The sequence below is a fragment of the Brassica napus genome, chromosome A7 (genome assembly GCF_020379485.1).
Source record: "Brassica napus cultivar Da-Ae chromosome A7, Da-Ae, whole genome shotgun sequence".
In the NCBI taxonomy this organism is placed as follows: Eukaryota; Viridiplantae; Streptophyta; class Magnoliopsida; order Brassicales; family Brassicaceae; genus Brassica; species Brassica napus.
Genome location: NC_063440.1, coordinates 1,414,626 through 1,484,913, shown reverse-complemented (window position 1 = coordinate 1,484,913; position 70,288 = coordinate 1,414,626). Strand labels below are relative to the sequence as shown.

At 33.4% G+C, this 70,288-nt stretch overlaps 8 protein-coding genes and 1 long non-coding RNA gene across 11 annotated transcripts in view; 7 read left to right on the top strand and 2 right to left on the bottom strand.

The window, feature by feature from the left end:
- Positions 1-747, bottom strand: part of LOC125576080 — a 2,628-nt gene extending 1,881 nt beyond the window's left edge. The window contains exon 1 of the long non-coding RNA XR_007314596.1: positions 1-747. This exon is cut by the window's left edge and continues 1,270 nt beyond it. This is a non-coding gene — a long non-coding RNA (uncharacterized LOC125576080).
- Positions 748-21,733: 20,986 nt separating this feature from the next.
- LOC111215907 (preprotein translocase subunit SCY1, chloroplastic) lies at positions 21,734-24,531 on the bottom strand. Its single transcript, XM_022720128.2, has 6 exons — positions 24,259-24,531; positions 23,685-23,842; positions 22,931-23,616; positions 22,423-22,636; positions 22,185-22,348; positions 21,734-22,086 (listed from the first exon to the last, which is right to left on the bottom strand). Exons 1-6 carry the CDS (start codon positions 24,459-24,461, stop codon positions 21,856-21,858), a joined length of 1,656 nt encoding a protein of 551 aa, XP_022575849.2. The 5' UTR covers positions 24,462-24,531; the 3' UTR covers positions 21,734-21,855.
- Positions 24,532-32,946: 8,415 nt separating this feature from the next.
- On the top strand, positions 32,947-36,213 carry LOC106357701 (diacylglycerol kinase 3). Its single transcript, XM_013797388.3, has 10 exons — positions 32,947-33,519; positions 34,312-34,434; positions 34,520-34,657; positions 34,727-34,812; positions 34,900-35,146; positions 35,233-35,303; positions 35,372-35,449; positions 35,526-35,613; positions 35,696-35,812; positions 35,901-36,213. Exons 1-10 carry the CDS (start codon positions 33,178-33,180, stop codon positions 36,057-36,059), a joined length of 1,449 nt encoding a protein of 482 aa, XP_013652842.1. The 5' UTR covers positions 32,947-33,177; the 3' UTR covers positions 36,060-36,213.
- A 1,418-nt stretch (positions 36,214-37,631) lies between these two features.
- Positions 37,632-39,278, top strand: LOC106357702 (small nuclear ribonucleoprotein E). The gene is made up of 6 exons (XM_013797390.3): positions 37,632-37,784; positions 37,916-37,942; positions 38,025-38,087; positions 38,674-38,752; positions 38,856-38,901; positions 39,014-39,278. The coding sequence occupies exons 1-6, from the start codon at positions 37,743-37,745 to the stop codon at positions 39,021-39,023; spliced, it is 267 nt and encodes an 88-aa protein (XP_013652844.1). The 5' UTR covers positions 37,632-37,742; the 3' UTR covers positions 39,024-39,278.
- Positions 39,279-43,457: 4,179 nt separating this feature from the next.
- On the top strand, positions 43,458-45,648 carry LOC106357703 (signal recognition particle receptor subunit beta-like). 2 transcript variants are annotated; one of them, XM_013797392.3, is made up of 7 exons: positions 43,458-43,614; positions 43,993-44,151; positions 44,479-44,561; positions 44,677-44,763; positions 44,854-44,996; positions 45,091-45,222; positions 45,306-45,648. In XM_013797392.3, exons 2-7 carry the CDS (start codon positions 44,010-44,012, stop codon positions 45,493-45,495), a joined length of 777 nt encoding a protein of 258 aa, XP_013652846.2. In that variant the 5' UTR covers positions 43,458-43,614; positions 43,993-44,009; the 3' UTR covers positions 45,496-45,648. The 2 variants fall into 2 exon arrangements, with proteins under 2 accessions (XP_013652846.2, XP_013652845.2); XM_013797391.3 differs by having other exon boundaries at positions 43,492-43,618.
- A 222-nt stretch (positions 45,649-45,870) lies between these two features.
- Positions 45,871-49,113, top strand: LOC125576432 (putative F-box/LRR-repeat protein 19). The gene is made up of 2 exons (XM_048736498.1): positions 45,871-46,784; positions 47,353-49,113. Exons 1-2 carry the CDS (start codon positions 46,396-46,398, stop codon positions 47,732-47,734), a joined length of 771 nt encoding a protein of 256 aa, XP_048592455.1. The 5' UTR covers positions 45,871-46,395; the 3' UTR covers positions 47,735-49,113.
- Positions 49,114-50,286: 1,173 nt separating this feature from the next.
- On the top strand, positions 50,287-51,708 carry LOC106356150 (probable xyloglucan endotransglucosylase/hydrolase protein 21). Its single transcript, XM_013795965.3, has 3 exons — positions 50,287-50,631; positions 50,721-50,914; positions 51,140-51,708. The coding sequence occupies exons 1-3, from the start codon at positions 50,356-50,358 to the stop codon at positions 51,612-51,614; spliced, it is 945 nt and encodes a 314-aa protein (XP_013651419.2). The 5' UTR covers positions 50,287-50,355; the 3' UTR covers positions 51,615-51,708.
- A 2,468-nt stretch (positions 51,709-54,176) lies between these two features.
- LOC106357705 lies at positions 54,177-58,604 on the top strand. The gene is made up of 12 exons (XM_048737201.1): positions 54,177-54,330; positions 54,460-54,546; positions 54,668-54,717; positions 56,183-56,261; positions 56,369-56,654; positions 56,734-56,852; positions 56,924-57,056; positions 57,127-57,203; positions 57,278-57,472; positions 57,683-57,872; positions 57,946-58,127; positions 58,224-58,604. The coding sequence occupies exons 1-12, from the start codon at positions 54,328-54,330 to the stop codon at positions 58,458-58,460; spliced, it is 1,638 nt and encodes a 545-aa protein (XP_048593158.1). The 5' UTR covers positions 54,177-54,327; the 3' UTR covers positions 58,461-58,604.
- A 4,779-nt stretch (positions 58,605-63,383) lies between these two features.
- On the top strand, positions 63,384-67,605 carry LOC106357706 (serine/threonine-protein kinase MHK-like). Of its 2 annotated transcripts, XM_048737200.1 has the most exons (19): positions 63,410-63,654; positions 64,368-64,417; positions 64,540-64,660; positions 64,751-64,829; positions 64,901-64,969; positions 65,051-65,140; positions 65,211-65,352; positions 65,444-65,546; positions 65,624-65,676; positions 65,754-65,820; positions 65,959-66,067; positions 66,134-66,199; positions 66,270-66,338; positions 66,421-66,478; positions 66,540-66,644; positions 66,739-66,773; positions 66,859-66,904; positions 67,004-67,085; positions 67,174-67,605. In XM_048737200.1, exons 3-19 carry the CDS (start codon positions 64,653-64,655, stop codon positions 67,313-67,315), a joined length of 1,323 nt encoding a protein of 440 aa, XP_048593157.1. In that variant the 5' UTR covers positions 63,410-63,654; positions 64,368-64,417; positions 64,540-64,652; the 3' UTR covers positions 67,316-67,605. The 2 variants fall into 2 exon arrangements, with proteins under 2 accessions (XP_013652848.1, XP_048593157.1); XM_013797394.3 differs by having other exon boundaries at positions 63,384-63,654; positions 64,368-64,660; positions 66,537-66,644.
- Positions 67,606-70,288: the final 2,683 nt, after the last annotated feature.

The following is a 70,288-nucleotide window of genomic DNA, read 5'->3' as shown; positions in this document are numbered from 1 at the left end:
TTTTTAATTAGTATTTAAAACAACACCGTTTAGCAAGTTAACAGACATTTACGGTTTAATAGTTGATTTTCCGAGTTTCTAAATGACCCAGTAAAAAAAATAAGAGTTAAAATGATCAACATTTAAAATTTGGAGAATTTTTTGGTACAAACACAAGCTGAAAGTTTTTTTGGGTTTAATTTTAAAGTTCAGAGTTTTATTGGCAGTTTTCTCGGTATTAATGATATATGAATTTAAAACACACTGAGTTTTCAGAATTGAAGTTACAGTCTTACAGAATCGAACTAAACATTTTTTGGGATGTTAGTTGGTTCTCAATTTTACTAGATGAACTAAATCAGGAACTGAACTCAATTTAATTTGTTTTGGATATTAAATGGTTAACTTATTACTAATAGGTTTACATAAAAATGATGGTTTAGACAATTGTAAGTCTGTTACAAAAAAAAAAAGAAGAAGAAAAAAAGACAGTTGTAGGTCATAAAGAAGAAATAACATCTCATCTAGGCCGTCGAGAGAAACAAGTCCGTCTACCTCAGTTGGTAGAGTGCAAGGCTCTTAAACTTGTGGTTGTGTGTTCAAGGCCCACTGTGGGTTTTTCATCTTTTTCTATATTAGAGGATACAAAAGAGAAAAATATCCGTTGAAATTTATTTACATAGGGAGGACAGTCTCACCATTTTATTCCAAAAACACTACAAGAAAACATCGGTATACTGAGGGAAAAAATCGTCGGTATGTCGTCGGAATAACGCTATTCCGAAGACATACCGACGAAAAAAGTCCTCGGAAATATCTCCTCGGAAATTCATATTTCCTCGGAATTCCGTCGGAAATTTCCGACGGAATTCCGAGGAAACAAAATTCCGAGGAAACTCCGAGGACACAAAGTTCGTCGGAAGGTTCCTCGGAATATACCGAGGGAATTCCGATGGTCAAATCCTCGGAAGTTTCGACGAAATAATCCTCGGAATGTTAATCAGAAAATTCCGAGGAACGCCATTCCCTCGGAAAATTCCGAGGAACTTATGTCCCTCGGAATTTTCCGAGGAACTTTCCTCCCTCGGAAAATTCCGAGGAACTTATGTCCCTCGGAATTTTCCGAGGAACTCCATTCCCTCGGAATTTCGAAAAAAATTATTTTTTAAAAAAATTTATTTTTTTAAATTCGAAAATTTAAAATTAAAATTAAAATTGAATAAAACATAAAACATTAAAACATAATATTCAAAGTTAAATAAAAAATTCCGAGTTTTTGGTAAAAAAAAAAAAAAACTACGGGTCTTGAATGTTCGGGAACACCTCGTTCGGGTACATCCTCTTCATCATCTCCATCATCTGCTCGTTCAGCCTCTTCTGGGTCTCATAGCCCGCCTGTTGAGCTTCCATCTGGGTCTCCAACGCAGATATCCGATCATCCTTGTCCTTCAGCTGAGCCGTAAGAACTTCTGGATCAACATATGGCGGTGGTGCATAAGGAGCAGCCGACCGGGAGCGACGACCCAAACCGACCAAACGTCCCTTCTTCTTTGGAACCGACTGAAATATAAATAACCAAATTTAGATAATATAAATTGATGATAAAATAAAAATCAAGAAATAAATAAATTGAACTTAAAAAAAAAAAAACTTACCGATTCAACGATTTCGTTGATTCGAACCCGGGACAAGTTGGTCGAAGCCGTCGAATCGTCATCATCGGTTTGAAGCTGAGACACTTCGTCATACACCTGAGTTTGGACCAGGTCGACCACGTCCCTCACAAGACCATCATTAGGGCGAGATCATTAGGGCGAGATCATCAACCGGCTCGCCCTCATTTTCTTCCGCCTTGAAAAAAAATAAATTAAACAAACATTAGAAATTTAAAAAAAATGCACAAAAAATAAAATTCCGAAACTTAAATAATTGAAGAAAAAGCGGTTGAACTTACCATGCGATCCGCGAGAGTGGCAATAGATTGGGCACCTAAGTTATGCTTGTAGATGCCCTTCCCTTTACGGTCGCTCCTGCGGTTGTTGGAGTTGGTGGAAGAAGTTTCTTTCGTCTCTTCCTTATCCCAATGCTCACACAACTCCTTCCAGACCGTGTCGTTCATCGACTTTGGGACCTTTTAATTAAAAAAAAAAAGTTTAATAATTTAAAAAATAGTTTAATAAATTAAAAATTGTTATTAAATTAAAAACTACCTTGTTTACTTCCCACTTCTTCTTCCACTCGTACATCTGATTCCCATAGTTGTCCATAACTTTATGGACAAAATGGTTATAGATAGAGAGCGTATCATCGGAATTCCAGTTGAATTCTTGTTGAAATAGTTTAAAAATAGTTTTTAAGCACAAAAATATAAATAGTTTAATAATTACAAAAAAAGTTTTAATAAATAAAAAATAGTTTAATAAATATAGAAAATAGTTTAATAATTACAAAAAAAAAAATTTAATAAATAAAAAATAGTTTAATAATTAAAAAAATAGTTTTAATAATATTTAAAAAGTTTAATAAATATAGAAAATAGTTTAATAATCACAAAAAATAATTTTAATAAATAAAAAATATAAGTAAAAAATTTGAATACTTACCGCAAACTGACGAAACCACAGATGCTGCTTCTCGGGAGGGAAGTGAGTGAAAGTCGGATGTCCCTTGTCGAGGGCAGAGTACATCATACGGTTGATCCATGCGCTGATCCCGTTCCCGGATCGGTTGAACCTAATAAAAAGAACAAATTATTAATAATCAATCAAATTTTAAGGAAAAAAATAAAAGTTTAATTATCATGTTTGACCATGTCCATGTGGATACTCAGTGAGATAGGGAAGATGGTCACGACCGGGCTGTCGAACCAACTGCGCAACACTCATCACTCCCGGAGGACCCGGAGGAGCAGGAGCGGGTGCAGCATCGGGAGCGGGAGCAGCAGGAGCGGGTAATGGAGAGGGAGATGTATGGTAGGAGCTGTGGGGCGAAACGGAATCCTGAACATGGCTGGACGAACCCCGAGACTGGCTCCCCATACCACCCCGGCTACGACGCTGGCGAGGCCGGGTCTGATCATCATTAGACCTGTAAATTAAAAAAAAACATATTTAAAAATTAGTTCTAATAATTTTAATTAAAAAAAACAGTTTAAATAAAAAATAGTTAAAAAAAATAGTTTTTAATCACAAAATATAAATAGTTTAATAATTAACAAAAAAAGTTTTAATAAATAAAAAATAGTTTAAAAATTAAAAAAATAGTTTAAATAAATCCCAAAAACAGTTAATAATTACAAAAAATAGTTTTAAAAATATTTAAAATGTTTAATAATTACAAAAAATAGTTTTCATAATATTTAAAATGTTTAATAAATATAGAAATTTATATTTTATATATAAAATACATAAAACGTTTTATAACCACAAAAAATGATTTTAAATATTATATATATGATTTTTAATCTTAAAAAAGTTTTATAGATTTTAAAAATGTTTAATAAATATATAAATGAATTTAAAATGCAAAAAATAGATTTTATATACAAAAAAACGTTTTCAATATATATATATAATTACATATTCGATTTTTATAACCACAAAATTAATAAAAACTAAAAAAAAAAAATTCAAATCAAGTGAAATACATGATCAAACTCGTTTTTACACAATTCTACCATTCACCCTAACAAAATCTATAAATCTCATTCCAAAATCATCAAATCTACTTAAAAACCATACAAATCTAACCTAAGAGAGGGGGATAGGGTTCATACATGATGCAAGGACTGAAATTGAGGAGGATTAGGGCGGATTCGCCGGAAATCGTCGAGAGAAACGGGAGGAGACGGCGGAAATCGCGAGAGAGAAGAGAGAGTGCGGCGGAGAGAAATGGGGAAGAAAGGTCGGGCTCGACCTAATAAAATGAGGTGTCCGACGGAAATTATCCGTCGGAATTTCCTCGAAAATATTTAATATATCCGTCGGAATTTCCTCGGAAATCATTAATTCAATTTTCGCGAAATATTTGGCGGCTTGGTTTACCCGGTTAAATGAAAATATTCCGAGGAACCAGGTTTCCTCGGAAAACCCTCGGTAATTACCGAGGAAATTCTGAGGAACCAGGGTTTCGGGTTTCAAAACATCGATTATTTTCGCCGTATTTCATTTCTTATACAATTATAATGCATACCATTGAGGATTCTTTGTATAGATGATCATAAACCATGAAATAACAAAATTTCAAAAATAATTGTACGTATTCCCTTTACCGTTTGTTAAAGTGTATAAGTGTTTCTTTTATGTTGTGTGGTTTTCGTTCATGCAATCGTAAAAGTGTTTGTTATTGGGTAAAACACCAAAGTTTGAGTTCATAATCTGGTTAAGACACTTAATGAAGGTTATATACGTGTTATTCAATCCGCAAAACGTTGTTTTCGGTTTAAAACCCCTAGTTCCTCGGAATTTCCTCGGAATTTTCCGAGGGAATTCCGAGGAAAAGGAATGTATAATCAAATCCCTAAATAGACAAGATCTATTCCGAGGAAATTCCGAGGAAAACCTATCTGCCCTCAGAATTTCCTCGGTATTTATATTTAAAAAAAAAAAAAGGTCGACGCTAGTCTGTTTCCGAGTCGTCATCACCAGATGAATCTGAATCTGGATCTTGGTGAAACTCTCCAATCACTGGTTCATCCTCTACGTGAACGGCGGCTTCCTCTCCGAAGACGGTTAAATCGACTACAAGGCCAACTCCACCTAAATCTTCTGCTGCACTTAAGTTGCCGGATGTGGTTGGTTGTAGTGGGTCTTCCAGCTCAGAACTTCCCTGAACTCGGCCTCTCGGGTTGAGTCTTGTAACAGTAACCCATGGATCATCTCTGTTCCTTACCCGGGGGTACTTGATATAACAAACCTGATCGGCCTAAGAAGCAAGAATGAAAGGATCATAATATTGCAGCTTCCGTATCGAATTTACTGATGTAACACCAAATGCATCTGTTCTCACACCTCGATCTGGAGTGTTGTCGTGCCAATCACAATAGAAAACAGTACAGCGCAATCCAACCATGCCCAAATACTTGATTTCCAAAATCTCATGTATGTGTCCGTAGTATACATCATCTCCTGATGCAGAACAAACACCAGCATCATAAGTCGTACTCGAACGTCTTCTCTTCTGAGTTGTGAATGCATATCCTCGAGTACAAAATCTCGGATATGACTTCACAACAAAGTTTGGTCCAACGACCATCTCGCGTATCCAATCGTCAAATGTTTCACCTCTGGCCAAACCAGCACTCACATAAGTAAACATCCATCTACCAAATTCTCTCTGCTTCATTTCTTCTAGTTCGTCCTCTGTGGCGTATCTATATTCGAACCGCTTTTCTGCCATAAAAATCCTCTCATATTGAAGAACATCTTCGCAGTTGGTGAGTAAATATGTTTGCAAATGACTGCGCTCCTGATCAGTAAGTCGACGGTCCTTTGGTTTTCCGCTAAGTCGTCCAACGTCTGTGAAAATGTCTGGAACCTTCCAATGATATGTTGCCCGTTCGCCTCTATCATCATGCCGAGCAGGTCTTCTGTTTTTGGTCTGAACTTCTGCTGGAAAGTAGTACTCGGCAAAGTTTGAAGTTTCTTCATTGATCATCTGTGCGACTATAGAACCTTCCACCCTACTTAAATTTTTCACCATCTTCTTCAAATGGAACATATACCGCTCATACAGATACATCCATCTATACTGCACAGGACCACCAAGTTCCAATTCTCTTACCAGGTGAATAACAAGATGCTCCATAACATCAAAAAATGAGGGAGGAAATATCTTCTCAAGGTTGCACTGAATCACAGCTATGTTAGTCTTCAAATTTTCAATACCTTCAAGAGTCACTGATCTTGTGCATAAATCGCGGAAGAAACCACTTATCCCTGCAATTGCTTCATGAACATTTCGTGGTAATAGCTCCTTGAAGGCAAACGGAAGGAGGCGCTGCATCATTACATGGCAATCGTGGCTTTTCAAGCCAGTAAACTTTCATTCCTTTCTGTCGATACAGTTACGCAAATTAGATGCGTAATCGTCTGGAAATTCCACATCGTTTCAAATCCAATCAAAGAATGCATCCTTTCCCGCTGCATCAAGTCGGTATATGGGAAAAAGGAGCCCTACCATTCTCATCAACATGAAGTTCTGAACGAGCACATATATCGACTAAATCCAGTCTTGACTTCAAATTATCCTTTGTTTTACCATGAACATTAAGGATCGTGTTCATGAGATTGTCAAAAAAGTTCTTCTCAATATGCATGACATCTAACTTATGCCTTAGTAGATGATCCTCCCAATATGGCAGATCCCAAAAAATACTTTTTTTGTGCCAGTTATGTAGGTCTCCAACACCATCTACCGGAAAACGCTCATGTCCACCGACGTCTGGCGTCCTTTCTGCACCAAAATCTCTAAGTTGTGTCTTCAAATCTTTCCCACGAATTTCCGGAGGTGGACTGTCAAACACCCTCTTGTTCTTCGTAAACAAATTCCTACTTCTACGATATGGATGATCTGGTGGTAGAAATCTCCTGTGACAGTCAAACCAACACGTTTTCCTTCCGTGTTTTAGTTTGAAAGCATCAGTGTTATCTTGACAATATGGACATGATAGCCTTCCATGCGTTGTTCATCCAGATAACATACCATATGCTGGAAAATCACTTATTGTCCACATTAGTACTGCCCGCATTTGAAAGTTTTCTTTATACGAAACATCGTATGTTTCAGCACCTTGAGCCCATAGTTGTTGCAACTCATATATTAGTGGCTGAAGAAACACATCAAGTGATCTCTTAGGATGCTCTGGTCCGGGAACGAGAATCGAGAGAAACAAAAACTCTCGTCGCAAGCACAAGTTTGGGGGTAGGTTGTATGGTGTAAGAATGACTGGCCATAGAGAATACTGTCTTCCACTCTTGCCAAACGGGCTGAAACCATCAGTACATAATCCAAGGTAGACATTTCTTCTCTCATACGCAAAGTCGGGATACTTTGATTGGAAATGCTTCCACGCTTTTGCATCTGAAGGATGTCTGATCTCACCATCTGTTGAGTGCTCCGCATGCCATCTCATTGGTTGCGCTGTGCGTTCAGACAGATACAACCTCTGCAACCTTTCCGTCAAAGGCAAATACCACATCCTTTTATATGGCACTGGAACTCTTCCACTCGTATCTTTATAACGAGGCTTCCCACAAAATTTGCATGAAACCCGCTGTTCATCCGCCCTCCAATAAATCATGCAGTTGTCTCTGCATACATCTATTACCTGATACGATAAACCAAGACCAGCTACGAGTTTCTGAACCTCGTAGTATGAGCCAGGAGCTACATTATCTTCGGGTAGAATACCTTTTACATAATCAGCAATCGCATCCACACAGTCTTCAGCCAAATTATAATCCGTCTTAATGCCCATCAATCTTGTAGCAGATGATAAAGCTGAATGACCATCTCTGCAACCTTCGTACAATGGTTGCTTTCCAGCATCCAACATATCATAAAATCTCCTAGCTTCGGCATTGGGTAAATCTTCCCCTCTAAAATGATCATTTACCATCTGCTCAGTACCTACACCGTAATCTACATCCGTTCTAATTGGATCTTCTAATCTAACCGCTGGCTGAGGTTCGCTAGTACTACCATGTTCATAATCAGTTTCCCCATGATGATACCAAATTTTGTATCTTCGTGTAAACCCACTCAAATATAGATGAGTCCAAACATCCCACTGTTTAATAACTTTTTTATTTTTACAATTAGAGCAAGGACATCTTAACATACATGTTTTTGCTTCCGGTTGTCGGTGAACTAACCCCATGAATTCGGTTATACCTTGTTGGTATTCTTCCGTAAGCAATCTCGTGTTCGGATCCAAATGAGGTCGATCGATCCAAGAACGAAAATAATTTGAAGAAGACATGTTTTTTATGAATCAAATTCGTGTGTAATGAGAGTGAGAGGGAGGATGAAGATATGGAGTGAATGAAGAGGAAGAGGGGTGCTTGTATTTATAGTTGAAATCCTGCCGACAGACCGAGGAAATTCCGACGGAATTCCGATGCAAACGGCTAGTTCGTCGGAATTTCCTCAGAATTTTTAAAATCCCCCAACGGCTCTCTAACGTCTATAATATTTCCTCGGAATTCATCGGTTTTTTTCAAGGAATACAATTTTCCTCGGTATTCCGTAAGAATATTCCGACGGAATGGAATTTCCTCGGAATTCCGTCGGTATATTCCGAGGAAATTCCGAGGAAACCAAATTTTGTGTTTCCTCGGAATTTCCTCGGAAATTCCTCGGTATATTCCGAGGAATTCATTTTCAGTCAGAACGTCCGTCAGAATACCGCTGTTTTCTTGTAGTGAACCAAAAGTAGATACCCAAAATAAGTTTGTCTAAACCAACAAAGAAACCTCTTCCAAGAAAAAACAAGAGATCAAATGTACGTATCATCCAGTGAAATCTCCTCTTCTTCATTCATCTGCTTCATTTTCTGCACACACCATAAACATATTGTTAATTCTTACACCAGAGACAAAAGAAGAGAGCTTTTAAGTGTACAAAAATCCAAAGAGAACAAAGATTACGTACAGTAAGGAAAGTGTGGGGGTTAAGGAAGCTGGAAGATCCTAAGATAACTTCTCTGTCAAGCTTTTCTGTAAGTTTGTGGCAAGCCCTTAAGTGCAACATCCCAAAAATGTATCACAGACTAAACTGATTGATGATTCCTAAATCTGGTATACAAGTATTCACAGTACTTCAGATATTGTTGCCCCTCCTACTATAAAGACGAAAATTCGCTGTCCCTTTTTCTTGAATGCACTAGATGTTCGTCCAAGAACCGAGTCACTGAAACATACAGAGAGCTTAAATCTCGGTATGATATAAGTCAATGTTGATTACACCATATCATCCATAACATCCTTATTATCCTTGTATAAAATTTGTTACTTTTTGTCGTCTGTCATGCAGTTTTTAGAGTTGGCTTGATATAAACTGGTAACAGATTCAAGTTCTCAGAATACAAAGTGAAAAAAAGGAATGGAGTTACCTGAAATATCCATCATCAGAAATATGGCGTCTTGCCCAACTTGGTGTTCGTCTTGAATGAGGCAACACTGGACTCGCTGATAGAGATTGAGGGCTAGAGTAGAAGAGTGGCGTAACACCCACATTTTCCATACAAAATAATAAATAACAATCTCTGAAATTTTCATTTATTACTTTTCATAAGTTACTTCAACGCCATAAATCTAATAGTAAAATAAACACCCAGAAACACCGAACCAATACAAATCAGTCATGCTCGTTAGTGTCATCTGAAAGTGGGAAAGAATGAGGAATGAGAAACAGGAGAGTCACTCAATGAAATATGTGATGATAAACCGCAAACCACTGACTCAGTACATATCACTACGACTATGTAGGCCTAACTCTAACATGAAACAAATACGGTATCCAGTACACCTCACAGAGTAACAATAAATGTTTAATGCACTAGACAACTACAATCAATGTGCTAGTATTACATAGCCATTCTCTTCACCATGCATTCCTCTTAAGGATATATACACGTACAAAGCGCCGTTAGAGTTATCATGCATACCTGCGCGATGTTTACATAACAGCGCGATGTTTACATAATTCCATTCTCTTCACAAGTCTATACTAATAAAAGAGACCTTTTGAGGCTCCATAGAGTGTCTACATAAGCAAAAAACACTTTTTCCGAAAGATGACACGTGGCATAAAATATAGTTTTACTCTATACTAATAAAAGAGACCTTTTGAGGCTCCATAGAGCGTCCACATAAGCAAAAAAAACTTCTCCCGAAAGATGACACGTGGCATAAAATATAGTTTTACATTTTAATATTACTAATTTTCGAAAATTATAAATAATATGAAAACATTCAACATAAAAAAATGAAAAAACTACATTAAACATATGTAAGATTACCATTTTTCACTTGAAAAAAGACGGCTTATCTCCATAATGTAACATTACCGTTTTATAAAAAAAAAGACAAAAAATATTATATATAATTTCGAAAATAATAAATATATGTAAACATACAACATAAAAATGGAAATACTACATTAAACATATGTAAGATTACCATTTTACATTTTTATTTTAAAAAATAATATGTAAACATACAACATAAAAAATGGAAAAACAACATTAAACATATGTAAGATTACCATTTTTCACTAAAAAAACGTCTTATCTCCATAATGTAACATTACTATTTTGTAAAAAAAAAACATTATATATAATTTCGAAAATAATAAATAATATGTAAACATACAACATAAAAATGGAAATACTACATTAAACATATGTAAGATTACCATTTTACATTTAAAAATAACAATAATATGTAAACGCACAACATAAAAAAAGGAAAAACTACATTAAACATATGTAAGATTATCATTTTTCACTAAAAAAAAGGGCTTATCTCCATAATGTAATATTACCATTTTATAAAAAAATAAAAAAAAACATAAATATAACTATTTGACTATTTGTCCAAGTTCTTCTATTAAACATTGCCGTTTTACATTAAAAATGAAAAATACATTAAGATTTAAACATATATCTTAAAATATAAAATATAGATATTAACAAAATATAAAGTTTAAGAAAGAGAAATACACAATATATAGAAAAATAAATAATAAGTAAATATTATAAATATATAAATCTATACTAATAAAAGAGACCTTTTGAGGCTCCATAGAGCGTCCACATAAGCAAAAAAAACTTCTTCCGAAAGATGACACGTGACATAAAATATAGCTTTATATTTTAATATTACTAATTTTCGAAAATTATAAATAATATGCAAACATACAACATAAAAAATGAAAAAACTACATTAAACATATGTAAGATTACCATTTTTCACTTGAAAAAAAGACGGCTTATCTCTAAAATGTAACATTACCGTTTTATAAAAAAAAGTAAAAAAACATTATATATAATTTCAAAAATAATAAATATATGTAAACATACAACATAAAAATGGAAATACTACATTAAACATATGTAAGATTACTATTTTACATTTTTATTTTAAAAAAAATATGTAAACATACAACATAAAAAATGGAAAAACAACATTAAACATATGTAAGATTACCATTTTTCACTAAAAAAAGACGGCTTATCTCCATAATGTAACATTACTATTTTGTAAAAAAAACATTATATAAAATTTCGAAAATAATAAATAATATGTAAATATAAAACATAAAAAAATAGAAATACTACATTAAACATATGTAAGATTACCATTTTACATTTAAAAATAACAATTATATGTAAACATACAACATAAAAAAATGGAAAAACTACATTAAAGATATTTAAGATTACCATTTTTCACTAAAAAAAACGGCTTATCTCCATAATGTAACATTACCATTTTATAAAAAAAAAAAACATAAATATAACTATTTGACTATTTGTCCAAGTTCTTCTATTAAACATTGCCGTTTTACATTAAAAATAGAAAAATACATTAAGATTTAAACATATATCTTAAAATATAAAATATAGATATTAACAAAATATAAAGTATAAGAAAGAAAAATACACAATATATAGAAAAATAAATAATAAGTAAATATTATAAATATATAAATATACGAATTATATATACAATAATTAGTAAATGCATAATTTTTAAAAAATGGAAAGAGTACATTAAATAAAATGTACATCTATCTTAAAATGGTAGTAAATTATATAAAAATGGAAATACCACATTAAACAAAAAAAAAATATAGTTTTACATCAAGAAAGTCTCTATAAAACTCATTATTCCATCAACATCAACCTCACACTATCAAGGAAAACTTCAAAGCACTCGAGCAAAAAAATGGTTCAACCATCAACTCTTGCCATCCCAAAAACCTTTAATGACCTTGAAGGAGATTTTTTATAACAACGAATTTTTTGTTAGGTGGATTCATTGTTGGGAAACCCGCAACTTCCAAAAGCCAAACTTATTCATGGGAATTGAATTGCTTTTCATAGACTCAAAGATATTCTTACAAATTAAAATTAATCTAATCTATAATTTTATTGTTAATATTCATACTAACTCTTTCATGATCAAACAATTACAGTTAATAACCATTCAAGCGTTTATCCCGAAACATTTCCTTCCTCGCCGAATCAGGTATTGGTTCATGTTTGTTTAGTATTGTTTTTCATTGTTGGGAAACCCGCAACTTCCAAAAGCCAAACTTATTCATGGAAATTGAATTGCTTTTCATAGACTCAAAAATATTCTTACAAATTTAAATTAATCTAATCCATAATTTTATTGTTAATATTCATACTAATTCTTTCATGATCAAACCATTACAGTTAATAATCATTCAAGCGTTTATCCCGAAACACTTCCTTCCTCGCCGAATCAGGTATTGGTTCATGTTGGTTTAGTACTGTTTTTGGTTTATTAACCGGTTTAGGATGGTCCTATTGTAAATATAATTTAAGTTGGTTTAGCATATATTATGCTTATAATACCTTAAATTAAATAATAGTAATATTATGCTTAAAATATAATTTTAGAGGGTTTTCAAATATAGTTTACAGAACATTATAGGTGATGAATTTAATTTATTAAATTCATTTATTACTTAAAACTAAGTTTTTTAAAAAACATACTGAGTTATAAATATCAATTATGGATTGGTGAGTATAACATGAAGACAAAACTATAAATATTTGATTTTCAAGATAAAAAATTCAGCTTTTATTCAGTTACTCAATATATAATATCTTGAATTATTTTTTAAAAAATATACATAATTTATATATATAGATTAATCTTCCAAACTTAAACTATTATATTATATATGAATGATGTTTTTAAATAAAAATAATTTCTGATTTAAAAAAAATAAAAACAACAAATAGTTATTTTCAAATAATGGAAGTAATTTACATTATACTATCATTTAACAAGTATTAGATATGTTTTGATATATCATTATTTTCTATATCCAGAAAACAATAAATTGTTAAACATCAATATTATCTAGGTTAAGTATACGAACAACACAAATTCAAACATCAAAAAATATTTACATAAACATTATAATACAATAATTTAATCAAAAAATACAATTCAAAAAAACAATATTCAAAAGAATAGTTATATACTTAATATTTGAAAATCAAAGGTATTTTTGCTAAAATTGTACTTACCTGACCAAGGAGATCGACCATCTTTTTACGGATCGATCGATTGTTGAGCATGTGGTCGATCCGAAAATACTCTGCAGTTTAATTAAATATCTAAAACATTTATTCCAACACTCAACATATAGTTTTGCTAAATATGATAACTAGATAGCCAACAAAATTACAAAAAGATATTTAAATAGTAAAAAATATGTTAATTTAACGTGTTAAATTTTAAAAATAAATTTTAATTATGACCTAAATATAAATAATTTAACAACTTAAATTAGAAAAAAAAATAAAAATCCCGGGCGTAGCCCGGGTTAATCCCTAGTTTCTTAAATGGGTTCTCATTGTGAACTCATATCTAATAAACTCTTAATATAAGGGCAGGGTCAAACTACTATATACAAACTTTGAAAGAAAACGTGTTTGCCAAGATCATCTACATGAAATATTAGGAGCCACGGTTTTCTCAAATGCATTTGCAAAGACCAATTTCAAAGCAATAAAACCTGATAACGAAATTAAAATTTCAAGCAATCATTTCAAACAAATCATATACAATTTGAATTGAAATGATCAAATTATGTGTATCGTTATATTTGTAAGGATTACAAACGCAATTTAGGATTGATATGATGATGACAACCAATACGAATACATACGATTCCTTACAAAGTATTTGAGAAACACAAGAAAGTGTCATTTTCGGGTTTAAAGCATAAAGGGTGTACTATGATAGCTCTAAATAATAGTAGCACTTCTGCTGAGACATTCTTGTGGTGTACCATTCATACAATGATGTGAGTATGAAACATTGCATTATTATTGACATATGAATCATGAACTGTACAAAATTTTTGAGGATAGTGTCATGTTTTCAATCTATCATGTTTTATTGCTTTTTATTGTAAACATGGACACTTATCAGAGCAATAAATGTTCCATATCTCATGCTTAACACGATGGAACATATATTCCTGACATTAAGAATCTCCTCTTATGCTTCGCCAGCACCCAATAAAGACCACTTAGTGCATTACTAATGACCACTGGAGAAGATCCATATGGACATTGTAGACGTGCTGGAGATGGTCATACACTTTAAGAGAAGCAGACTTTAGGAGAAACAAATATATAGGTGTCTTCTCCACCTAGGGTGTCTGTTCAGACTTGAAGAGAAGCAGTGAGTATGTTATACAGACCAAAAGACAATGTGAGTTGATGATTTTCGCTTTGTCTGAGACAACTGTGTTAATCATATATGGTTAATTCTGTCTGACAGTTTCAAGTTCGTGACATGGAATATTGGGTAAATTTTGAAGCAAAAGTATCCCAAAATTGTTTTTTTTTTTTTAAGTATGTGAATCTTCATTAAATCAATAATGATACAAGGAGATGCACGGTTTTGGAAGATCAAATCCTAAGTATCTAGGAAGCTAATGAAAGCAATTGTGTTGTAAAGAGCCACAAAAAAAGTTAAAAAAGACTCTCTAGAACAATGAAGGTCTAATCTTAATCCATAAGAACAAGATTAAAGCTTAGCTAGTTTGCAGAAAGCATAACAACCATTAAGCTACAGGAGATCTCAACTTAGTCTCATTGTCGGAACCTGCAACGAGAGAAGAGATCAGTAGAGCAGACAACCGGAGAACAGTCTGAGGCACCGCAGACCATCCCAAAGGCGACTCCAACTGGCGGACAGGCGAAGCAGGGGTGACCAAGCCCTGGTCCGGCCATCGCAACCGTCGAGGTCCACTCCAGACGTTGTACACACTCCAGAAAGATAACAAACCAGGTCCCTGTGAGTCCATCCCAACACGAAGAAACCAGTAAAATAAGCACCGGTGAGTACTAGCTGTTAGGAAGCGGAGGTTAATACGGCAGAACTCCGGTCCCCACAAACTAGCAGAGCACTAAAGGATTCCAGCTGCTAGGCATCGAGGAGGCAGGTAATGTGCATACATCATTCTTCTATAGCTTTGTATACGGAGGAGTTGGAGACTCCCATCAACAGGCGGAAGGAAAAAAGGCACATCCCTTAACCAGAGACAGAACAGAGCAAGGCACCAAGCCCATGACCATCTCACGTCAAAGAAAACAAACCGTAGCTTACCAACACGCCATGGAGGCTGTCATGAAAACTGGATGGAGAAGAAGTCCCCAGCGAAGGCCTCAGCTTCGCCTTTTCATCTTAGACCGAAGGCTAGATGGGGAAGTTCTGGCTAGAGCAGTCGACAGCTGAGACGTGGGAGGACAGAGGAGGTAGAACACACCGGAGAAGATGAGGCAGCGACGCTCAACTACTCCGACAGACCTCCAAAACAGATCTGACCCAGATCTGGTTCAAGTCAAACCCTAGATCTACAAAAACGTCGATGCCTCCTGCTTAGATCCGACCACCAACGACCTCGCCACCACTCCAGAGTTGCTGAGTACACACTCAGAAACCGCTTTGGTTCACCGGATCTGGCCGCAACCCGATGAAGAACCAGAGATGATATGCAAAGAGGAGAAAAGAACGACAGATCTTAGCAGGGCAGGAGGCTGGACACGGGAGCATTTTGGGGGTGGCGACCGACGGGTAGAGACCCTCCGTCGGCCACCGGAAGAAGAAACAATTGAAGTGGCGAAGAGAAGAAGAGTTCGAGGGAGAGAGAAAAAATCTCTCACCTCTCTTTAACTTTTTCTTCAGTTTCTCCCAAAATTGTTTGTTTTCGAGCAAAATTATAGCACAATAAATTCTCACCTCGATTTAGGATATGTTCATTATGTTCTGTTTTCAGGCTGATGTTTTATTTTTTTCTTTTTAATCGGAAGAATAAGCAGTGAGTATGTTTTGCATACCAAAAGACTGCGAGAATATGTGATTTTCTTGGTCTGTTCATGTGTTTATTTTTGATAAAATCAGTGACGTAGAATATTAGCAAAGCGTGTTTGTAGAGGTTTATTGTAAAGGAAATATGTTGATACAAAAACTATTTTTATGTATTGACCCGTGAGATGTCATAAATGGAAACGTGTTAGTGTTAATTATACAAATTTGGGCTGAGAAGCTTTCTCCAAACAACACGTTAGCACTTTAAAGTTTAACTAGGTGTCTTGTCCGCATATGCGGGCTTAATCGTTTTACAAATATTTATTAGTTTATTTTTTTAATTCAAAATCAGCATAATAACTTATTATTTATGTTATGTAGGTAGCCAGAGCGTGTCCAGCTATCTCTCACTTGCTATTTGCAGATGATAGTTTTGTTCTTTTGCAAGGCAAACAAAGAAGAGTGCCACACTATTCTTAGGATACTAAAGGATTATGAGGCTGTATCAGGACAACAAATTAATTTTCAAAAATCCTCAATTCAATTTGGACATAAGATTGAGGAATCAAGACGTCAGGAATTGCGAGATATATTGGGAATTCAGAATTTAGGAGGAATGGGTTCTTATTTAGGTCTGCCGGAAAGTTTAGGAGGATCCAAGGTTCAAGTGTTTGGTTTTGTACAAGATCGTCTGAATAATAGGGTGAATGGTTGGACCTTTAGATTTTTCACTAAAGGGGAAAAGAGGTGATTATTAAGTCTGTGATAACTGCGCTACCAAACCATGTGATGTCCGTGTATAGGTTACCGAAAGCTACAGTGAAGAAACTAACGAGTGCAGTAGCCCAGTTTTGGTGGAGTCCAGGAGGAAGCACACGAGGTATGCATTGGAAATCATGGGATAAATTGTGTGAACATAAGGATAATGGTGGGTTAGGGTTCAAGGATCTGAATGATTTTAATACGGCAATGCTTGGAAAGCAATTGTGGAGGCTGATCGAGAAGCCAAATTCTCTTTTCTCTCGAGTTTTCAAAGGACGGTATTACAGGAATGCTTCACCCCTGGATCCGATTCGCTCATATTCCCCGTCGTATGGCTGGAGGAGTATCACCTCTGCTAGATCTCTGGTTTGTAAAGGACTAATTAAAAGGGTGGGTACAGGATCATCTATCTCAGTATGGAATGATCCTTGGATCCCATCCACTCGCCCGAGACCAGCTAACAAAAATTCTCATCACAGTTATTCGGACCTTACAGTGGATTCCCTTATTCATCAGGATTCCCGCACTTGGAATTTACAGACACTTAGGACTTTGGTGGAGCCTAACGATGCAAAGTTGATTGAAAGTATTCCTCTGAGTAGAAATCAGATGGAAGATAGGAATGGTTGGCATTTCACTAATAATGGGAAATATTCGGTACAATCAGGGTATCAAGTAGAAAGGATCTATCCTGACAAGGAAAAACCACCAGATTTTTATGGTCCCAATGTGGATATACTCAAGGCATTTTGTTGGAAAGTGAAGTGTCCTCCAAAACTACGGCATTTTCTATGGCAGTTGGTGACAGGTTGTATAGCAGTGACAAAGAATCTAAAATCTAGAGGAATACAAGGAGATACAGTTTGTGCACGGTGTGGAGACGCAGAGGAATCAATAAATCATGTCTTCTTTGAGTGTCCTCCGGCACGGCAAGTGTGGGCACTATCTAAGATTCCATCAAATCCAAATTTTTTTCCAACTGGTTCTCTTTTTACTAATATGGATCATTTATTTTGGAGAGTTAACCCAAAAATGGAGGATCATCAGTTTGCATGGATACTATGGTATATTTGGAAGGGCCGGAATAATAAAGTTTTCAGTAATATTGATATTGAACCGAGAGAGACGCTAAACTTAGCAGAATTGGAGTCAAGACTTTGGGCTGAGGCACAAAATATCAATAATCCAAGGGTCGTACCTGAAGTACAGCTTAGATTGCCCTTAGTGACCACAGGAAGATGGTGTTTCACGGATGGGTCTTGGAAAGATAAAGATGTTTTTTCAGGACAAGGTTGGCTCAGTACCCTTCCAGGGTTTGAGGGTTTGTTAGGGGCAAGGAATGTAAGGGCAAGTTTATCACCTCTTCATGCGGAGATAGAGGCATTGACTTGGGCAATGGAATGTATGAAAAACTTAAGACAATATCAGGTCACATTTGCAACGGATTGTTCTCAACTGGTGAAGATGGTTTCAGAACCAGAGGAATGGCCAGCATTTGGAAGTTACCTGGAGGATATCAAGCTTTTGAGAAGAAGCTTCATCAACTCAGAAATTGTTCATGTTTCGAGGACGGACAATAAAATGGCGGATCGCTTGGCACGCAGTGCTCGGATACAACCGTCGTTCGTCATACACATGGATGCAGAGTTGCCACTATGGTTTACGGAGTCTATATGAGTCTGTAAATGTTCTTGCTGTCAAAAAAAAAAAAAAAAAAAAAAAAAAAAAACTTATTATTTATGTTTTCAAAAAATTAAATAAAACATATATATATATGACAAAAATTAATTAAATATATATGTTTAATTAAAATTTATTAATTGTTTTATATTTTATTTTTAAAATTTATAACTGGAAAATATGTTTTAAGATAACAACAGAATATATAAGAATTATCTTATTGTTTTAAAAAGTTAATATTATTAATCAAAATTCTTTTTTGATTATATAATTAATATATATACATAAAATTCATTAAGGGTAATATAGATATTAACCACTTTAACTTTGTTTTATATTTTATTTTTAAAATTTATAAATGAAAAATATGTTTTAAGATAACAACATAATATATAAGAATTATCTTATTGTTTTAAAAGGTTAATATTATTAATCAAAATTCATTTTTGATTATATAATTAATATATACACATAAAATTCATTAAGGGTAATATAGATATTAACCACTCTAACTTTTAACGTGAGAGCTTCGTTGCTAAAAATTACTTCGCAAATAATAGTATAGATTCGTTGTAAGACTGACACGTCACAGTAACAATGTGAACGCATTTATTGAAAATGTTTCTCTTTTAATATATAAGAGATTCATCACTAAGACTACCCTAACGACATATATTAATTTGAAACCCTAGTATTATCTTTTCCTTTTCCATCGAGATAATATTTAAAATTTTGTGAATAAGAAGATATTTTTATAGAAATTTATATATACTATTAAAACAGAATCTCTAATAAAATTCTACCCTCAGTTTTAGACTTATTTACAAAGTCATGTCACTCATATATTTATGGCTAATTAACAATATTAATTATCAAAAGATATTTACGGATATTATCAATCCGAAAATAACCATAGATACAATATGATTTAGGTATTTTGTATCCAAAACACCCAAATATATCCATAAATAACTAAAATAAATAATATATTTGATTTATAATTTTAATATTAAGTATTAAAATTATTATAAGTATAATTATAACAAATATATACAGTAGAACCTCTATAAATTAATACTCGATAAATTAATAATCTCTATAAATTAATAAATTTTGTCGGCCCCAACTTGGGCCAGTTCAAAATTTGACACAAATTGATAAAATAATAAGATAATACTTTTTTATAAAGTTCTATGTAAACATATGGTCCTATTAAAATTATAAATTAATAATTTATATGTATACATATTTTATATAAATCAGAACCTATTATTTTTATATTCACAATGGAATTATCTTTATATATTCTTACCACTTAATATATTTTTGATGAGATTAAGTAATATTATGTTTAAAACCACATTTAAGTTCTATGCAATATATATTATATACACCGAAAAAATATAATAAAATTAATATAAATGTAAAATTTCAAAGAATAACAATTAATGTATATACACTAAAATCAATATATTTTTCTTATATTAGAATAAATATATCTTAAAATATAAGAAAATCTAAATAAGGAAACTTTTTTAAATTAATATCTCAATAAATTAATAAAATTATAAAGTCTCAACATTATTAATTTATAGAGATTCTACTGTATATATATTTTATGTTCGGTTATGTACGGATATCCATTCAATTCCCAGTATGGGTTCGTATCGATTTTTGGGGTTTCGAAAAATAGACCCTTTCAGATATTTAGGCCGGATCTTAGCAGAATCGATATCTGATTTTTAGGTCGGTTCTGGATTAGTTTTCGGATGTGGATATTATTCCCAAATTCTATATCAGACTATCAAAAATTAAAACACATGATTTATAATTGAAAATTCTTTTTTCAGTAGAATATTTTTTTAAACAAAAATCTGCGCTTTCAAATCGCGGATCAAAATCTAGTAAAGTATTATTATGTTGCTCAAACAGAAAAAGGTATATATACTATTATTTATGAAGTGATTTGGCTTATTTGTCATCTTCTCCATGATTTTAGTTAATTTACTTACTTGTCATCTTTTCCATGATTTTAGGATAAATCATTAGTTTAATTAATATTATTTTTCTTTTTTTTATATCTATATATTTATCATGATATTTAAAATCATGATAAACACTATATATTTACCATGATATTTAAAATCATGATAAACATGAACCTATTTTACATATATATACTAATATTTTTTAAAACAAATATTTTAATATATAATAAACATGATATTTAGGACATTTAATTAATAAACAGATATTAATAATATATACCGATAGTATCATCATTACTTTTCTCTCATTTATAATTTTAGTGACTAATATTATAGCTAATAGCTAATTTCTCTGATTTTTACTGAAAATATTGATCAAATACAGATTATTCTAAAATTTATTTATATATAAGTATACTAATATATCTGAATTAATCAGTTTATTTAGTTAATTTGCTTATTTTTCATCTTTTCCATAGTTATAGGATAAATCATTAGTTTAATTAATATTATTATTTAATTTATTTATTTTTATATCTATATGTTTATAAATTATTTATCATGATATTGTAAATAATTAATAAACATTAACATATTTTACCAATATATATATATATATACTAATATTCTTAAAACATATATTTTAATATATAATTATCATGATATTTAGGAATTAATAAATAGATATTAACAATATATACCGATAATATCATCATTATTTTTCTCTCATTTTATAATTTTAATGACTAATATTATAGCTAATTTATTTGATTTTTACTGAAAATATTGATCAAATACATATTATTATAAAATTTATATATGAGTATACTAATATATCCGAATTAATCGGTTTCTTTTGTTTATTCGGTTTGATCCCTTAATATATTGAACCATATTCATATACTGATGTTTTCTAAACATAACATCATCGGTACTTCCAAATCCAGACTATTTTCTCTATTTCGGTTTGGTTCAGTTTTGAATGGTTTGGTTTTACCAGATTGAACACTCCTAAACTATTGTTATTTGTTAATGTTTTATATTTGTGATTTTTTTATAATCCTTATAGTACCACATGATTTCTTTTCAGTCCAATACAATATGCGTTAATTTCACATACAAAATTTCTTAATTTAGTTATAATTATACATAGAAAAGCAAATAAGATATGTCATGAATTGCATTTCAGTTTTGTGTGAAGTGTTTAGGTGTTTCAGTCTCATTTCGCAAATTACATTGACAAATATCACATTATATATACTATCAAATTCAAAACCCTTGGTGTTACATAGTAATTTCATACAGTACAACAATATGATTTGATGGTGTCATATGTAAAAGTAGAACGGACTAGTTTTTCATGGATCATACTTGTCAAGCTCATAAAACTCAATGTTCTTGTACTTCTGCGAGATGATCTCAGCTTGAACCTTTCTTGCAGTATCTGTCGCACACCCTACTAGAATCAGAACAGAAGTACCCGCAAATCCTCTGAATGCTGTCAAGTGAGTGATCTGTTCCACCACAGCAGGACCAGCAGCAAGAACAGCCAGAAATGCTGATCCAAGAACAGATATCCGGCCAAGAACCTGAAGAGTATTCAAATATTATATAGATTGATGATGATAAACCAAAATGTTAAGTTTGAAGAAACTGAGGAAGGAGAGAGAGAGAGAGAGGATCTTACGGTTTTGATGAAGAGAGCAGTGCTTTTACCAGGCCGGACAAGAGGGATGGATGCACCTTGTCGTTTCAATTGTTCACTCACATCGTCCGGGTCAAGTTGCAGGAAAGTGTAGTAGTAGTTGAAGAAAGCTATGAGAAGTATATTTGTTGGAAGATAGAACGAACCTGCAAAGAGTTTGTGTCTGAAGCTTTTAGGTCTCTCTACAACATTGGCAAAACAGTTTCAAAGAAGAACTCACCTCCAGGGTTCAAGCCATAAGCAATATTCTTCAGAGCAGAAATGCCGGTGAATCGCGCTAGAGTAGCAGGGAGAGCAAGAGATGACGTGGAGAATATGATAGGCATCACTCCAGCACTATTGACCTTGAATGGAAGATAAGCAGACTTCTGCAGCCCACCTGCTTTGCTGGTGTATCTCGACGCATAGTTGAGTGGAATCTTCCTCTCTGCTTCCTGAAACACTTTGCTAGTTAGACTATAAACTCCTGAACAAAGCTTGGTTTATACTCTCTAAATTTCATTTTAATTATCATTTTAAATTTGTGCAAAAAGATTAAGAAAACACTTAATTTTCTATATTTTTATCATTACCTATACACCTAACCATATTTTAACTAATAGAAACTAAAAAATATTGTTAATAAATTTCGCATTGAAATTCTAAAACGGTACTTGTTTTGTAAGGAAAATTTTACTCAACAAGAACAATTAAACTGAAACGGAGGGAGTAGTTAGTTAGTTAGTTACCTGAACATAGACGATTCCAAGTACCAAGAGGAGGAATGAAACAACTATAGTAGCGAGACCAGTATAGTTCCCTTCTTGCAAAGCTTCTGCCGCTGTTCTACCAAATGAAGCAGGCAAGTAAGAGATAATACTCGTGAATATCAAAAGCGAAGTGCCGTTTCCAAGCTTCAGATCAGAGATCCTCTCTCCAATATAAGTAGTGAGGACAGAGCCAAGCGTTAGCAGCGTGACGGATGAAACAACCCATTCAGTGCTGAAGTCATTCACGTAAGGACGGAGGTAAACCGCTTGCCCTATGGCCTGTACTATAGCGAATCCAACCGAAGCGTAACGAGTGTACTGAAGGATCTTTTTTCTACCCGCCTCGCCTTCTTTCTTCTGAAGGTCTTGCAGCTTGGGGTAGACTTGAGCTAGAAGCTGAAACACAATCTGCGCGTTGATGAAAGGGACGATACCGAGAGAGCAGATGCCGAGTCTACCAATGCCACCACCGGAGAATGTATCTAGAGTGGTTAACAAGCTGTTCTGATCCAAGTTTCCGACAAAGGCTTCTCGGTTGACTCCACCTAGTGGGATGTAGATTCCGAGGCGAGAGAGTGCTAAGAAGCCGAGAAGCTTTAGGAACTTTCCAGGTAATGGGCCTTTGAAGAAATCTCCAAAGTCAATGGAACTGTCCTCAATAGCCGCTGAGAAAACATTCAAAAGAGTAAGCATCACTTTAACAAGTAAGTGAATGTATGTAAGCTTAACGGACCTGCCACGCCTCGACCAGAAGACGGCTTATCTCTTTTGCTACCGGAGGAGCTTTCAAATGATGGAGACAAAACACTCAGAAAGCTTTCCCAAATGCTACTCAGGCCAGAAGCTTCTTTTGGATTAATACCCAACGGATCAAATGTCGAAACCTCAGAGCTGAACAGAAACGCTCCAATCAGCAAACAATGTAAAGTAAAGAGACAGAACATCAACATATAATCAAGTCCCAGCGAATCAGACATAGCCTAAGAAACACAAAATGGTCCTAAAAATCTCTTCTTTTTTTTCGTTTCTTCAGCAAACAATGCACAGTAAAGTGATAGAACAGCAACAGATTAAGTTCTATTGAACCAGACACAGCCTAAGAAACACAAAATAGTCTTTAAAACATTTTCAGAAACATATCAATTCCTATCGAACCAGACATAGCCTAAGAAACATCAGAAGTGGTCCTAAAAATCATTTTCTTTAGTTTCATCCACAAAGCAGAGAACTTTAAGTCGCATTATCTATGTAAGGACCTGTATAATCGAGTTCAAGTGGAACCCATCTGATATAAAGATTGAAAGTACCTTCTAGAGTTGATGACCAGACCGAGATTCTTCCATGAATTGGCTTTACAACAAGTGTTCCTGGTTTTGGTCGGAATGGAGAAGCTTGGTCCGTACAGAGAAGAGCTTCGGAGTCTCCAGCATGATTTGGGGTTGAGACGAGACAGAGAAACGAGGTTTGAAGAAGAAGAAGAGTAAGAGGAAACTTGGCTTACCGTTATCATCCTTATCCCTTCCGTCTTCTCCAGACGAACGAACAATCTCTTCTTCTTTTTTTTCTTAAGTTTATGTTTTTGTTTATGGGCTTTTGTGTGCCCAGCATATATTTTGCATCCACTCTGGTTTGGGCTTCTACGACTCATAACCTAAGCTGGCTAGCGTTCAAAGAATTACCCTATGAAATAAACAAATTAATTTTCTGGTTTTAGTTCTTAAAAGTATAAGACTTGTTCGGATATTTGTAAAATTGGTTTGGTTTTGACTCGATTTTTTAAAAAATTTTGGTTATGTTCTTGTAAAAATATCAAAAACCAGCTAGTTCATGGTTTGGTTCAAATTTTTCGGATAATTTTGAGTAATTACATATAATTCAGGGGGAAATTTCATGTTTACCATTTTCATGTTACCATTATTCATCTTTACCACAACTAAAGAAAAACATTTTCAAAAATATCTTCTTCATTAAATGGCAAAAAACTCTTATACTATTGTTCTCTATATATATAATAAATAATTATTTAAATAAATAAAAAAATAAAAAATAGTTTTTTATGTTTCCGAATTATAATTTTTCAAATTCAAATCTTTTTATATTTTTATTTGAAATTTTTTTCGATTTTTTTTCAAAATTTCTTTTTGAAAATCGAAAATTATGTTTGAAACTAAATTTCACATTCCAAAAACCCTACCCTGCCCCTCAGCTCTAAACCTTAAATCTAGATTAGTTAACCCTACAAATATAAATATATTTTATCTTTCACTAAAAGTGAAGGTAAAGTAGTTAGTGTAAACATAAAAAATAGTACTATGAATGTGGTAATGGCAATTTCCCTTTTTTTAAAAAAAAAAAATATATATATATTTCTTAAGTATATATTTATATATTTATTAGAATCATATATTTTAAATTCTAAAAATCCTACCCCACCCCTTAACTTTAAACCCTAAGTCTAGATTAGTTAACCCTATGAGTATAAATGTTTTTTACCCTTCATTAAAAATGTTGTTTGGATTTACATATCATATAATTTAGATAATTCCATATTAGTTAAATAAAAATATTTGGACAATTCAGTTTTTAAATAATTTTCTGTTTCTAAATAGTATTTAAAGATATATAAGTATTTAATTATATATTTATTAATAAAAATAGTGTTTAGTGTGATGGATAGCATCACACCAAATTTGATGTGATTTTAATTATAATATTATATTAAGATAGTGTAACTTTTAGTGATGGGCTGAAAAAAATTTATGAGTTTTAGTGTTGGATAAAAAAAGACTTTTTTCTGTTTTTCTTTTTTTTTATTAACTGACTTATCTTTTTGTTGAATTTTTTTTTCTGTTTTTTTTTCTTCAATTCTCTTTTTTAAGTCGAGAGTATCTGAGGTCCATGGAAAAGCCTAGCTAATCTCCAAAAGAAGGTGCAGCCTACAGATAGACACTTTCTCTAGGCATTAAAATGAGCCCTAAAGCATGGACTCATATCTTTGTTAAGTGCCTGAATAATTGTAATTTAGTTTCACGCAGTATGTAGATCAAACCTGAAACGTGTTAGCGTCCCAACCCTGCCCCCTTACCACCCGATCACAATCACCCGGTCTTAATTGTACTGTACTTTTAAAACCAATTTTTAAATACGAAGATCTTTTACAAAAAATATTTACAAGTTATCTCCGATAAAACCAAATATTTACCATAACAAGATCATCCCATTTGAACTTGCACAATAAGAATTGACCAGTCCACAATAATTTATCTTCAACAAGTAACAGGTGAAAGCCATTCCTCGAATATTACAAATCTAAATGTGTGAGATAGCTCTGCCAAACCGCTCGTCACCGCTGCAAGTTGTAGCCTGCAACTCATATGTTGGGTTATATATTTTTATGATCACAATAACTTATTGGACAACTGGTGAGTAGGATAACAAAGGAGGTGATAGTTGTTAAGTGTTTTGTACCGGGTTGACCTAGGAACTTGAATCAGTGCGGATGTGATCAGCATATAACCCGATCTTATAGTTCATATAAGATTAAACTCTACATATACGACTTCCTCTCTTTTAAGGAGAGGGGATCCAAAATTTTACACACGAAACACTCAAATACCAAAAGTATATCCTATTGTGAAGCTGTTAACATTTTTTTATGAAAGCTGTAACATATATTTGATGAAGCTTCAAAGTAACGCTTGTGCTATAAATTATATTTATATGCGTGTTAAAAACGAGTATATCCAAGCAAATAACAAGCCATTAATCTGCAAAGGTTGTTCAGTTCAAATTTTTCGTTATTAAACATTATGTTATCTGTTTTGTGATCAGCTTAATATACGGTTTGTCTGACAGATTCAGCTGAGAATGGTTCAGCTCAAGCCTTACCATCTACCATGTGATTATATGATATCCTTAGTTTATGATTTATTTAATTTCAGAATACTATATGCGTATCGGCATGCTCTTTCTAGGGGAATCGGCTGTACATGAGAGCAAAACTAAAGGAAAAAAATAGTTAAAATTATTTAATAAGAACAAAAAGGATTATGCGATGATGGAGCATCTTATCATGTGGTTAAATCCAAACTACTTTACTTCAAAGATGTAACGTGAGTGGGTTCCTCCTTCGTGGCGATGTCACAATAGAGACAACTAATAACCCCCACTCAGATGAACAACAATTTAGTAAACTATGTAAAAGTCTGAGCTTAACCAATTCATAAAAGTATTTACAAATTGTACATCATGAAGATGGTGGGAGAGAGAGAACCAATCAAATCCTTCCACGGCCCAGTGTTTTTAAAACCAAACCGGAAGCTGAACCGGATAATTTTTTGGTCACGGTTCAATATGGTTCGACCGGGTCAAACTTGGTTTAATAATCTGTTTTAATATACTTTTAGTGTATATATTTAAAAATAATGTTAGTAAATATGATACATAATTAAAATATAAATGAATTTAAAACATAAAACATTATAAATATAAACTAGTTTTATATTTATATCTATAATTTTTAGATTTTTGATTGTTCTAATGGTTTTTATTAGTTTAATAACTTTAAGATCCAATTTGACTACGTGACCGGTTCATGGTCGGACCAATTATTAGATCCAACCCGACTATGTAACCGGTTCATGATCGATTCCGGTTCAACCATCGGATTGGTCCGGTTTTAAGAACACTGTTCCACGAATTCAACGTTTATATAAAAAAATATTCAAAATGCTATTAAAAATCTCAATTTACTACACAACACTTAAATGTATTTCCTGTTTTAACACTTTTATTTTAATAAAACTATGTCTAAAAATTATATGTCTACTATTCTGAAATGTATTAGTATGTAAATTCACACTTGACAATAGTTTTATTTGTATTCTGTTGAAGATTTCAAGTAAATTGTTTTTTCATTAGTTTGTCAACGGACAAAATTTAGGTTCATCTCCTATGATGAACCTTTAAATTTATCATTTCTCTTACCACCAATCAAAGTGCCACCTAGATAATTAATAAAAATATTAAATTTTATTTAAAAAGTTTAAAATAGTTGAAAAAAAAAGAATGATGCCTAACAAACCACTAAATTCTAAATTCTAAACTCTAAATCTAAATCTAACCCCTAAATACTAAATCCAAACCCAAACCCTAAACCCAAACCCCAAACCCAAACTCTATACTATAAATCCAAATCCTAAACCTTAAACTCAAACTGTAAACCCAAATCCTAAACCCAAACCGTAAACTCTAAACCCAAATCCAAATCCTAGATCCTAAACCAAAGTGTAAACCTTAAATCCAAATTCAAACCTTTTGGGTTTAAGGTTTATGGTTTGAGTTTAGGGTCTAAGATTCAGGTTTGGGATATATGATTTGGGTTTAGGGTTTAGGTTTAGGATTTGGGTTTATGTATAGGGTTTGGGTTTATGATCTAGAGTTTGGGTTTAGGATTTAGGGTTTAGAGTTTGAGTTTAGGATTTAGGGTTTAGAATTTAAGATTTAGGGTTTTGTTAGTAACATCATTTTCTTTTCAATTATTTTTTATTTTTATTAATAATCTAGGTGGCACTTTGATTGAATATAAGAGAGGTGGTGGTGAACCTAAGTTTCGTCCGCAAACCCGAAACTTCTACATCAAAAATCATTAATAAACAGTTTAATCAACATTTAAATGTGTCTTTGCGTCCTTTTTTTCTGATCGAATGTGTCTTGTGTCTATGGCGGCATGGATTCTAGAAGGAATGTAAAAAAGAAATTTTTATCCTAGGAAACACATTCTAAGTTGTCAATTACACTAAAAGACACATTAGACATATAAGACACATTACCCTAAAAAAATTCTCAACATAACCTCTAACTAAATGACATCTCATTTCGTTACACTATCTATCTAGACAAATAAGAAAATTAAAAATCAAAATATAACATCACTTTATCTCTTTGGCGTAGGTTCCTCTTTCAAACAAAATCCCTAATCTGAAAAAACTATGAAACGACGAAACCCTACCCCTTTCTTCCGTGCAACAAATTTGTAATCGGAGAAAGATACTTTCGATGCCGCTCTAAATCTTCTTGATTCGTCTCTCTCGACATCGTATTACCGTGTTCTACCTCTCGATTTCAGTATCTGGATCGTTCTTTGGCCCCGACCGCAGCCGCGTAGTCTTCAACGCTCTTGCCGATTAGTTCTCGATCTCGATCTCTGTTCTTCTCTGCCTCCTTTGATTCACAGACAACTCCACATGGAAAGTTAACCCTACGAGAGTGACGGTGGCTCTCTTGGTCAATGTGTGTGGATATTGTTGATGTGGTCGGAAGAATTGTGGACGAGGATCTCGTAGTTAGTGGTTGTGTTGATGTTGTTGATGTGACCGGAAGAGTTGTGGATGGAGTTCTCGGTGGTGGATACGAAAGTGGTAATAGAGGGAGAGGAGATACTGGAGGTGGTGATTAGTGGAGTTGATGGTAGCTCTCTTGGTCAATGTTTGTGTGGATATTGTTGATGTGGTCGGAAGAGTTGTGGATGGAGTTCTCATGGTCAGTGGTTGTGTTGATGTTGTTGATGTCGTGACGTGTGGATGTGATCGGTGTGGACGACAGTTGTGTTGATGTGGTGGCTGTGGGCATGAGAGTGGGGGGAGGGTCAAGTGCGTAATGGTCAGATAAGAGGTGGTCAGATGAGATATGGATAACAATGAAGATCCCACCTTTGTCTTCCATGTTTTGGGTATTTACTAGATTTGTATAAGATAAAAGTTTCTGCATTTTGTAAACGTTTATATTTCTTTTCGTATTAAACAATTAGATTTTGTTCAGATACATTTTTGTTTAGAAACCAAAAGAAAAATCTATCATTGAAAGGGTTAAAGTCGTGTGGTTCACATGACATCACACTACTCTCACAAACAAAAACTATATGTTAAAGAACAACATTTATTAAAGCTAAAACTATACGCCTCTTTTGAGTCATTAGATCTTGTTTCACCAAAAAAATTAACGGTCCAAACAAGAGATTTTAAAATCTATATACTTATTTTTGCTTTTCCACATTCTGCATTTATTCTAACCAGAGTGTTATCTAGTTTGGTTTTTTAAAAGAAACATTTTCTTTTCAAACTTGCACGGAGGACCTTAATGTCCAACGAAAAGACAGTTGTCCCAATATTGTGTACCATCTACATAATGTATCTTCAAACGTTAACAAAGGAAAGAAAGTGTCCTTTAGTGTAAACGTCTCTATAAAAAAGACATTGTGAAAATAAAGGTGATAACTTACAAAAAGAAATAACCAAAAATCCAACGATGAATGATGAATGATGAATGGAAAGTGCACCTCTCAAAAGTAATTCCTGATTGGTGAGCACATTAACAACGTGGGGCCCATTCTGCGGAAGACCCACTCCAACTTGTCTGGTCTCCTTCGTTGCTTGTTTTACAATTTACACTGAACGCCAAACTATTTACTTGTGTACTTACGAAAACGCCACTCTGTATTAATATCAGTGGTTTTTTATTATTTATTTTATATTTCTTTGGTGGAAAGTGAAAGTATACTACATTTTGATAATCATATTAAACCATATCTAACCAATATAAACACTAATAGAACAATTTTAAATATGATAAACAACATCATACTTTATTCTAACAATGTCTTAATTAATGATTTGGTTTCGGTTTTCCAAAATATACCATGATTTCTAGTCCATTTTTAGAGACATATAATAAAGTAAAAAAAATACATTTTTTTCTATACTGATTTGCACACTTTAAAATAATTAATTTGACTTTACTCGGTTATAAAAGACATAAAAGTATTAAACTATATTGCGATGACAAATCATTTTATTAGTATTACCCAAAAACGTATGTAAACACGTCTTGGAACAATGTTAAATATGATAAATGACATCATATTTTATTCTAACAATGTCTTAATTAATTATTTGGTTTTAATTTTGCCCAAAATATCATGATTTCAGTCCATTTTTAGAGACATAATAAAGTTGAATAAACGACAAAAATTTATTTTCTTTGCTGATCTATACACGTCAAAACAAATAAATTCTTCCTTACCTAAATTAATATAAAACCTTAAAAGTATTAAATTATATTAGGTTGAAAAAATCTTTTTAATATCAGCCAAACAATATGAAACATAGGAATAAATGTCATTTAACTTCGTTCTGTTGTCAAAAAAAATGTCCTTTAACTATATTTTGATGATAAATCTCTTCTATATTAAAAGATAAGTATTGTAATAAATGAATTTACACTATAATAAACACGAGACAGATTTACAATGATTTGATAATAAGTATGTTAATGCGTTCACACTATATTCATAAATGTGTTCATACTAAGTATTTTAAGTTTTTTTTTAATATAAAACTCACATACATGGTTCCAATAAAACTCTGAATTTTTTGGTTTGAATAAAAATAAATAACGAATCAAAACCCAAAATATATATATATATATATATATATATATATATATATATATATATATATATATATATATTTTTTATTGTTTACAGATAAAGTTGAGCAAAATATTCATAAATTTTGATTTGATTCGTTATCCATTTTGATTTGAACCAAAAAAATCTGGATATCCGTAACTCTACAAAACAAATTAAATACTAAAATACAATATCAAAAAAAGAAGCAAATCACAAATACTAATATTTTTAAGAACATATATCTAATTCGATCTGTTATGCATATATATAAACCTATATGTAAAGAATTATATATATATATGTTATATATATTATACTTTATATCAGTTTTACAATATTTTATGAATTAAATTTATTATATTAGGTACTAAAATTTAAAAAGTTAAATAATGTTTTATTTTTGTAATAAAATGTTATTATTAAAATTTTCAATTATTATTAAAATTTTCAATTATTATTAAAATTTTATTTTATTTACGGATCAAATCGGTTATTCCTTAAAATTCTAAAACATTTCGGATGTCCGAGTCACCGAATATCTAGGTGGCTAAAGATCGAATCGACACAAATGCTTTCAAATACCCAGATATTCGATATGTGCCCACCCCTATTTACGAATACAATTTTATTTTCTTTATATGAAAAAATGACTAATCTCAAGGCCTTTTTTATTTAAAATTAATTTTAATTTTATCTTTCATGTATTATTTTGAACAAAAATATCATTTAATATTAATTGTCAATATTTTTATATATTTGTCAGCTATTTTATATACTTTTTACATACACATATATATGCACCTTGATGTGAACACCTTGTAACTAAGTTTTCACCACAACTGAAGTATCTAATTTTTTTGAAAGTTGAAATATTTTTTCTTAATGTTTCTTTCACTACCGACCAAATTGTAGTGAAATGATTTGTCTTAATAATTTTTTTTTATTTTTCTTAAACTATTATCTGTTTAGGAACTATAATATGAAAATATTGGATCGATACGACGATTATCTAAAATTCATAATATGAAAATAAATAAATAATATTAATTTTTGGTTTTCACCGGAATAAAACAAAAAAAAAATCAATCATTTTAATCGAATAAACTAAAATGAATATTAATTAAAAATAATAGTTATATTTTAGAAGATTAAAAACCAAAAAAAAAACTTAAAACCGAACTGATATCCAGATTAAACAGATTTAATGTCTTTTTAATAAAAAAAATTAATAATCACATCTCTCGCAAGACGCAGATTATTACCTAGTCAATTAGTATTACTAGCCAAAAATGTATGTAATCTAGCTGTCCTGTAATAATATTCAAATCTTGGAGATCATTGTGATAATACAAAATAATCACTTAGAGGAATATAATATAACTTTCATTGAAATTAAAGATTTTATCAAAGATCTTAAGGAAAATACAGAGTGTCAGCTCTGTGACTTATTAACACCTAGATTGAGCATTTTCTGACGACGTCACATTAAATCCAACCGTGTCATTCCTTTTGAGAAAAAAAACATATTGCTACACGTTTTCTTCGCTGTCTTCAAAATTCAACACCTCTGGAGAAAAAAAAAAGAATATAAAAACGAAAAAACAAACAAACTGGTCAATGGAGATTGGTTGATTTGAATCCACAAGAAAGAAAAAAAAAAACCCAGTCGTCAAAATCCAGTTTTTGATTTATCTGGGTTTCGAATATTCTCCATTTCCACCAATCACAGCACGAAAAGTATTCACCTTTTTTGGGTTTAATGGATGCAACGACGGAGAAATTCGTTGCTTCACGGTCATCCACGGTTGATTCCACGGCGGCGATGAGAGGTTGTGGGCTTGCTAATCTGACGTGGGTCGGTGTAGACAAGGAGGAGCTGCGTCAGAGGCTGTTGATGCCTGAGTATTTACGTTTGGCCATGCGTGACTGTATCAAAAGGAAAGATGCCTCGGCGATTCCTGACCATTTGCTTCTTCCCGGTGGCGGCGTCGCTGACATGGCTCCTCACGCGCCGATGGTTGTGTTTATCAATCCTAAAAGTGGTGGTCGTCATGGTCCGGTGCTTAAAGAGAGGCTTCAACAGTTGATGAGCGATGAACAGGTTTGGTTTTGTCTTTGTAACTGACTTCTTCTTTTTTTTTCTGGTTAAGACCAAACAAAAAATGTTTTTTTTTTAATTGGGTTTGTGAAATCTTTATTCATATCTGCTTTGTGAATGTAACTGGTCTGATCTATGGATTGGTTTAGTGTGTAGCAGAGATGTGTTTTGTGTTCTGTCTTAATCAGATTCTCTTTTATTCTTTGCTTCAGTTAAGAAAATTATTCAACTGTTATAAATGGTCATGCTTGGTTGATGTTAGATCTTTTGGTTAGGTAGGGGAATTTTTTTTTTTGGTCGTTGGAATGATAAGTTGACTTTTTAAGAAGGAACATTTTGAGTGTTCTGCAATGAATCTCTGTTTCTGGTTAAGGTCAAACAATTTGTTTTTGTTGGATTTGTGAATAGTTTTGAAATCTAATTCATATCTACTAAGTGGATCTTTCTGATTAGATTATGAATGAAACCTGCCTGATCTATGGATAATGGATTGGTTTAGTGTGTAAAGAGAGATGTGTTTTGTGTTCTGTCTTAACAAGATTTTCTATTATTTATTTTTCAACTGTGTGATTTGGGTTTCATGCTTAGTTGATGCTGGATCTAGTTGGAAAAATTGTGTGTTTCTTGTTGTTGTTGGATGATGCGTTGACTTCAAAGATTATATATTTTGAGTCTTCTGTAATGCTGAGTTTCTGTTTGAATGGTCGAAAATTATTTGGAATTTTGTGAATTTTTTTCTTTCGGGAATAGGCTTTATAATTGGAATTTTCATTGGTGATTTTGTATTAAAAACAGGTGTTTGATCTCACGGAAGTGAAGCCACATGAGTTTGTTCGATACGGTTTGGCGTGTTTGGAGAAAGTTGCAGCGGAAGGAGATGAATGTGCTAAAGAATGCAGAGCTAGGTTAAGGATTATGGTGAGCACAAACAATATTTCTCCACTCTAATATTATTTTCTTACCTTTTAGTTATTAGAATGTGATTTTGAGTTTGGTTGGATAGGTTGCAGGAGGTGATGGTACTGTTGGTTGGGTTCTTGGATGTCTTGGAGAGCTTAACAAAGATGAAACATCACATATTCCTCCTGTTGGCGTTATCCCTCTTGGTACAGGGAATGATCTCTCAAGGAGTTTTGGTTGGGTCAGTTGATCTTTCTCCTCTCTTTTATGTTTTCACAACAAGTCTTCTTACTGGTTGCTTCTCTTTCAGGGTGGTTCGTTCCCTTTTGCATGGAGATCTGCTGTTAAAAGAACACTCCATCGCGCAAGCATGGGTCCAGTTGCTAGGCTAGATAGGTGAATATAGAGTTTTGTTTTTCAGTTTTGTTTTTCTCTCTGTCTTGTATTGTTAATATGTGTGTGCTCTGCTCTGGTTATTTGCAGCTGGAAGATTCTAGTGTCAATGCCATCTGGAGAAGTGGTGGATCCTCCTTACTCTTTAAAAGCATCCGAGGAAAATGAACTCGACCAGGGTTTAGAGGCAGGAGTAGATGCCCCGCCAGTGGCAAAGACCTATGAAGGAGTGTTCTACAATTACTTAAGCATTGGAATGGATGCTCAAGTTGCATATGGCTTCCATCATCTTCGCAACACTAAACCATATCTTGCTCAAGGCCCCATCTCAAACAAGGTTTGTTTTTATTTAACCGAACTCTAAATCTCTTTCTTCTGTGTGTCTGTTATTACGTAACCACACAACGTTTTGCCTTTTTGCAGCTTATTTATTCTGGCTTTAGCTGCACTCAGGGTTGGTTCTGCACGCCGTGTGTCAGTGATCCAGGCTTAAGGTTCGTTATTTCCGCTTCTGATTGTGTACTTTTTGTGTTGTTACTGAAACTGTTGCTTGCTTGTGCAGGGGACTTAGGAACATATTGAAAATCCACATCAAGAAGGTTAACTGCTCTCAATGGGAAGAGATAGCAGTCCCCAAAAAGTAAGCTTTCTATACATATATATATGCTTCCACTTATTACATTGTATGATCTTTAATGCATTGGTTTGTCTTGTAGTGTGAGATCAGTTGTGGCATTGAATCTTCAAAGCTATGGAAGTGGAAGTCATCCCTGGGGTAATCTAAAACCTGACTATCTAGAGAAGGTATTTGTTTCTTCTACTGTTTTCAATTCATCAATCATTGAACTCAAATCTCTAATGGCTTTCCGTTTTTATTTTTCCTCAGAGAGGTTTTGTGGAGGCACATTCTGATGATGGTTTGATAGAGATCTTTGCTTTCAAGCATGGATGGCATGCGTCATTTGTCATGACTGAGCTCATCTCAGCCAAGCACATAGCTCAGGTAACTTGATAAATACACCACTTAAAAATGCAGTCATATAACCATAGTGTTGTACTAACAAGGTTCTGTTTTTGGTGATCAATATTAGGCTGCTGCTGTTAGATTTGAGCTAAGAGGAGGTGACTGGAAAGATGCGTTCTTGCAAATGGATGGTGAGCCATGGAAGCAACCTATGAATCCTGAGTATTCAACGTTTGTGGAGATTAAAAAAGTTCCATTTCAATCTCTGATGATAAATGGGGCATGATCGCTATTCAAAGCTTGGATTCTTTGTAGAAAAGGCTAATTGTTTTTGTATTTGGATATGATTATTTAGCCAGCATAGATAGCTGCTATGCTTATTGTTACTGTTGGTTATGTAAATCTCTGTGTGGTGAGAAATGAAGTTTGCGTTTGAACCATACAAGTACTGAACAAGCTCTCCCATATTCCTCTTTGAACTCTACATCATATGAAAGATGCAGCTTCTACATGTAAAGCATGTGTGGAAGCATTGTAACATAATGGTTAAGGTTTAAAGGTTTCTACACTAAAGTTTGGGATTCAAACCTCCGACTATGCAATTTCAAGCAGATTACATGAAATCCAGGTTTTAAGTCCTGGAAAGAGCGATTTATTAATGCAAGACTACAAAAGAAAGATTTACAAAGAATTTTCAACATGGTGCAAGTGTGAGTAGTTAGGCGACGATCTTAATAACATGTAGTATTTTCAGTTATCGAATAGTCTATATAATCTTTCGCAAAAACATAATGTCATAATAAATCAACGTTAAAAAAGAAGACATGTAAAGTACGTAGGCTAGCTTTCGGATATCAAGTATCATTTCGAAACCGAAAGAATACTTGAAAAATATCCAAAAAGAAAGCTTGAATAAGTGTCCAAATAAGAATTAACATCGGAGATGAATACTCCAAACCTATACTCAGTTAAACAATTTCATTAATTATATTACCTTAACAATACATCACATCATTAATTATATTGCCACAAAATTAATAATACAGATTTTTATTTATGAGTTAATCAACATTTAACTTTGTGTCAATTATAAAATAAAAATGTAATAAACTGGGTTTTGCATATGGTTAAACCGAACGGTTTAGTTTGTTTTACTCAAATTTTTTTAGTATCAATCGGTGGAAAATTACGTAGCCAAAAACATGATTCAAAGAAATGTTTTTGTGAATAAAATAATAACTTAAATCAAAATAATAAAAATATATTAGCCAAATACATAGAGAATAGTTATTTTTATTAGTTTATAAAATCAGTTAGACATGAACATTGACTATCCATTTATGTACTGATTGTTTTTTCAAGTATCATTTTTTTTTTGAAATTAATCCCCATTTGAATATTACAAAATAATGTGCAGATTTTGAGTTGAGTCCTTATGGTTCTGAATGAGTTCAGTTCTGATATATAAAAACCTAAAAATATCTAAATAACAAATGTATATGAGTACAATTTCAGATATTTGTATTAAAAATAACTATATTACTCGATTTGGTCCAAGTCTTTTGAATATAATCTATGTGAAATATATAACACTAATTACTAATTATGAAAAATAAATATCAATGTATAAAAATGTAAGAACTAGTACATGTACACCTAAGTATTATTAACCAATTCAGACCAAAGTATAACAACCGAATAAAACTTAAACCTGAAAACTAAAAAAGCTTGAGATTCAACTCACAACATAAAAAGAAAAAAAGAAAAAGTTTTTGCAAGGATAGTGAAAGAGAAGAAGATTAGAAGTTTTGGCCCAATAAGTGTATTAATTTGTATGGGCCGAAAGTTGAACTGCGAAGATATAAAATGCTATACACAGCGACTCTTTCTCTCTCGTCGTGATTTAGGGTTTTTCTTCTTCTTGTCCACCGAAGCTTGAGGGAGAGAGAGAATTGAAACGTCGGGAGCAATGGCGAGCACCAAAGTTCAAAGGATTATGACCCAACCTATCGTGCGTGGATCTTCTCTGTTATTGTTTCGACTACTCTCTCTCTCTCTCTCTCTCTCTCTCTCTCTCTCTCTCTCTCTCTTTGTTCTTTTACTAATTTTTCCTTTTGTTTTTTTTGCCGGCGGCGGATCCAGAACTTGATTTTTAGGTTTCTTCAAAGCGTAAGCTCCTTAAACCATTGGATTCGTGTTGGTTTATTGTATTCTGATTCGTGCTCTCTCTCTCTCTCTCTATGTGATGCAGAAAGCTAGGATCCAGATTTGGCTTTTTGAGCAGAAAGATTTGAGGATTGAAGGAAGAATCACTGTAAGTCGCCATCCAATATACTCTCTTGTTTCTCTGTGAATCTGTCTCTCCATAAGCATGAACTATGTGATAATCTCTAAGCTCTCTGTTGCATTTGTTACCTGGCTGATTTGTTACTGCACCGAACCACTGATAATAGAAAACAAACTAGTTTGATTCTTAGGTTAGATTTATGATGATGGTGTCATTGGTTTCACTGTGTGTCTTTCTTGTTTCAATTTGTATTGCTATCCTTTTGATTCTTCTCAGAGTAATGATTTGACTCTTTTCTTACACTCTGCTTTTCTTTTGAGTCATTATCATCTACTTGACTTGTTTTGGTTTTTATTGCGATACTATGACTCTTCTCGAGTTAAAATTCAAGCTTTTCTTAGATTGACTCTTTGCCAATTCAGAAAATTTGTTAAAACGTGGAGTTGCTTACTTGACTTTGGATGTTCCTTGTTCAGTTATTATTAACATATTTTTCTTTTCTTGAGTTAAAGTTGAAGTTTTTTCGTACTTCTATTATGTTGATTCTGAGGAATTTGTGATTATGACATTCTCATTGATTTCCTCTTTTCAATTTTTTTCTCCTTTCTTGCAGGGGTTTGACGAATACATGAACCTAGTGTTGGATGAAGCTGAAGAAGTGAGCATCAAGAAGAACACCAGAAAACAACTGGGTGAGTCTTCTTTATTCCTGGACTCGCTCTTTGATAACAAGTCTCTCTCTTTTTATTTGTTATCTTATGGTTCAATAACCCTCTCTAAAATGCCTATTTTCAGGAAGGATTCTTCTTAAAGGAGACAACATAACGCTGATGATGAACACGTAAGTAACAAACAATCTCCACTGGATCCTTTCTTTTTATGATGTATCAACTTGGATTTGTCACACAACGAGAAATTGAAAACACACAATCACTTTTTTTTTATGTTAACAGGGGAAAGTGATGACTATTCTCTCAAGAAAAACTCTCAAGGATTAGTACATGGGCTTTTCGATTATATCCAAAGCTTTTGCCAAGTATATGTTGAGTTGAGCTCCTCTTCTTCTTCAGTTAACTGACAATGCCTTCTTCTCTTCGTTATCGTGTAATATTGCAATTTAGTAAGTTAGTAGCAAGGTTTGAGAAATTATGGAGTTTGGTGGAATCTTAAGGATGGTATCGCCTCTTTTTGGTTAATGGAAATTACTATTTTCGGGAAGATTGAAATTAACCATCTCAATAGACCAAGCAGAATAATATGTTAGAAGCAGACATGGTTGTTAATTTGAAATGTGTAATTGTTAACATAGAAATAAAGATATATGTACTAGGCATGGGCATTCGGGGTCCCAATCGGGTTTCGGTTTTATCCATTCGGGTTTCGGTTTTTTGGGTTTATCAAAATCAACCCCATTCGGGTTATATAAAAGTTCGGTTCGGGACCGGTTCGGGTTCTATCGGGTTCGGGTCGGGGTTAGTAAATCTTCAAAGAACCGGTATAACCCATTGTACTTTCGGGTTCGGGTCCCAATTGGTTCTTCGGTTTAAAAATACCTGATTTGTACATATTTTGTAACTAAAACATAAATGAAATTGGTTCTTCGGATTTAAAATACATGATTTGTACATATTTTAATAGCCAAAACATAAGTGAAATCGATTCAAAAATAAGAAAAAACATCAAACGTGATCATTCAAAATCAAGCGAAAGATAAACATAGTTAGTGATAGAAAAAAAACCAGATAAATGAAATCATAAAACAAAAAATAAGTTCTCATAAAATGAGAAATATTATTCAATAAAAACAAAACCAAAATCTAAAAATTTGAGGCATCAACCGCCACATTCCACCATCAACCTTCATGTAAATGATAATTATTTTAGAAGTTCAATAATATCTTAAAGTATTTTGGATACATATTAAGAATTAAGATCATATTTGGTAGAAATTCTTTTTGTGATTTTAAATGTTTCGGGTTCTATCGGATATCCATTTAGGTCCGGGTTCGGTTCGGATAATACCCATAACCCAAAATACCAAAAAACAGGATCCATTCGGTATTTATGTCGGGTTCGGATCGGTTCGGATTCATTTTTATCGGATCGGGTTCGGTTTAGATTTTCGGGTTCGGTTTATTGGCCCAGCCCTAATATGTACCATCTATATTATGAAAACTGAAATACTGTTTGAAAATAACTCACCACTCTTCATTTTAATATTTACCAACTTATGACAGTTAATTATTTTGTTAGATTCTTTTTTATCTAAACTTAAGACTTAATTAATTGACCAAAAATTATTTGTTTTTATTAAATTATTCTCTAACCAAATTTACCAAAATTGCACTTGTCCTATAACATAATTATTCTCTAACCAAAATTTACAAAAAAATAATTAAACAAATTTATTTAAAATGTAACTCAACCAAATACGACCATGACAAACGATGAACAGATTAACCTGAAATATTCCAAAAACTCCAAAAGTCTTGCATCCGTAGTTATTCAGCTATATTCATGGAACATAATTTTAGTCAAGTCTTTATTTGAATGCTCAGAAGAAGTGATACAGCGGAAACCGCGTTCTTGAATGAGACGAAGTCGAAGAAGTTTGACATTTCAACGTTATGTGTCCACTGTATGGTTGATTTTGTTTGCTGCGATCTGTATAGATACCCACTAATGGTCGAGACGTGAGGGAAGAACAACAAAACAATGACAATGAAGAAAACACTTCAAGCGTTTCTTCTTTTAAGTTTGGTTCATATACTTCTATGTGCATCTTTTCAGGTTGGTGTGACAGAGGCTACATTCCGTCACCTAGGTCAGTGTCTCTTTATTCCCAAAATATTTATCACAGTTATAGTTTACTAAGTTTTTATTTTACATAAATCCTCTCATCTCAGCTTCCTTTTGAATTTTAGTCTTTTTGGTGAGTTAATTTTCTAAAGAAATGGCTAATGTGTTAAAAGGTGTGGGTGCTGTGAAACAAACATCAATGATAGGAAGACAAATGATAGCTGTAGGAGCTCCCCCGGCTCCTCAAGATGGACATGGCCGGTTCTGATCACAGCTAGAAGAAACATTTGTTTTGGTCTTTAAATTGTAGAAATCTATTATACATGGATTTCATGGTCCATATATTGTCGAATATCGAATTAATTTTTTTTGTTGAATTTTATATATTAAAATAAATATAAAAACAATTCCCTAAATCCCAAATCTGACTCTCGAGATGGAGGACAAGTTAAGCTCCTTATCGAACACGAACAGAAGAGCATAGACTCGTTCCTCCAACACCTCCTCGTCTAACCTTAATTCATGCCTCGCTACAGGAGTTGGCAACTATATTTTTTAAATAGATATTTTTTAATTTTTTTTTTTTAATCAACTCAAAAATGCACTAAAATAAAGCAATGGGGTTTAAAGCCCATTACCTAAATGTTGGTTACAAGAGTGGACTTAGCCAAGGAATCGGCCAGCCCATTAAGACTACGGAAAACAAAAGAGAAAGAGACGGAGATACGATCGGAGGATATAATCGAATCGACATCCGATAAAACGCTATAGAGTTCTATCGATCGGAGATTCGACTTGATGGCCTTGATGAGTCCTTGGGAATCTGAGCGTATCCAGATCAATTTGAAGCCAGATGAGGATGCGTGGAGCAGAGCTTCCCTTATCGCTAGAGCCTCCGCCATGAGGGGGGAAGCCACCGCTGTTTGGAAGGAGGAGCCTCGGGTGATCTCTGTCGAGTTCCTATCGAAGAAAATCCATGCAAGCCTTGCAGCCTTTTGATATGCTCTCCAAGCGTCGTCGGTATATGATTAATTTTAAAATCTCTGAAAAGGGGCATCAGAGATTACAATCCGACTAACAATTAAGTCAGTGTATTTAATTTAATTTTACTTTGATTATATTATTTTTATATTTCATTGATCACTAAATAATATATAACTAGGTATTGACCTGCACAATCGTGCTGGTGGTTATGATATCAAAATACTACATATAAACATACTCTACATGAATTATTTACTGCATACGTATATGTGATATAAATTTAAACATCAAGTAGAATAATTAGAATGAAAACTATATAATATTTAAAAGTTTCAAATGTTGAACCATAAATGTTGAATCATAAAAATATATATATCAAAACTAAAAATCATATTAATGTCCGCATATGTGCAGCCCTCCACATAGTTGCAATCTATACTATTAAAAGGGAATCATTTTTAAAAAAATCTACTTATATAAGAATGGATAGCTTTAAAGAAGAATTTACAAGCTAGGGAGATACAAGGACGCAAAATAAAAAGGCGGATAAACTAGCACGCAGTGCCAGAACACAGCCGTCTTTCATCGTCCACATGGATCAATATCCCCCGGGGTGGTTTACAGAGTCTATTTGAGTCTATAATGTTGTTGACAAAAAAAAAAAAAACAAGGGGATATTTGTTATGGAAGATGTGGAGCCCAAAACGAATCCATAAACCATGTGTTTTTTGAATGTCCTCCAGCAATCCAGGTTTGGACTCTTTCAAAGATACCATCAAATCCAGCTATTTTTCCAATAAATTCTCTTTTCACAATATGGATCATCTGTACTGGAGAGTTTTCCCGAAGATGGAAGATCATCAGTTTGTATGGATACTATGATATATCGGGAAAGCCAGGAATAATAAAGTTTTTAGTAATCTAGATGTGGATCTTTTGGATATGCTTAAATTGGCAGAAACAAAATCAACACTATGTGCTGAGACACAAATATTGAAAGAACAGAGGACAATACCACAAATAGTAGATACGACCATACCGTCAATTCCAGGAAGATGATGTTTTTTGGATGGCTCATAGAAAGAGGGTGATACCTTTTCAGGACAAGGTTGGCTCAGTATACTAGAAGGATTTGATGGTTTATTGGGGGCGCAGAATGTTAGAGCTAGTATTTCTCCCCTTCATGCGGAGATGGAAGCGCTACTCTGGCAATGGAATGCATGAGGAATCTACGTCAATTTTAGGTTACGTTTGCAACTGATTATTCTCAATTGGTGAATATGGTTTCGGAACCAGAAAATGACCAGCTTTTGAAAATTATTTAGAAGATGTCAAGATCTTGAAAGAGAGTTTCACCCGATCAGATATCATTTATGTACCAAGAACGCAAAATTAGCATGCAGTGTTAGGAAACAATCGTTTTTTGTTGTCCACATGAATGCAGATCACCCGACTTGGTCTACAGAGTGTTGATGACAAAAAAAAAAAGTAGCAATATAGAGTTTGGTTTAATTATTGGTCCAAGTTGATTTTTTTTTAATTTCAAATTTAAACCGATTCACTAACTATTATATGCGTTGACTGAGATACGTAACTTGTTTAAGACAGATTTGTCCCTGGATCTGACTATATTACCCTTGACCAACTTCAAAATATACCAACCAAACCTCTCTCTCTCTCGTATTCTCATCTTGAGAACGAATCTCTCATCTCTCATCATCACGTAGGACACAGTCTCTCATCTCTTCAACTCCCGCCGTACTTCTCATCAGTGAGTGAGTTTCTTCTCTTTTCTATACCTCTTTCTCTTATGTTCCGACACTTTCTCTCAATGTCTCGTTGTTTATTTTCTGGATCTAGGGTTTTACAATTTCTCCTTTTTCGATCTGGGTTTTGTTTGAATCAAATGTGTGTGTGTGTGTGTTTTCCTCGTTGATCTGCGAATTATTTAACTTTTTGTGAATTTATCCATATAAATTGAGCCCTTGCTCATATTCACAAAGTATATATCGATTGCACAAGATCTGTTCGTTAAAATGCCTGAAAGAAGCTGATCACTCTGTTGAGTTCTTTGCTCTTTGATCATTAAATTTGGTCACTTGTTTGGTCCTTGGAGCTTAAAATCGTTGTGTGTTTTTTTTTAATGCAGACGAAGCGGTGGAATCAATGGAGAAGAACTTGGAGGATTTGAAGATTGTGGCGGAGCAGTGGTTGAATCAAGGAACTGAACTTGTTCAACAAATACCACCGAATCAACTTTATGCTGCTATTGGCGTTCTGTTATTTACTATCATCTTCTTCTTCTCCAGTAAGTAGTAGTAGACCATCACATTCTTCTTGAGTTTTTATATTCGGATCTGAATTGGGAACCTTGTAGGCATAGATTTTTTTTATCTATGTTATAATTTTGTTGCACTCTTGTTTGTGGTTGAGAGGAGTTTGATGTTTTCAAGATGCCACTTTAGACTTGTATAATAAGCTCACTGAGTGTGAAGGTGCTTCTGTGTTTCTTGTTTCCAATTTTTTCTTTTTATGTCTTTGGAATATCTATCTCCCTTTGGTTATACGTTAAATTAAAAAAAAATCAGATGTTTTGGTGGTTAATGAATGTTGTCGCTTTTGTTGCCTTGTGCAGTTCGCTTGTTCAGGCGTACGAAGTCCAATACTGTACTCCTCTCTGGTTTAAGCGGAAGTGGCAAAACCGTTCTCTTCTATCGAGTGAGTGTTTATGGTTTTTTGTTCCTTTCCTCATTCCAAGTATGTTTTCTGGTCAAATCCCTCATAGTGTTCCTCTTGGAGATTAAAATACGGTTTGATTTGCATTTCATAACAGCTCCGAGATGGATCTTCTCATCAGGGTTCTGTGACGTCAATGGAACCTAACGAAGGTACCTTTGTGCTCCACACTGAAAACACTAAGGTAAAGAAAGATCTTCACTTGCGTTTTGTTTAAGACGCTAAAGTGTTTTTTGTGGACTATTAAACAGACATTGCCGTGTTTGTTTGACAGAAAACAAAGCCCGTTCATCTTGTTGATGTTCCTGGGCACTCTCGGCTTAGATCTAAGCTAGAAGAATACTTGCCTCGAGCAGCTGCTATTGTGTTTGTTGTAGATGCACTTGAGTTCCTCCCAAATTGTCGTGCAGCTTCAGAGTAAGTTAAACACCTCATAAGAAATGCTTTGCTTAGGCATAATAAAGTGACTCTTAGAAGATGAACACTTAAACACGGTTTTGTACTTCTCCAGGTACCTTTACGACATTCTTACCAATGCAAGCGTGGTTAAGAATAAGATCCCAGTCCTGCTTTGCTGTAACAAGACAGATAAAATAACTGCACACACAAAAGAGTTCATCCGCAAGCAGATGGAGAAAGAAATGTAACATTGATTATTATCTGTTATCCATGAAGAGAAGCTCTCATTGTTTTTCAGCTTGTTAATATTCTGTGTGTGTTTTGCAGAGAGAAACTTAGGGTTTCGAGGAGTGCGGTTTCAACAGCTGACATAGCCAATGACTTTACTCTTGGGATTGAAGGAGAAGTGTTTTCCTTTACGCATTGCTTAAACAAAGTCACTGTCGCTGAAGCATCTGGACTAACAGGAGAAACAGAGCAAGTTCAAGAGTTCATCAGGGAATATGTTAAGCCATGAAGAGCTGAAATGTGTGAGCATTAAGCATACACTTAAAAGTCTTTTATGTACATGAATTTATGATTTGTGATATTATTGTTGGAGGATTTTTGATGTTAAAATCGTGTAGTGTCTTAGAGAGTTTGTTGAATGACATTGGTTATTTAAGCGTTTCATCCAGGCAACCACATTATTCATTTTTTTGGGTCACTTTCTTTCACATTTTAAATCTTTTAGACACATGGATTAATTATAAATAACTTAAAAGTGTAACAATGTATAACAATTTTGTTATACAGATTTCTTTCTAAATTGAAATGTTTTTAAAAATTTCTTGAAAAGAACTTTTGATAGCCAATGAAAGTTGATTAAAGTGTTTTGTGAATTTATCAAATTCATTAATGATAAATTCATTAATGACTTTTAAATTCTTAGATTATAAAGATAAGAGATTAATCCTTAAAATGTAATAATGTAAATGGTTTAATTGTCTTCATTTCATTGAAAAATCACTAAATTAAAATATTTTTAATTGCGTAAAAAAACTATTGAAGAACAAAACATCACTACCCAATAAAAATGGATTTTAAGTGTTCTGTAAATTTATCAAACTCATTATTACAAATTAGGCCACACATAGTTGGCCAATATAAGAAAGGCCAATTTTATTTCTTTTGCTTTTAGATGGTAATAAGAAAGACCGTTTAACATTAATCAAAAGTAGACTGTGGGAACAAGTTGATGATAGAAACAATAAAGATATGCTGGGAAAGAAAAAAACAAACATTATGCAACTTTAATCAAGTATAGATTAGTCAAAAGAAAGACCGAGTATAGATTAACCAAAAGGTATTAGCTAGTGGATTGATTATATGCAACTTTATTTCGTGTTAAAGAGAACGTGAAGAAAAAATCAAACACATGATGAACGAAGCTATAATCAGAATGAACGACAACAACGAAGGAAACAAAGAAGCGATCGGATCTGGTTTACTTCGTGACTGGTCAGAGTTGAATAAGGAATGTCTCATCGACATAGTTTCGCGGCTAAGCATGGAAGAACGTTGGAGAGGACCAATGCTCGTATGCAAGCCTTGGATGTACGCTTGCGACGACCCGTCTCTCAACTCGGTATTTGATCTAGATACTTGGTTCGAGGGGTCTCGGATTTCGAATCTTTGGTTTAGTTACGAGTTTGAGCAGAAGGTTGACTCCTTTCTCCGGTGTGTTGTGGATCGAAGCCAAGGTGGTCTCAAGGAGATCCGCGTTAGGCACTGTTCGGATCAATCTTTGTTGTACGCTGCTGAGAGGTATATGTGCTATCACTATTTGTAGCAGGCCTCTAGGTTTGGTTATTTCCGTTTAATATGTTTGGAAATTTCCATTTCAGTTAGTTTGGTTCGTCCAAAATCTTACTGAACTGAACTTCAAATTTCAGTTCGGTTAATTCAATTTCTAAAATTCTGCCGAATTCAACCGAAGTCTTTTGGTTTCTATGAGATTTTGGTTTAAGCTGGTAAAAAACTAAAAATTCAGATAATTTCGGTTAAATTTGGTTAGTTTGATTCGAAATATTGGTTAATTCGGTTAGCTTGGTTTGAATTCTTTTATAAACTAAACTAAGTCGCTACCAAAGAAAACCGCTAATCAATTATTTTTATTTTTAAAAAAAAGCTTATCAAATTGAATCTAACTCATAACCATATTTGATCTGAAAATAAAAAGTTTTGGTTCATTTGGTTGGCTGGTTTTGTTCGGGTCAAAATATTAGACCAAATGTGTAGCATTAACCTTTCATAAAAATAATTTAGGTTGATATATTTAAATAAAATTGAACTTAATTTTTGAGTTTACATGTAGCATGTTTTTCATTTGCAGATGCCCTAGTTTGGAGGTTTTATGTCTTAAAAGCTGCTTAAGTGTCACAGATGCATCAATATCAAAGATAGCTGTGAGCTGCCCTAATTTGGATGTTTTGTGGATTCAGAGCTGCTTAAATGTTACTGATGCATCGATGGCAAAGATAGCTTCCAGCTGCCCTAAGCTTAGGGAGCTCGATATCAGCCACTCTATTGAAATAAGCCAAAAGGCTTTGAAAATGATTGAAAGGAGTTGCGAGAATGTGAAGATCATCGTAGAACCTCCATCGAATGTTAGACTATCTCGTGACGAGGCTAGTAAATTTGGACTATCAGTACGAAGCATTACAAGGCGTGAACTACTTGAGCATATCAGAAATATAAATACGAATGACAATTAAAAAACTACCTCCTCAATCTTTACTCTCCAGTTTGTGTGTTCGAGACTTCTTCGATTTGGATTTGTTTTGTTTTGTTTGATTAATTGCTGCATTTCTGTCTTGAATACTTTGTTGTATAAGATTTGAGAAGGGGGGGGGGGGGGGGGGGGGGGGGGGGGGGGGGTTGTCTTGCTTACAATTCAAATGAAAGTATTTTTACAAAATCACGATTAATTTTTCTTAGGATTTACTTACCAAAACGAGAGACCATAATTTTTTTCCTTTTGCATACTTTTTTTTTAACATCAGATGATTAATTATTCTATTACCACGATGAATAACTTTATCGTTAACTTTGGAAGCGGAATTTCATTTGACAAAAAAACTTTGGAGACGAAAAGAAACATCTGTTTTTGTCATCAAATGTTAATATGTATTTAATCATCCAACTCTTATGATCGACTTTGCTATAACCATATCCATATTTAATCAGATGAGAATATGGCCGGCAACTGGTCCTGCTTACAATTCAAATGAAAGTATTTTAACAAAATTACCATTCAATTTTCTTAGGATTTACTTGCCAAAAGGAGAGACCATAAACTTTTTCCTTTAGCATTAACTTTTTTTAAACGTCTGATGATTAATTATGGTATTACCACGATGAATAATTTTAGTGTTGCTTTGGAGACGGAATTTCATTTGACTAAAAAAAAAGTTTGGAGACAGAAAGAAACATCCGTTTTGGTCCTCAAATGTTAATATGTATGAATCATCCAACTCTTATGATCGACTTTGCTATAAACATATCCATATTTAATCAGACGAGAATATGGGCGGCAACTGGTTTTTGCATTCAGGTTTTACGTAAATAACATCTTTTGCGAAAATGTGATCAATTTCATATATGAATATGAGACTTGTTTGGAAGAATTACAAATCGAACTAGAGTCTACCTTTGTCCAAAAAGGATTAAGAACAAGGTAAAGTCTAGGTGAGCTTGATAATCAAGCAATAACTTGGACCAATTCAGATTAGTCTAGCTAATCTAATTTGATGCAAGACAAGATGAAGATGAGCAAAAAGCCAGTTTACAAAAAAAAAGATGAAGATGTGCAAAATAGCATGTTGGAGAAAAAACGATTTTACCACTAGCTCATTCTCTATCTGAATTAGAGAAATTCTATGGTCATTTATTGTTTGTACTTTATAAATAAGGTCTTCTAAAGGTCATTCTCTATCCAGTTTACACAAAAGGTTGCTCGCTTGTGCCTCTTCTTTGATCTTTTCTTCTACTGTTTGTTGGTTGGCTATATGAAACAACTCTAAAACCGAGTTGTTGTGTTATATTAAAACAAGGAAGAGGGAGATAGAGAAGGAGGTTAGGATAAATCTCAATTTGGTTTTGGGTTGGAAAGTGAGTTTGTAACAACGTTGAGGGGTTTTTAGTAACTGAGTGTCGATTGATCTTTGATTGGGTAATGTTGTGTGTGGGGATATCACAGTGGGCTAAACTTTTTCATATATTTGGTGTGATAACCCGTTAGTTTATCAAAAGTTTCTTAGATATGAGCTTTGATTGTTTTATGTAGTGTTTATCTATCAACCTTGCATCTTTTAGTTAAGGGACGATATAACAGGTTTTTGATTAGCTATTTTATGAACGAATGCAATTAATCTACACAAATTAATCGGCTTTTTCTCGTTTATGCATTTTTTTTCATGTCTGTATAAAAATTCTAATTATAAATTTGTATTTCTATTTTTCATATGTTTTTATGTCAGATTTGTGTAAATGTTATGAAATCCAATAATTAATAAGTTTTGTAATATTTAAATTTAATAATTTAATTTCTAAAAAAAAGAAGTTTAAGAACCTCAATGGGGTTCTTCCATTGGACCTTCACACAACTAATTACATTAATAGAGGTTCTAAACTTCATAAAGTAAATTAATTTTAAGAACCCTTTAAGGGTTCTAACCAATGGAGGTGGTCTAAAGACTCAAGGGGGGCAACTTGACTTTTGGTAAAACAAAATAGTTGAGAGAGAGTAATTATAATCTAACTTAAGATCAGAGTGAATCGTTTAGATAGTTTATTTTCTTAATTAGCTTCCACACGGTCAGTTCATTGTTTACAATTTTACCAATTTTTTTTAACAAATCATGTTCGGTGGATCCAGTTAGCCTGTATACGCACTCAAGAGCTAAAGTCAGTCGCATCTACGTAGAAATTAAAACTAATAGTAAATAATTTATGATGAAATAGTACCGTCCAAAAAGTTGACTTTATTTTTTCAAGTTCCATATACCAAGTTGAAATATTAAATTGGGCTGGCTAAGATTAGGATGTAATACATTAGCAATAGTTAATTGACTTAAATGTTCAAGATGTATAGCACTATAGCTTTGGTTATGCTCTCCAGGCTGGTTGTTTCTCACATTAGCCACACTAATCTCACCTTTTTTTCTTTAAGAAAATTAAAGTAAATTTAAGGACTGAAAAGATAGCAAGGAATCAAAACCCCATTATATAAATACCCACCAATCAATACTCGTCTGAGTGTCTCAAATTCAAATCAACACTTAACACCACCTAAACCCTTCAAGAAAGAGATACATACCGAAAGTGGGAAACCAAAATGGCTTCTCAGGCACTTTTGGTTATGTCATTAATTATTATTCTTGGTTTAAACATATTTCTTGTGGCACACGCTAACTATCTCAACCAAGACATTGACATAACATGGGGTGATGGTCGTGGAAAGTTTTTGAACAATGATACTCTTTTGAATCTCACTCTTGATCAATCTTCGGGATCAGGGTTTCAATCGAAAGCCGAGTATTTGTACGGAAAAGTCGACATGCAGATCAAGCTTGTTCCGGGAAATTCCGCCGGGACCGTGACCACCTTCTACGTAAGTTCTTAATTAGCAAGTCATAAATATAAATATATTACGTAATGTTACGGTGAATAATAGATTTTGGTGTTTTTTTTGGTGTGTAGTTGAAGTCTCAAGGATTAACATGGGACGAGATAGATTTCGAGTTCTTGGGGAATGTTAGTGGAGATCCTTACATACTTCACACTAACGTTTACACTCAAGGCAAAGGTGATAGAGAGCAGCAGTTTTACCTTTGGTTTGATCCCACAGCTGAGTTCCACAACTATTCTATTCTTTGGAATCCGAGTCACATAGTGTAAGTAGAATTTTCTAGTTATTCTTAGCTAATTTCATATATATATATAAATTAAATAGATTTTAATTATAGTTAAAAATAGAACCGTTTAGTTAGTAAAAATAAAGAGGGAGTGGTAAAAACTAATCCCAACATAATTTTTTTAACTGATTTTTAAAATATATATTTTTTAATATATGTGTCACTTAATAGTATCTTGTGTTGACATTTTTAAATTCTACAAAGGTTCTACGTTGATGGGAAACCAATTAGAGAATTCAAGAATTTGGAAGCAATGGGTGTGGCTTATCCAAAGAGCCAACCCATGAGAATGTACGGTAGTTTATGGAACGCAGATGATTGGGCCACAAGGGGAGGACTGGTCAAGACAAACTGGTCAGAAGGACCATTCGTAGCCTCTTTCATAAACTACAACTCTGAGAATGCTTGTATCTGGTCCATTGATAATGGAACCACGACTAATACACCTTGTAGTCCCAGTGGCTCGTCGTCTTCTTCTTCTTCCACCAGTACTAGCGAGTGGTTTTCGCAGAGAGGGATGGATTCTTCGAGCCGGAAAGTTCTCAAATGGGTTCAGAAGAAGTTCATGGTTTATAATTACTGTAAGGATAAGAAACGGTTCTGGCAGGGTTTGCCTGTTGAATGTGGTGCCAAGAAAAATAACAAGAACAAGAATAAGAACAAAAACATAAAGTCTTGAGATTCTTGTCAGTTTTTTAAAAATGATTTAATGAGTTTGAGGTGTTGGTTGCTGTTATGATCATTTGTTGTGTTCATGTTGTGTGGTAAATGATGGAATGAGAACTTCTTTGATGAGTTTCTAGTATTAAAAGTTAAAAGAGGAAAAGTATGCGGTTGAAACTTATTGGCTTTTCGATCTTTTATTTTCATTTGAAGGGGTGAAAATGTTGTCGACAAACTTTTTCCTTCTATTATAAGAAAATGAAAGAGAAGACAATTATTTTGTTGTTGTTGTGTATGCAATCAGCTTTACATTGGAAGACAGATAATTTAATGCATGGTATATAAAAGTACGTTTAACTCTAATTAACTAAGTGGTGGTAGTAATTTACATTAAATGTAGTCTAGTGGTAATTTTTGAGGTTTATCCACATTGGTCTTGAATTTGATTATTGCTGGAAACTAAGTTATCGCTATTTGATTAGGCTGGACTTGGTCTTCAGCCCAAGTGGTTAACATGGTATGCTATGATTGACTATCGGCCAACCCAAAGTCAGAAGATATTCTAAATTCAAATTAGACAATATTGTACGTTTTTGGACTAATCCATTATGTATCAATAAGTGTGTTCTTGTTCTTCCAAGGGCCGACTAAATTTGCCGATGTAACATATCAAAAAAACTTAATTAGTATGAAATATTTTGGAAATGAGCTTAAAATAGACGTTATCGTACTAATTGGTTGAACTAAAATTGTAAGCAAGTTTCAAAAGCCCAACAGTTGGTATCAAAACCAAGTTAACAAAAATCTGGAAAAACAAAACCAAAATATTTCTCAGTTCGAGGATGACGATCATCGATGGAAAAGAAAAGTATATAGCAAAGACCAGTCAAAAAGATCTTAGAGTTCGATTGTGAAAAAAATGTCTTCAAGCAGTGGCGGAACTACACCTAGGGTATGAGGGGCAGCTGCCCCCCATGAATATTTCAAATCAATGTATTTTTGTATTGATTTTTTGTAATGTCCCGGTTGATAATTCAAATTTATAGAAGTATTAAACTGTATTTTAATTTTGCCCCAGATAACAAATATTTCTAGATCGGCCAGTGTCCTTAAGGTATCTTGGCAAGTAAAGGTGCTAAAGACTGGTCAAAGTCTTTTCATAACGAGTAAGGATGATACAAAGATTAAGTGGATAATTGCTAATGGTGCTGTGGGGATTAGGTGGTGATGTCTTAATTTTGCTGCAAAGATTAGGTGAATAAATCTTAATGGTGTATAAAAGATAAGAATCCTTTTGGTGATTACAACAATACAAAATGTATGCCTAGCTACACTGGAAGTTGAATGCTAAGGATTTATGTGGTACTTGATCTGAGAGAAATATTGTTATGAATACAATCAAAGTTTTATATTGGAAATTTAGGTAAATAATATCTGATATATAAAAATGTCTAAGTTTGATTAGTATGATGTACTTTGAGAAAATCCTAAAATCAAATATATACGGACTTTGCTGATCGAGTCCCAAGTGAATAATATAATAGTAATAACTGGTTGAGTAGAGGTGGACATGAACTCAAAAATTTTCTTTTGAGCAAAGAACTCGAAAATAAGGTGCTTGTGTATATGTTAGGAAAATTAGGACACATGTACATAATAAAAAATAAATAAAGTGTATGTCCATAATGACAATTAGGCTAGAGTATTCTGTGTATTTTATGTAATATTATTTGTTTTACCTTTTGAACAATTTCAACCATTGATTTTCATCTTTTTTTTTTTTTTTTTCATTTTTTTTATTCTTTTTCCCCTCCAAATTTTATTGATGTATATCTTTTGAAGCAAATATAATTCAACCAAATAATTATGTTACTAAAAATATACATATTTTTTTTACATATGGCATAACTTAAAATTTCTAAAATAGATTTTTAAACAATATCAGACAAAAATTATACTATACTATTTATAAAAATAAAATAGTACATTTAATTAAATGTATTTAAAACAATGTGTTACTAATACTTATAGTAGTATATTATTATATTTACGTAAATAGTATAATTTCTTAGAGCTCTCTCCTCCTCTTCTACCTCCTTTCTTTTCCGGCTCCCTCCACTTCTTCTTGCTCCTCCCTCCTCCTCTTCTTCTTCCTCTCTCCTGCCCTTGCTCTTACTTCTCATCCCTCCTTCTCCTTCCACCTCCTCCTTCTCTTCCTCTCCTCTTCTTCCTTTGCTGCTCCTCCTCCTCCTCTTTAAATACATGTTACTTTTGAATATTTTTCTGTATTTTTCTATACTATTTAGTTAATATACATAGTACGGTATAATATGTTTATTATGTTAAATGTACGTGACACACACTTCTAAGAAGAATAAAAACAAAAATATGCCAGATTGTCCCATCAAATAGTAATTACTGTAATATGGCTATATTTTTTATTTTATCTTCTCTTATGTATATACACCAAATTCTCCCTATATGTTATATGAAAAATTACTCATGCTGTACTCATGTTACATCAGCTTCAAATTACAGCGCGTAGAGCTGATTGGTAAACCGGATATTTCGAAATAAAACCGGTAGAAGGTAGTCCGTGAACCTTCCATACCAAACAGAGGGTTTATTCGCTGTTTCAGTTACTTCTTTCTAAACCAACAAAACCCTCTTCTTCTGCTTCCCCTGGTTCGTTTACTGCAAAGTTCGTCGCTTTGTCAACTCTTCTTCTTATGGTACTCTTCAAACTCCTTTCTCTTAAACCCTAAGTTTTGTTACTTGCTATGTAATAACATACTTTGTTTAGTGAAAGCCATGTCTCTGTTTTTTTATGATGAATCTTGTTTGTTGGGGTTAATTTCAAGGTTGGTGCTTTCAATACAATGTCAGAGACTACTGTTGAGTTATGCCTAGAGCTGTCCGAAGATGATCCCTTTTATCAACATAAAAAGGTCAGAATCGTCAATTTTCACTGCTGTGCTTCTCTGATTTCAATACTCATTAGTTTCATGGTATTATTAGAAATTGAATAGACATAGTTACACTAATAGGGTGAATCTTTTGTCTCTGCAGAAGCTCTTGAGTAGCAAAGGTTTAGGAGTAAAGGAAACAGTGAGTCTTAGTTAGGGATGTTAACTTAGGGTAAAATAACCCAGCCCAGCCCAACCCACAGATAACCCAACCCAATTTATACCCAACCTGCAAAAACCCAAAAACATCAAGGTTGAAATACAAACCCAAAAAATAACCCAACAGGGTATAGGTTTACCCATGGGTACCCAAAGTATTATCTTATTTATTTTAAAAATATATCATGTAATTTTTATGTCATGATTTCGATATCTCGATTTTGCAATTTTATAGAAAAATTTGTTTTAGCGCAAAAACTCGTTTACGATTTTGGCGGGAAATCCCGTTTTCGATTGACGGAAAAATTCGGTTTTGTGGTTTCGGCAGAAAAATTTGATTTTCCGGTTTTGGCGGGAAAACTCATTTTGTGATTTTGGCGGGAAAACTCGATTTTGCAATTTTGGCGGGAAAACTTGCTTTGCGGTTTTGACGGGAAAACTCGTTTTTGCGATTTCGGCGGAAAAACTCGGTTTTGCGATTTCGGCGGAAAAACTCGGTTTTCGGTTTTGGCGGGAAAACTCGTTTTGCGGTTTTGGCAGAAAATTTGGGTTTTGCGGTTTTGGCGGAAAACTTGGGTTTTGCGGTTTTGGCGGGAAAACTTGTTTTTGCGGTTTTGACGAGAAAATTCGGTTTTGGCGGGAAAACTCGGTTTTGGAGTTTTCAGTCGGAAAACTCGATTTTAAGGTTTTGGCGGAAAAATTCGGTTTTGCGGCTTTGGGGTTTTGGCGAGAAAACTTGGTTTTTCGGTTTTGGCGGGAAAACTCGGTTTTGCGGTTCAGTCGGAAAACTCGATTTTTAGGTTTTGGCGGAAAAATTTGGTTTTGCGGTTTTGGAGTTTTGGCGAGAAAACTCGGTTTTGCGGTTTTGGCGGGAAAACTCGGTTTTGCGGTTTTCAGTCGGAAAACTCGGTTTTGCGGTTTTCAGTCGAAAAACTTGATTTTGCGGTTTTCAGTCGGAAAACTCGGTTTTAAGGTTTTGGCGGAAAACTCAGTTTTGGGGTTTGGCGGGAAAATTCGGTTTTGCGGTTTTGGCGAGAACACTCGGTTTTGCGGTTTTGACGGGAAAACTCGGTTTTATGGTTTTGGCGGGAAAACTCGGTTTTGCGGTTTCGGCAGGAAAACTCGATTTTTCGGTTTTGGCGGGAAAACTCATATTTTTGTTTCTGTGAGATAATTTATTTTTACGGTTTTGGCGGAAAAATTTATTTTTTGGTTTTGACGAAAAAAACGTTTTTGCAAATTTAATATAATTTAATTAAAATAGTGAAAATATTATAATATAACTGAAAACCCATGGGTACACCATTACCCTTTTATATTTACCCAACATAAATATGGGTTTCAAAATTAATACCCATGATCGACCCAATAAATCTTAGACGGGTAAAAACCCAATCCATTATTAGTGGGTTTGGGTAAACCCATGGGTAATTACCCATGTTAACATCCCTAGTCTTAGTGGACCATTGGCTCAACAGTTACTGAATGCTGCATTACAAAAGCTGCTTCAGTTTGGAAGAATAACTAACCTCGACAAGGTAAAACCAAAACATATTAACAGTACTTGGTTCTAACTTATTAGTCACTGTAGATCCATTCTTGTCACTGTTAAGTTGCTTTAGATGATAGATTGAGTGAAATGCAGGTGGAAGTTTACTTTGGGGATGATGCTTGCACTCCAGCTGGAGTTTACAGCGTTAGAAACGAAATCTCAGCTCTCACCTGGATCTTTTCCCTCATCCCAGCTTCTTCTTGTAAACCACAAACATTGGAAGCAGCCCTACGAGAAGCTCTAGAAGTTAGAATCGGTGAGGTTGTTGGAGCAGAAGAGAAGGAAGCTAGAGTTGATGATAGCTATAGATGCGAGAAGGAAAGCAGATTAGTAGAATGGGGTCAGAGAAATGGAGTCAAAACCAAACTGCAGATAGCTCGTATGCTTATTTTGATTTTGCAATGTGTGTTTTTTTCTCTCTCTTACCAACAATGATTCAAGTTGTGTTTTCTGAGCAGATATTGAGGGCTACGGACGTGGAGCTATAGCTACTGAAGACTTGAAATTTGGTGATGTTGCTTTAGAGATACCAATCTCAAGTATCATCTCTGAGGAGTATGTGTACAACTCTGACATGGTATATCATTTTATCTCTTCATCATGAATCAAAGATTGCGTTATATTGATGAGTGACTACTTCTCTTTCAGCAACCAATACTGGAGAAGATAGATGGGATGACATCAGAGACAATGATGCTCTTATGGACAATGAGGGAGAAGCATAACCTTGAGTCTAAATTCAAACCATACTTTGACTCTCTTCAGGAGAGTTTCTGTACCGGTAAGAAGAAGCCTTGTAGCTGCTGTACATTTGGTTTGAAGAGATAAACAAACATTGATTTTTTTTTCAGGTTTGAGTTTTGGGGTGGATGCCATCATGGTGCTTGATGGTACACTGCTCTTAGATGAAATTATGCAATCTAAAGAGGTGTGACAAGATCTAATGATAATCTTTAGTACAATTCTTGAATTTATTGACAGTTTTTTTTGTCTATCTTACAGGTTCTGCGTGAGAGGTATGATGAACTGATACCTCTTTTGTCGAACCACAAGAATGTGTTTCCACCGGAGATGTATACATGGGAGCATTACTTATGGGCTTGTGAGTTGTATTACTCAAACAGCATGCAAATCAAGTTCCCTGATGGAAATCTGAAGACTTGCTTGATTCCTGTCGCCGGTTTTCTCAACCATTCGGTATCTTTATTCTCATTTTAGTATCAGTGTTCTAAAAATCAGTTTAGGCGGCGCATCCGCTTATTCAGAACCGATCTTTTAAAAAATCAGTCTAGGCATTCAAAAATTTGGTCTTGGCGCCCGACTAAACATTAATCCTCTATAAGGCGTCTAACTACTGCCTAGCGATTTCTTGAAGCTAAGCAATTGATGATTTTGATTGGTTTGCAGATATGCCCACACATAGTGAAATATGGGAAAGTAGATTTGGAAACAAGTTCTTTGAAGTTCCCACTCTCAAGACCTTGCAACAAAGGGGAACAGTGTTATCTTAGCTACGGAAACTACTCTAGTTCTCATCTGTTAACGTTCTACGGGTTTCTACCAAAAGGAGATAACCCTTATGACATCATTCCCTTAGGTAAAAGTCATTTCTGAGATCACTCACTCAGCTTTCTTGAAAACTTTGTGTCTGAACCTCTCTTCATTTGCAGATGTTGATGTCATTGATGATGATGATGATGAAGACATGGAAAGTGTGTCTTCCTGGACAACTCACATGTTACGTGGGACATGGCTCTCGAGCAATCACAACATCTTCCACTATGGCTTGCCTACTCCGTTGTTGAACTACTTGCGGAGAGCTCATGGTCTTGTTCATCATTCCGAAACAGATGTAACTATTCTTGATTATGTTATGTTTCTTCTTTTTTTAACTACAAGGCATCAGTTACATGTCTAACTTTGTCCATTTTTATTGATTCTTATAAAGCTATGGGAGAACCTGGAAGTAGAGATGGGAGTACTCGAGAATCTCAAATCCACATTTGACGATATGATGCAAAATCTTGGCGAAGCTGATTCTATGGACAGAGAAAACGTGGAGTGGGATGTTGAAATGGCGATGGAGTTCAAAGAGCGGCAGAGAAAGATTGTCTCCTCCATTCTTGATTCTTGTTCTGCTGGTATCAAAATGGTTCAAGAAGCAATAGGTAAACCACCGGTTTAATCAAGTCAGGATGAGAAAACCGGTCCTGGAAAGGAGATGAGAACCGGATCTTGGATTTGGTTTCACTGAGAATTATATTTCAGGGGAAAAATAGTAATTAAACAGTCTTTTGAGTTATAACTTTGAATCAGTTAAAAGTTTAAAACTAAGATGGACAATCTCGGATATAATATAGGTAAATACATTAGGATAACACTAAAAAAGTTTTTGTTACAAATATAGATTCTAATAATATAAAAATGACCAAAATGTTTCATTAAAGAAGTAAATATATATTTATACTCATATGTTAACTGATCCAAACTTTAGGGTTTAGAGTTAAAGAGAGTGGGGATTTTGGATTAAAATTTCAAATTTCACAAAATAAAAATAAATATTAAAAGTTTGAAAATAAAAATTTTAAAAATAGTTTCAAAAAGTATTTTCGAATTACAAAAAAGAATTTGAAAAAAATGAAAAAAATAAAAACAAATTTGAACAAAAATTAAAAAAAATTACAAAAAAATTCGAGTTTGAAAACATATAATCTAAAAATATAATCTAGGGTATTAGGGTCCTTTTACTTATTCAATTAAATATTTTAATCATTTTCCTTCTTGTAGTCTATTTTTGTGATCAAAACTTAAAAATTCTCTATTTAGAAGAATTGCCCTATTATATAATATGAAACCTAAGCGTGTGGTACGCAAATCACCAGCTTTAACACAATACAACATTGTAGACTTGTAGTTATCATCCATTCAATCATCCTCGGCTTAGCACAGTGAAAGAGATCTGCTCTGGTGATAGTAACAATAATGATCTTGGCCATCAGAGCAGAACCAAGAGTTTTAACTGCCTTGCTAGCAGCGATAGGTTAATCTGACAGTGTGGGATCAATTTCATGAAGAACCAATCATGACATTGTTGCTATATGACATAGCTCTCTACATGATCATTCTTTGTTTCTTGATAACTCTTTACCATTACCAACCAAAGAAAATGAATCTAATATGATTTGAGAATGATATATAAGGGGGGCTTATTGAATAAGGGGTTTGAGAAGGTTTTTAAGATTTGGTGGAATTAGAGTGTTTTTTCTGAATTCAAGGATTTCGATGGGGATTTGAAAAAGGAATTTGGTAGGATTTGATAAGTTCTTTTTTAAATTATATATAATAATAATAATATTATCATTAAACTACAAAAACGTAATATATCTATTAGGTTTATATTAATAGGATTCAAACCTGCATTCCCAGCTAGCGTGTAAGGAAATAACCAGAGAGCTTCAGCGAAAAACTTCACACAAAAACCTTCCATTCCATGGAGAATCTTAGCCCAAGCACCTAGCTGCCTTGAGAGCTCAATCTCTGGTGCACCATCTCCTGAAGTCAAAAACCTCTTGCTCACCATACACATGACAACACATAAATCATCGTGTAGATTCCCCTCGGCTTCATAAAGAAGAAGCTGATCGGAACCACGGACAAGAACAGAGGTTGTTGTCCCCATATCTTTGATTGCAATGATCTTCAAAATCTTTACATCTCCAAGTGAAGCTTCTTCAACAAGATCAGCATTGCCAAGGTTCTCAGCTCTGAAATGTTCAATATTAGAGATTGGCAAACAGTTCAATATCTTGGTGACAAAGTCATCTAAGGTCCGGCTCAACACGGCTAGGGGCCCTAGGGCAAAATTTTTTTTTTTTACTCTCTAAAATTTATAGAGATAATGTTTAAATATTTTTAAAATTTAATCAATAATATTTTGTATATTTTGTAATGAAAATAAAATCAAATAATTTTGGGTCCTTTTCAATTTTATTTATTGTATTTATAATTTTTTTATATATAAAAATATAGATTTATAAAAAATTGGGCCCCTTATTTATTATTACACGGGGGGACACGGGCTCGGACCCGGGGCGGTCGCACCGCTTGGCCCCCCTTGTAAGCCGGCCCTGAGTCATCTCATCCCTCTCAACAGCCTTAATCACCATAATCTTAGCTTTAGCCAAATAGTGAAGAGAAAGATCAGTCACAGCATCTCTCAAGAACTCTTATGGATCAGCAAAACATTAAAACCAGTTGCTTTTATCTTCTTAATCATCCATAAGTATAAACTAATATTTTGGTGGGTATAAGATCATATAGAAATATACAGAGTTGCTCAAGTAACTTACTAGAAAAGCAAAACAGGTTTTATCCACTTATAAACCACAAAAGTTTGAAACAACCTTTCTCTGCTGTAACTGAGCTGCTGATAATACCTCTTTTATATACTTGATGAGATATATAAACGTAATTAAGAACGTTTAAGTCACTTGTGTGGATACTAGTAGATTAAGATGTATATATGTACTTATGTTTTGTTCTGTTCGGTTGTATGGAATAAACTTGTAACTTTAATACATATATGTTTCTCAAAGCTTTGTCTAAAAATACAACTGCTTCAGAGACCTGTGGTTCGCCAACTATAGCCATTCATCAACCATTCCAGAATTCGTGTATAACAAATGGTCACAACTCAACTGAGAAGAAGAAACATACAACAACACTTAAAACTGAAATTAGATATAAATCTGTGCATTTTCTCTGAATGACAAAACATTAGAACACGTCAGGATGGAACAATTGTTCTGTTGTGCTTCTTTCAGAAGAAGCGGAAGAGCATAATTATTCACCTTAAGAGTTCTAAGCTGTTCCTGATACTGAGTAACAATATTCTGCCTCAGATGCTGCAACTCCTGGCTTTGATCTTCACTTTCTCTATGCGGCTTCCGTTACGCACCACGGCTCGTTTGAGTAAATTGCTTTGCTGCAATTAGATTTCTGCAAGCAGGGTCGAGAAGCGTACATTTGCTTTGCTGCAGATTGGATTTCTGCTAGGAGGGTCGAGAAGGTTACACGTTGCATATTATCTTCTTCTCGTTGAAATCTCCGTTGTTAGCTCATCAAAGGAACTATCTATCAGACGATGACGGTGACAAAAGTTTTTTTCTCCCAACCTCAGCGACGCTCGTCTTCTTCAAATCATCTTCTTCTCTTTAATTGATTTTCTCCCAATCTCAGCTACACTCTCTTTTTAAATAATTGTGTTTTTTTTTCTAAATTCCATCTATTTAGGTGGTATTCATTTCTATTGAATTTGAAGGGTAAATGTCATCTTTTAACAATGCAAAATAACTTTTGATGAATCTCATTATGAAATCCATATTTTCCAATAAGAGGTGATTTGATAGGAGTTTTACAAATGTTAAATCCAATAAGGAAAGATTTTGAAAAGGTTTTCATAAATCATTTATCCAATAAGGGAAGATTTGACAAAATCCTAATATTTTATGAAATCCATGATCCAATAAGCCCCACTAAAACTTTAAGTCTATTTTATATTGAGAATAATACAAGAAAATATATTTTATCTTCGCTACCGCATCTGTTCTTTCAAGTTTATAAAATTTTCACTAATTTCCTTGAAAATTGTAACATAACACACAACTTAATCTTCCATATATGTATAGCTGAAGAGCATTTACAAAATATCGAATACATAGTGAGAAATCCTAAATCAATTCATTCTCTTTGGCTAAAGTTAATTTTCTTTATTTGGCCTTAACTTAATTTAAAAAAGCCTTTTATTAATCCAACATTTTATGCAATTTGCTAAGAGATGTTTGTTTTATTGAATCAATGTTACAAAACTATAGGCTATTGTATGTCTATATTATTGAGAAAACGACCATTAAAATCTTGAACTTCTAAATTAAATCCAAAAAATCTCTAACTTGTGTTTGAGTAAAAAAAATATCAAACTTTTAAATAATGGCTGTTTTAATTCTTATATTTTGTTGATTTGGTCATTTAAAAAACTTGAATAATCAACTAGTAACAACCGTTAAACCCAATACAAAGCCAATTCAAAAATCATTTTAAGAAAAATCTTAAATCAATTTCATCTTTCTCACTCGAAAACTTAACACCTAAAATTTGATTTCGTCTATTCCAAATCGAATCTTCGATAAAGAAAAGCAGTGGTGGTTTATCCAGTGGCAGATAATGATTTTCATCAAAGATAGTGGCAGATAATCTTAAATCAATTTCATCTTTTTCACTCGAAAACTTAACACCTAAAATTTGATTTCGTCTATTCCAAATCGAATCTTCGATAAAGAAAAGCAGTGGTGGTTTATCCAGTGGCAGATAATGATTTTCATCAAAGATTGCCTTTGAAATAGATTCGGGGAAGATTAAATCCAGTTGGAAATCATGTTTTCGAATGAGGAAGATGAAATTGATTTGAAAATTTTAAAACAAAATGTTTTTTCCTAAAACGACATCAAATAAGGTTTAATGGGGTTACTGGAGTTTAGCAGTTGGTTATTTGAGTTTCTTAAATAACCGAGTCAACAAAATATCAGAGTTAAAACGATCAATATTTAAAAGTTTATGAATTTTTTTTGGTTCAAACACAAATTGGAAAAGTTTTTTGGGCTTTAATTTAAATGTTCATAATTTTAATGGCCATTTCCTATATTCTTTCCATTCCGTATATTATTTTCGATTTGGTTTAGTGAAACCCCTTTGATATATGAGACCATTGACTTTGGGTATCACTCCTCACTCATCAATAACCAGAAGATATTTCGACGCTAAAAAGCCCATTTAGATTGGAGTGAATGATACAAGCCCAAATACTAAAAAGTCCATTTGTTACGTCGTCAATTATTCTTTATCTTCTACGACAAGCAGTGGGCATTTTCGTAATTTACAATATTGGGGGAAATCACAATAATATTAATATCAACTCTGGGACCACCGCCTCCTTCCCCACCACAACCAACCATTTTCCTCCGTTTCTTCTTTTAAAATAAATATAAAATTGATTTCTAAATAAAAAAACAATTACTATTATCTTTGGTATTTTATTTCGTCAAGATATACTTTAAACGTTTAATAAATTAATTTATTATTTCTTTTTTCCTCCTCTTCTTCTTCTTCTTCATCAATTTGTTTTTCCTTTCTTCCATGGCTTCCTAAGCTTTCCTCTCTCTCTCTCTACACCTGCAATTTTCCATTGATTTATTTTCTCTCTCTTTTTAATTCTAGTTTCTCTTAATCTCCTTGTCTTCAGAAAAGAAACGACATTGGTGAATCGTCCTGTAATTTCATTCATCAGATCGTAATATAATTTTGAACTTATCCCCGCATCAATGGTAAGGAATCTCATATGTGTATTCATAGATTTTGAACCTAATCAATTTAATATTTTCAATATTTTAATTAGGTTTTTTGAATTTCGCTACAACTTTTCTACCTAAAATCTCTCAAAATCTTATCAATGAAACCAGATAAATACGTTTTCAATCAATAATCGTTTTTTTGTTGTTTGTTATTGTTGTGGTTATGTTTATGTTAGTTTTTTTTTTCCTCCATTGATGTAAAAAAAAAAAGAAAACTCTTTTGGTTTGGTTCATAGTTATTGTAAAACCTTCTTCTTACTATTGACTTGATCTGTTTTGTTTCTGTTTCTTCTTGGTTTTCAGTTTTTTGTTTAATCCCAATTTCAGAGAAATTTTGAAGGAAAAGATAATAAATTTTACTTTTTTTTTCTCTGGGCACATCCTTCTGACTATTCTTTCCGGTGTAAATCCTTATGATTGTTTTTTTCACGAAATAAATACCGTTTTGAGAATATATGCCTTTTTAAAGAATTTGTTCATATTCATGAATGAATTGATTTTTTTTTTCTTAAAAAAAAATATTAGTTTCTCCAGATTCTAAAACCCGATCTGGATTTAAGCATCCTTATCTGATTATTTTCTTTTACAAAAAAATGAAAATAAAAACCAAAATTTTACTTGATTAATATACAATTAAAGATAAAATCATTTGTTGTTAATATCAAAATTTCTCCTTTGTTTTGCAGATAAGTTTGTTGTTTACCTGAGTTAATCTTCCTTCCTTTGGATGAAGAAGGTTGGTGATTGCTGCAGCTTGTAAAAAAAAGCTGCTTCTTTTGAACTATGTTTCTAACTTTTACAACAACTAATCACTCCAAACATGAGAAGCTGTTGGTTCCTCTTTACTTCATGCTACAGTCAACAAGAATCAACCAGTTTATGCAAACCAGTCTTAAAACTATAGACACAACAACACACCTATCAAAGGTGGAGTTTATCATCAGAGATCTATTGACCATTCTTTTATAATAATGGAAAGGTTTGTTTTCTTTTTTGCTTATTCTTCCTTGCACATATTGGTTTAGACTTAATGCTATAGAAACAGACAAGATTCTGTTTGTGTGTGCAGATATAAGTTTCTGGAAGAGCTTGGAGATGGTACATGTGGCAGTGTATATAAGGCTGTCAATCTTGAAACATATGAAGTTGTAAGTTTCATGATGAAATAAGTTTTTTTTATTTTTTCCACTCATCTAATTTTATAACCTTAACTTTATAGGTTGCTGTTAAGAAGATGAAGAGAAAGTTTTATTATTGGGAAGAGTGCATGAATCTGCGAGAAGTAAAGGTATTGTACTTGTATCAGTTCTTCAAGCAAATCCACTTTTGTGTGTTCAGAGTTTAATGGTGTAGTTTTGTGACTCTCCAGGCTCTTCGCAAGCTAAACCATCCTCATATCATAAAGTTGAAGGAGATTGCGAGGGAACATAACGAGCTTTTCTTCATCTTTGAGTGCATGGTACTAGAGATGATATTCACTCTCTTTCCCCCTTTGTAACATGTTTTAATTAATATTTTCCTTGATTTAGGATCACAATCTATACCAAATAATGAAAGAAAGGGAACAAAGACCTTTCTCTGAGGGAGAGATAAGAAGTTTCATGTCTCAGATGCTTCAAGGCCTCTCCCACATGCATAAAAATGGTTACTTCCATAGAGACCTGAAACCAGGTATGTATGTTTGTCATATGCTTGCTTCTCTTTCTTTGAATGTCTTTTAACAATTTGTATTCCGTTTTTTTTTTGGTTTTGGTTTTGGAAGAGAATTTGCTGGTGACAAACAACATCCTGAAAATTGCTGACTTTGGACTGGCTAGAGAAGTTGCATCTATGCCTCCTTACACTGAATATGTGTCTACTCGTTGGTAAGTGGTTGATCCATTTGATATTGTATATATAAACTTATTAGCTAGCTTATAACTGACTCTCTTACTTGCAACAGGTATCGAGCTCCAGAAGTTTTGCTACAGTCTTCCTCATACACTCCTGCAGTTGGTACTTTCTCTAAAATCTTTTTTCTGTTTCATCACATTACAATATTGCTTAGAGACTAAAATTTAAAAGAACTGCAGACATGTGGGCAGTGGGGGCAATATTAGCTGAGCTTTTCGCCTTTTCTCCCTTATTTCCTGGTGAAAGGTGAATTATTTGGTCTTTTACCAAATGCTAAACTGAATCTCTGAACAATGAAATCTGTTACTGCATTTAAAGCTTCTTTGGTCAAGTTTTGTGTAATACTATTTACACTAATATAATGAATGGTTTTCTTATGAGCAGTGAGATAGATCAATTATACAAGATTTGCTCTGTTCTTGGCAAGCCTGACTGGACTACGTTTCCTGAAGCGAAAAGCATATCTCGGATCATGAGCATTAGCCACACAGAGGTAAGATACCTTAATGAAGTTGCTTATAAGATATCCAGTCTGATCTTTGAATTTCTTTATGAACAGTTTCCTCAAACAAGGATTGCTGATCTACTCCCCAATGCTTCTCCTGAAGCTATTGATTTGATCACTGTGAGTCCTTGTGTTTCACTCTTCTTTGAAAGTTAGTATATATTGGTTCTTATATCTTTTGAATCAACAGAGACTTTGCTCATGGGATCCATTGAAACGACCAACTGCTGATGAGGCGCTAAACCATCCCTTCTTCAATGTAATCTGACTTATCCTCTTTCTTCTTTTGAATCTGTTTCACACACACTCTCTGTATTGATAATATAAGACACCACCAATAGATGGCTACGCAGGCTTCTTATCCTCTACATGACCTTGAGTTGAGGCTTAACACCATGGGTGAGCGTTTTTTCTTTATTTCTGCTTTCACAGCAGATATTAACTTTGTTGTATTCAGCAGCGGAGATGCCTAACCTTGAGCTTAACCTCTGGGACTTCAACACAAAACAAGATGAATGTTTTCTCGGCTTGACCCTGGCTGTAAAACCAAGTGCTCCTAAACTAGGTAAGTATCATTCCCTTATGTAGAGTAGATGCATATGGTCATTCATATGATTACACACATTGACATTGCAACAATCCTTTTTTTTTTGCTGCAGAAATGGTCTGCAATGCATCTCAGGACATGAGTGAGGTAATCTTTTAGACACCATGAAATTGTAATGAGCTTCTCATTGAGTTGTTGTAATGAATCCAATACTCTCTTTTTTTTTTTGCAGAACTTTCTCTTTTGCCCTATGGTTAACAATGATCGTGAACCATCAGGTGATGAAACTTGAGCCTTTGATTAAACTTAAGCATATGTTTTTGGTTATGTTTCTCTTTATTGAATTGCTTTTTTTTTTTTTTTTTTAACATTTACAGTTTTCTGGTCTCTGCTCTCTCCTGATGAAAACCGCGTCCACGCACCTGTTGAATCATCATGTCCTCTATCTCTGTCCTTCAGGTGAGAATGATTCAATGTTTTTTCTACTGAATCCATTAATGTGTTAACATAAATGTGTTAACAGAAACTTCTTTGTTGTTGTGAGCAGTCCAGTGCAGCAACACACAAGCGTGGGACCTCCACAACAGTCAACAACAGGGTTCACCATGGGATCATCAATGCAACCGAACATGTTGGACCGCCCATGGATGGCTGTGTCTGCGCCGTTTCAACAAACTCATTACCTCTGATCTTACTTAATCCATAATACCTACTAAGAAAAAGTAAATAACACAGAGGTTTGTCAGTTAAAAGAAGATAGAGAAGAAAAAAACAAACACAGAGGAGGTTGTAGATTTTGCCTGTCACCTTATTATTCTCTGATTTGTAAAGATTGGGGTGTTTTAGGTGACTTTAATTTTCTCCCAGAGCTTGAACTTAAATCATTAACTATTTTATCCATTCTTGAGAACAGACAAGTATCCCTTTTGTGTAATATATATATATATATTATAAATGAGATAATTGCTTATGTTGTCTTCTTTTCTGTCTCATGTGGGCTCATAATAATAATACCCAATCATTCAAAGTTTCAAACCTTTCCCGTGGCTCATCCTAAGGGGTTAGCGCAAGTAGTATGTCGCTCGGGTTATTTGGTTTTCGGATAGCAAAAAATTAGAAAAAATGACTGCTGATTATCGTGAAGTATTGGTCATCACATGGCTAACCATCCAAATTAAACAAATATATACTTAGCTACACGAAGTATATATTATGCATGGCAACATCCCTCAACTTTATGATGTTATGTAGTTAGCATCACGAGTTTAATTTCATATCCAAAAAATGATGTGTATGTTAGAGACCGTTTAAATCTCTCGTTACATCAACGAAAATGTGACGTACCTAACGGTAATTTACCTAATTAGATTTTGACCCGTGTTTTAAAATCGTAAAAATATTTTTAACAAAATCTAATTTACAAAATCAAAATGTTTTATAAATTTTGATAAGTAGTGTTTTAACATTTTTATTTTAGTGTATTTGAAAACAATATAATTATATTATTTTTATTTATGTTAGATATAAAGTTATATAAGATATTATTTAATTTAGTTTTTTTAATTCTTTTAATCTGTTTTGGTATGAATTTTTAATAAAATTTCTGTAATTCATTTGATTAATTGTGTGATATATACTTATTTGATAAAAAATACAATAAAACTTCTTTGATGTCAATTTATTGACTCTAAGAATTTATTTGTTTAATATGAAATTATTAAGCTAATGAATTATTTTATATAATTTTTCATAAACAGAAATTCCATTCATTTAAACTAAGTAAACCTTTCATATTAGATTCTTATTATTATTTGATTATTTTTATTCTTAAAAGTATATAATTAATAATTATATACGCAAGATTATGTTTGGTATAAGTTGAAATCAAATAAGTTTTAAACAAATAAAATTTTTGAGTTAGTAAATTGACAGCAAATAAGTTTTATAATTTAAAAAAATTCAAAGAATTATATATCACACAATTAATCAAACAAATTACAATTTTTTTAGTAAAACTTCATAACAAAACAGATTAAAATAATTAAAGAAAAAACAAAACAGAGTAATAAAAATAAAAATAATAGAATTATATAGTTTAAAAGACACTAAAATAAAATTGTTAAAACATTACTTATTAAAAGTTCATAACAAAACAGATTAATATAAATAAAAGTAATACAGATATATAGTTTTAAAGCTAAAATAAAAATGTTAAAACACTACTTATCATGTTAAAACATATTGATTTTGTAAATTAGATTTTGTTAAAAATATTCTTACGCTTTTAAAATGTGGGTCAAAATCTAATTTTAGTTAAATTATAGTCGGATCGGTCATATTTTAATTGTGGAAACAAGATATTTAAACGATCTCTAACATCCACATAAATTTTTGGATAAATGAAATTAAATTCGTGATGTTAACTACATAACATAATAAAGTTGAGGAATGTTGTCATGCATAACATATACTCGTGTGGCTAGGTATATATTAATTTAGTTTGCATGGTTAGCCATGTGGTAACCAATACTTCATGTAGCTATCAATCATTTTTCCAAAAAATTATGTTAGAATGTATATCGAACAAAAATCCGGTTTGTTTGTTGATGAAAATTCTGCCATAGTTGACCAAAATTTTCGGCTTGATTTAATCTTGATTACAAATTTGGATTTTGGTTAAATTTGATTCAAAATTTTGGTTAAGATCGAGAGTGTATAGTTACAATTTAAAAAGAAAATCAAATTAACAGCTGCCGAACAAAACAAAATCAATTACTAGTTTTAACCCCACCCAAATGAACTAACCTCGTAATTAAATTTGAATTTTGGTTCAGCTGGTTCGGTTTGGGTCAAAATCAGTGGGATCACTTGACACCTCTAAAATAAGTACTAAACCATAAATTGTATGTGATTTGCTTAAAAATTAACGGTAATGACCCTTCAAAACCCAGTTTCGACTCCCCACTGACACCCTTCCAATTATATTTTTAATTAATGTATATCTATAAGATACATGTATTTATTGTATGATCCCAGTAAAAAAAATTTGAGTCTGCCTGGTTAAAATCTCAGCCCCAACAGATAGAATGGGACAAAGAAAAATTGTTTCCTTTTTTTGATAATCCATGCATGGTGTCTGGTGAGCCGAGGCCACGACGCACCCTGGAAACCTGTCTACCGGTAGGCCAAGTTATTTGCAATAGAAATTAAATATTCATATCGTCTAGTCACACAAGCGGTAAATTTGAATTTGGTAGATTTCAAACCTGGGGTGTTTAGCACCTTTCTAAGCATGTCGTACCACTTGACTACAATTGTGTGGTTGAAAGATTGTCTCTTCTAAACTCGATTCATGTTCTTGTAACTAAGCTAGAACAAGAACAAGAACCGGCCTTTGAAATAATTAAATAGTGAAATATTAGTTCAAAAATTCAATTATAATAATAACACTTGAATCCATCATTCAAGTACGTACAATATTCCAATCTTTTTTTTTTTTTTGCTTAAAGATTCCCTCCACTGTTCCATCTCTCCATGGACTCCATAACGCCACGATGATCCATCCCATACCTCCCCTTTGAAATTACCCAACTCTGCTCGAATGCTTCTTCTCCTTCATCAACTCCTTTGGACCCTTCTATAAAATCATCTATTGCAAATTC

Coding starts and splice junctions, on each gene's coding strand:
- LOC106357702 (XM_013797390.3), top strand. CDS start 37,743: ATGGCGAGCACCAAAGTTCAAAGGATTATGACCCAACCTATC. Junction 37,943..38,024: donor TTTTTAGGTTTCTTCAAAGC/GTAAGCTCCTTA, acceptor TATGTGATGCAG/AAAGCTAGGATCCAGATTTG. Junction 38,088..38,673: donor GGATTGAAGGAAGAATCACT/GTAAGTCGCCAT, acceptor CCTTTCTTGCAG/GGGTTTGACGAATACATGAA.
- LOC106357701 (XM_013797388.3), top strand. CDS start 33,178: ATGGATGCAACGACGGAGAAATTCGTTGCTTCACGGTCATCCACGGTT. Junction 35,304..35,371: donor GTCAGTGATCCAGGCTTAAG/GTTCGTTATTTC, acceptor TTGCTTGTGCAG/GGGACTTAGGAACATATTGA. Junction 35,450..35,525: donor GAGATAGCAGTCCCCAAAAA/GTAAGCTTTCTA, acceptor TTTGTCTTGTAG/TGTGAGATCAGTTGTGGCAT.
- LOC106357705 (XM_048737201.1), top strand. Junction 56,262..56,368: donor GAATAACTAACCTCGACAAG/GTAAAACCAAAA, acceptor AGTGAAATGCAG/GTGGAAGTTTACTTTGGGGA. Junction 57,057..57,126: donor TCAGGAGAGTTTCTGTACCG/GTAAGAAGAAGC, acceptor TTTTTTTTTCAG/GTTTGAGTTTTGGGGTGGAT.
- LOC106357706 (XM_013797394.3), top strand. Junction 64,970..65,050: donor TGAATCTGCGAGAAGTAAAG/GTATTGTACTTG, acceptor GTGACTCTCCAG/GCTCTTCGCAAGCTAAACCA. Junction 66,645..66,738: donor ACCAAGTGCTCCTAAACTAG/GTAAGTATCATT, acceptor TTTTTGCTGCAG/AAATGGTCTGCAATGCATCT.
- LOC106356150 (XM_013795965.3), top strand. CDS start 50,356: ATGGCTTCTCAGGCACTTTTGGTTATGTCATTAATTATTATTCTTGGT. Junction 50,632..50,720: donor GGACCGTGACCACCTTCTAC/GTAAGTTCTTAA, acceptor TTTGGTGTGTAG/TTGAAGTCTCAAGGATTAAC. Junction 50,915..51,139: donor TGGAATCCGAGTCACATAGT/GTAAGTAGAATT, acceptor AATTCTACAAAG/GTTCTACGTTGATGGGAAAC.
- LOC106357703 (XM_013797392.3), top strand. CDS start 44,010: ATGGAGAAGAACTTGGAGGATTTGAAGATTGTGGCGGAGCAGTGGTTG. Junction 44,997..45,090: donor AATTGTCGTGCAGCTTCAGA/GTAAGTTAAACA, acceptor GTACTTCTCCAG/GTACCTTTACGACATTCTTA. Junction 45,223..45,305: donor AAGCAGATGGAGAAAGAAAT/GTAACATTGATT, acceptor TGTGTTTTGCAG/AGAGAAACTTAGGGTTTCGA.
- LOC111215907 (XM_022720128.2), bottom strand. CDS start 24,461: ATGATAACGGTAAGCCAAGTTTCCTCTTACTCTTCTTCTTCTTCAAAC. Junction 22,637..22,930: donor TTGGAATCGTCTATGTTCAG/GTAACTAACTAA, acceptor AAAGTGTTTCAG/GAAGCAGAGAGGAAGATTCC. Junction 22,349..22,422: donor TTATGGCTTGAACCCTGGAG/GTGAGTTCTTCT, acceptor AACTCTTTGCAG/GTTCGTTCTATCTTCCAACA.
- LOC125576432 (XM_048736498.1), top strand. CDS start 46,396: ATGATGAACGAAGCTATAATCAGAATGAACGACAACAACGAAGGAAAC. Junction 46,785..47,352: donor TTGTTGTACGCTGCTGAGAG/GTATATGTGCTA, acceptor TTTCATTTGCAG/ATGCCCTAGTTTGGAGGTTT.